General features: G+C 46.2%; 4 protein-coding genes across 5 annotated transcripts in view; 1 reads left to right on the top strand and 3 right to left on the bottom strand.

Annotated features, from left to right (window-relative positions):
- PPP1R36 (protein phosphatase 1 regulatory subunit 36) overlaps positions 1-5,159 on the bottom strand; it is a 14,839-nt gene extending 9,680 nt beyond the window's left edge. The window contains exons 1-5 of the mRNA XM_088539604.1: positions 4,889-5,159; positions 3,568-3,648; positions 2,755-2,876; positions 2,578-2,644; positions 1,622-1,720 (exon numbers count right to left, since the gene is read on the bottom strand). Of these exons, the coding sequence (XP_088395730.1) occupies positions 1,622-1,720; positions 2,578-2,644; positions 2,755-2,876; positions 3,568-3,648; positions 4,889-4,971 (452 nt within the window). The 5' untranslated portion in view covers positions 4,972-5,159. The remainder of the gene's footprint in view (positions 1-1,621; positions 1,721-2,577; positions 2,645-2,754; positions 2,877-3,567; positions 3,649-4,888) is intronic.
- An 11,280-nt stretch (positions 5,160-16,439) lies between these two features.
- Positions 16,440-18,810, bottom strand: HSPA2 (heat shock protein family A (Hsp70) member 2). The gene has a single exon (XM_010214848.2). The coding sequence runs from the start codon at positions 18,741-18,743 to the stop codon at positions 16,839-16,841; it is 1,905 nt and encodes a 634-aa protein (XP_010213150.1). The 5' UTR covers positions 18,744-18,810; the 3' UTR covers positions 16,440-16,838.
- A 5,664-nt stretch (positions 18,811-24,474) lies between these two features.
- Positions 24,475-49,172, bottom strand: ZBTB1 (zinc finger and BTB domain containing 1). Of its 2 annotated transcripts, XM_010214846.2 has the most exons (3): positions 49,152-49,172; positions 36,704-38,612; positions 24,475-26,292 (listed from the first exon to the last, which is right to left on the bottom strand). In XM_010214846.2, the coding sequence occupies exons 2-3, from the start codon at positions 38,590-38,592 to the stop codon at positions 26,256-26,258; spliced, it is 1,926 nt and encodes a 641-aa protein (XP_010213148.1). In that variant the 5' UTR covers positions 38,593-38,612; positions 49,152-49,172; the 3' UTR covers positions 24,475-26,255. The 2 variants fall into 2 exon arrangements, with proteins under 2 accessions (XP_010213148.1, XP_088395643.1); XM_088539517.1 differs by lacking the exon at positions 24,475-26,292 and having other exon boundaries at positions 35,333-38,612.
- A 1,568-nt stretch (positions 49,173-50,740) lies between these two features.
- Positions 50,741-53,652, top strand: ZBTB25 (zinc finger and BTB domain containing 25). Its single transcript, XM_088538732.1, has 2 exons — positions 50,741-50,952; positions 52,363-53,652. Exons 1-2 carry the CDS (start codon positions 50,741-50,743, stop codon positions 53,492-53,494), a joined length of 1,344 nt encoding a protein of 447 aa, XP_088394858.1. The 3' UTR covers positions 53,495-53,652.
- The last annotated feature ends 1,488 nt before the right edge of the window (positions 53,653-55,140 follow it).

Genomic DNA, 55,140 nt, shown 5'->3' with positions numbered 1-55,140 from the left:
CCTGCGCAGTAAGTGCCTCTTCTTTAAGTCTCTCTGAACATGCACTGCATGCAGGCAACCCTGCCGAACAAGCTGCTTTTCAGGGGAAGCAATGACTTTAAATGCAACAGTATTGTAGCATGTATCTTTGGGAAACTTAGAGCTGGCAGTTGATTCCCACCAAAGAATGAGAATCATTTTGATAGCATCACATGCCAGAACACAGTGAAAAGCCTCCCCTGGCAGGGATTATACAAAGTTTATAGATGATAGCTAATAACCAGAGCCCTCTGGATACAGGAAGAATAACCCTATATTGCAATAGGTCCAAACTTCTTTTTTGTTTCAGTCTGCTTGAATCTGCAGTGCCAATCAATTATATGAGCCATTTTGAGCTGTTCTGGTGCATGAAGTCACCTCATTGTACTTCATCATCCATGAGCAAAGGGATCATCTTGTAAACTGCAGCCCAATGCACCTCCACTCAATCTAGGACTAGGTTTTCTTTATTTATGAATTGTTCTCTGCACAATGAGAAACACCTGACAATCTATGGATGTGGAGCAAGCAAACTCCTTAAGGCCACCAGTCCTCCAACAATCTTCTTCAATCCAGATAAATCAGCTCCTCTTTATATCATGAACTGTGAAGGAAGTAATTATTGGGGGTTTTAATAAAACAGCCAATCAATTCTCAGAGACTATTAAAGAGCCCAGATCATTAGGGTTTCTTATAATCATGGTTTGTAACTCAGTAATACTTCCTCCGAAGGCATGTAACACAGCAGCTCCTAAACTATTCCTCTGGCATCCCCACTTCCACTTTGCAAGGCAGCAGATGTGGTCACACACCCTTACATGGGAACTGCTTTCCTAGCATATATTCCTCCTGTTGAAACATGTTGGTAGCACCTAAGAGTCATCAGAGCCTACTTTGCAAAGTATTTTAAAAGGAATCTTAAAGCAATGTGACCCACAGTACAAATTAACACTCAGCAACACTCAGATATGATTATTTTGTGCTCTGTACTGCAAGCAGAAATGACTGGATATTAATGTTATTACCAGGAAATGGCAATAAGGATGGTAATTCAGTCCAGGGCAGTCATGCAGATTTAGCATTCGCAGTAGTAGTAACAATTTATTCATAGTGCAATGTTACCTTGACAAGCCAAACTATCTGGTGACCCCATTGCAGCAAGGCTGGATCCAGGCACTTTCTTGAAATAGGGAGTAGGATGTTGCCATGCCACATGAACCACAGTGCACACTACTCAGAGCAAGGGCTGGAAAAGTGGGCTCCCAGAAAATTTGTGTCTCTACATAGTCATAAGAGCCTGTGTCCCAGAGAACACCAAGGCCAAAGGGGGATAAAAGGTAAGACTAAGGGCCACATCCCAGTAATCTTCCATATACAGACTGCACCAATATATACTTGTGGCTTTAGCTCCAAGCATTTTAACAAAGCCAGCAATAACAAACCCAGTTTATACACAGGGCAAGCCCTGTTATGCAGTGTTTGCTCATGCAGGTAATCCTTGCTCAGATGGATCCTCCAGACTCTGACATGCAAGCCTGCCCTGGGATTCCAGATTTGCTGGGGCATGTCCTGTGCACTTACACCAGTAAAGACTCATACTCACGAAACTGGAGCTTTGGTTGTCTTTTCCAGGGCAATTTTTTCCAGGTAAAAAGATATGTATAAAATCAGTGTCATGAGGAATGCATCTAGGTTCTTATTCCTAAATGGAAGGTAGAAAAGTTTGCAGATACAAACATCATCAGGCTATTAGGAAAGAGTCTCCAGTCAGGGCCTACAGTATATAAAATACTATATATACAGTCTAGATCTATTTGTAGTAAGTACTGTATCCTGGCAGTAAGAATTTGAAGGCTTGTAGAGAATTACCAGGAATCCGAAAGGCCTGTTGAAGGGTGGACTGAACTGGATATGACCAGAGAGGCTCCCCGTGAGTGCCTTTTCTTCACTAAACATATTGAAAGGGTGGCACTCACATCACAGGAACAAGGGGGATACCTGGGATACCTCTCCCCTTCTTCAAGGACAGTATGTCGAAGGCTCAGCAAGGTCTACAGGCACCTCCCTAAACCAAGGAGGCAGTGCAGCTACTGTACCACCCTCCTGATCTCAGGGCCATGCCTCTGAGACAAGATGCTCTCCCAGGTGCCTCCCTGCTCCCAGCAAGTAGGGCTGATAAGTAACAGCAGCAATTTAGGTGCTCTGCAGGGCTGATTGAAGCAGCAGCACTAGAAAGCAGCAGAGATTCCTAGCTGTGTTAGGTGCTCCTGGTGCAGCCAATGTCACTGGTGCTCTCTCTGATGAACACGGAATTTAATTTGGAGTGAGTTTAGGTCTAAGTCACAGCCTACAGCTAACCCAGAGGGAGACTCTTTCAAGCAAGAGTTTATTTCTCTGCACCTCTCAAGGAGGACATGTATCTGATATTGTTTCCCACCGAGCAGCATAGATAAAATGTCTTAAACCACTGATATTCTACTTTCTGCTTCTTATAAAATGTAACCTCTCCACTACCAGCCTTACTCATATAATTCCTGAAACAAATTTTAAATGACATACCTCATAACTGTTGTGAAGGACAGCATGCGATGTGCCTCACTTTCCTGTCCCAAAAACAAAGCAGCATCTGAAAACAAACAGAGGAGGAAAAATTGCATCTTCTCCACGAATTGTCAGCTGTGAATGCAAATTGTTTTCTAGTCTATATGCTGAGATCAAATACCAGCAATTACTCACATTTGACATCATCCAAGGTCACATATTCGTCTCGCACTCGCTTTAACAGCCTACGAGATTTTCCCTCTTGCTCAGCCAGCCTTCTTCCAGTGAACATTGCAGTGCATACATCTTGAAAGATGCTAGTGGTTCACCAACATAGCATTTAAGGACACAGTGTCAATACCAGTCAGAGAATAATCTACCTGTTACATACTGCTTTCATTACATTCTATTTCAAAAAGAGAGGGAGCAAAACAGTGTTCAGTAGATACCCTGAACTAACTTTCAACTATTATAACCACAGAACAGGCTGGCGATGTTCAAGGAAACAGGGCATTTCACCTCTTAGGCTTGCGTCTGAAGTTGCTCTTTTGGTTCCTAATATAATAAATTGCGACTATGTTATTTAGATCAAAGAGGTTTTAACCAAGGAACGAAAGTCAGCTACACCAGGTCATGATTTTATAAAATTAATAATAATAATAATACTTTAATCTTTGAAGTGCCTTACAAAGATGAATTAATTACCTCGCAATACTCTTTCTATGTAGATGGGAATTATTACCTCATTCTGAGCAATGTGGAAACAGCAACAAAGATGCTGAAGGACTTTACCGAAGTCATACCAAGCTAGTGCCTGAGCTAGCCTTCAACATCAGGCATGTCTGGCTCTGTTTTTTTTTGTTTAGACCACTCATCCACCCTGCTGAAATGACAGGTGTCTTCCTGTTTCTTGTGTTTTGTTCAGACATGATCCTCAACAATGGACAAAAAGATTCCCACCCGAATAATGTTGCTTCTTTTGGAGACGGCTTAGTTGAATTGAAATACCTGTTCAATGCCTGGCCTCCCATTTCCTGAAAATGAATATTTTTTCCTTTCTTGAGGTCTTCACTAGATTCTGAACTGGAGCTGGAATACAGAGGGTGAACATTTAGTAGTATGTATTTCAATCACTGGCAGCAGTGCAAAGAGGGCAATATCCCATGATACAAAAGGTTACATCTTTGGGCCTCCACCTAACACTTGGATTGTGATGAGATCAATGTGAGACCTTCCTTTCAAAAATTAGAAGCAAAGAGTAGAGAGGCTTCCCAGGGTCCTCCTGCTGTGTCTCCTGCCATCGTAAGCACTGTGTCACATAAACCCTTCAAGTAATCAGTATCTCAGGTGGTTTTATCCTCACTTTTCTGGTGCTGACAACACCAATGAATAGCCACTTTGTTTTAATTCCCAGCCTGCATTTTTTACAGTAGATTACTACATATACTCTCTTGGCCTTCAGCTCAACTAGTCCTTTCTCCTTGTGGAGGTTCCCTTAATTCACCATTCTGTGTTTAGGCAAAAATTATTTTGTCCCTAAGAAAGCTCTTTTTCTTCATGGTAAGGCTTTGAAGAAGCAAATACATCTGAAAATTTCATAATATCCCACCACTATCCATTAACCGAAATTAGTGGCTAGAAAGGAGAGTTGATTGGTGTTGACTCAAAAACTCTGTCTGTTCTTTCTAAAATTAGTGGGAAGGTAGAATTGGGTTTTGCCTCAGAAAATAGATTTTAAGTGTCATCTGTTCACTACCAGAGCTGGTCTCTGAGATTATCACAGGAAAAGACAGACAGGAGTTAACTGGTGAAGTCATGTCCCTCCCAAGGGAACCACGAGCCAGCAGCGTCCCAAGCCTAACAAAAAAGGTGACTGGAGCTGCCCAGACTCAGACTGTGGAAGCTAGGCCACAAGGGACAAGGGGAGCAGCCCAGCTCCACTGTGACGAAGCCTGGGGAGATGCCGGACTGGCCAGGGAGACGGCAGCAGAAACCACACTCCATGGCACTCCCTGCCCAGTACTGGACAACAGGGGATATATATTCTGGGATTTTTTTCCCCCTATTGCTTCAGATGTATAGTCATTTCTAAGGGCCCTCTGCATTGGATTCTGATTGAGGACAGTATGGCAAAAATCACACATTTTTGATCAGATGCTACGGAACTCTATTATCAAAAATAAAAATAAAAATCAAGTATGTAAGACTACTTGATTGATCCTACTGTTAAAGTTCAGGAAAAATATGATTAGACTCTGATTTTACCTTACTTGGAACTGATGAATCAAGACCTAAATCTGCATAATTTTAACTGAACATCATGTTTTACCTTTCAAATTCAATTGTGTTAGTATCATCTTTCCAGTACCAAACGCCTGGGGTTAGCTTTATCATCTGCAAAAAAGCCAGCATAGAGAATGCCTGTTATAAAATCTGTCCTCATGTTCTCAGCCCAACTTAACAAAATATTTACAATACAAGCGCTATGCATATTGGTCACTTTATGTATCTCTTAAATCTGCTTTTCACCCACGCCTTGTTTGCTCATAAGTTGCTCAAACAGAAATTCTTTGAGCTAAAAGGCTGACACACACGAAGGAGAAAAATAGGCAGCTATAAAAAAGATCATCTATCCTTCCATAATTCTTCCAGCTTACAAAGAAATAATTGAAAGTTTGCTAAGGAATTTCTGTTCTTTCATACTCAGTGAACCAATAAAGATTGAGAAATCAAGTGGAGTTATGTATTATACAATACTCTTATTTGTTTTTGATAATATTTATGTAGTTTTGGTGAGTCAAATATCAGGAGATATTTAATCCTTTTTTAAAGGTTACATTTAAAAATTTGTGTTTTTTATCTATTTCAATATTTTTAAAAGTGGAATGTGTTATGCACTATTTTTACTGATTTTTTTAAGAATTTACAATAAAGAGAAGTTAGACCCTTCAATGAACACAGCAACACTACGAGGAACAAGATTTTACAATACCCATACATTAAAAAAAAGGGAAAAAAAAAAGAAAATAAATAAATGAAACTTATTAGCCCTTCTGCTACCTCATCTGTGCGAAAGTCTTGCAGACTCTTAACAATTATGTGCAAGTCACCTTTAAAATAAAATGAATCTTACTGTCAAAATCCTTTTTCTGGCTATAAATTGAAATCAAGGGAAGCGCTGAGGCCTTCTGTAACTTTTGGCTATTCTCACTCTGACAGATCACCACAGGCTCTCACCAGTTCTTGTTCAATGTAACATGATCAGAGAGTGATGGATATGAAACACTAAAATCATCTCATGTCTGTAGCAGGCAACAGCTCAACCACAGAACTAACTATTTGGGACCCATGGCTCTAATCCCTTGACCAAAAGTGATTATTTAATCCTGTCTTCTCTAGTCTGTGGTTCCAACTTCCTAATGCTGGTTTACAATCCTCAGGTGGAAGGACTTCAGCAAAAGCTGTATCTTTATGTGGCATGCAAGGAACTACGAGATATTATGAATACCACGAAATCAGGAACCATGAGAGAAAAACACAAAATGGTGGCACCACAGAGCCTAAGAAGAAGGGGAAAACACCACTCTGGTGTCTTCAAAATGTCCCTCAGCAGCTTCTCACTAACACGAATGAGTGCTGATTACTGTTTTAAGCCAAATACGCAGAAAGTTTTGTCTTGAGTTTTTATTTTCAGAAACGGACACCTCCAAGTGGTAGTGGTTAGTGATATGGTCAAACACCTTCTGTGGGAAGCTCTCGATTGAGGCCTCCTATCCTTCCTGTGGGTATCTTTAAACCCTTTTAAGCATGCAGCACTTGAGACAGCAACATCTCGGGTGGCTTCCAAAACATCATGACCCTGTGGGCACCCCCACCTCAGGCCTCCACCACCCCTCAGCTTCCAGGGCTGTCAGTCTTGGTCCCTGTGATGCTGCAGCCGTGCAAGGCTCCACCACAGCCTGATCCAGACTCCAACCCACAGGCTATCAGCTGCCCAGGGCAGGCCCCCAGCCTGCGGGGCACCCGGACATCATAAACATCAGAGGAACCGGGAGGAAAAACCCCAAGTTCTGACTTGGCCTTGCAGAAACATGCTGCAAAAATATCCCCCACTGCACATGCACAGCCCCAATCTCACTTTAATTCAAGATAAACAACAGGCATCATGGAGCTACACACAAACCTCTTCCATGGTTGAGGGAAAAAAATGGCTGCGTCCCCTTCACCCCTCTGCCAGCAGCTCCCTGCAGCCTCACTGCGTTTTCACGGGAGGGCAGGTCCTTTACTCATGCAAATCGCTTTGCAACTCCATCCAACTTTGAGATAGGCATGCAGGAAGGACATAACCAAAGAATAAGAAGCATTAGACTATTTTCGGCCAGCAAACAGCCCCTCAGATCTCCTTTTTATACTATGCTGAGAGGCTCTAGAGGAGGGGCACGTGTGAGCCACAGCAGCGGGAGCTGCAGGAGCTGGAGGGACTCACGGCCACACGGTGCTTGCAGGGAGGCTGCTGGGACTGTGGGAAGGGCACAGCTCCCGGTCCTGTTTACACCAGTATCCGGGTAACCCCCTGCGCCCTGGAAACCACAAATCCCAGCACGCAAAACACCGCGGGCCTGCTCAGAGCACCGGGATGTTTCCACACAGGGAGACCTCAGCGGTCATTCTGCCGGCTTTACTCAAAGGCAGAGGTGCAGAGCTTTTCCTGGGTCCTGGAAGAGGATTTGCAGGACTACCATGGGCACCCATTCCCTCTGTCATGGCCTTCAGTGTCTGTACAGTGCTGGGAAGGCTGAACATTCTTTAATTTGGGCTTTCGCATGATCGAAAAGTGTATTTACTAAGTCCTCATGTCTCCTGTGACACGACTGAAGGCCACACATGAGCAGTCAGCTCAAGATTAGCAAGTTCTGTCTGGAAGTAATTCCCACGTGCTAAGACAGGTTGCTTAAGGGCATGATTTCAAGGTAGTATTTTTAATCTTTGGGATATTTCTGAAGCAGAAAATGTTGCATGCCGGCGGAGATAGCAGTGCTGCGATTCACAGTGGAACTGTGTCAGAACTGGTACTGCTTATGTTGTCCCCCAAATCAGTGCAAATTATATTGACAAAAGTAATTTCCTTGTCAGTAGAAACCAAGTGTATATGATGGGTGAGGTTTTGTGTTGCAGCTAAGCCAAGCTAATAGCAACGTGTTGATGAAAGGGGCATTCCTGCTGTCATTCAATTCTTTCCATCATTTATGTTAGCGTGACTCTTAATCTTCTCTGCCTCCATAGCAAGGTGGCTCCCCAAACTGTCAGAAGAGTAACCCAGCAAAAAATAAATGAGTTGATTTCTGTCGATTCGGTTCATTTAATTATTTACACCAGTTCACTGTGGACTCAGGAAGGGCAAGAAGACGTGCAGATGAAGGTAAAGGAACCACTCAGCTGTGACGTAAAAAACATTCTAGCTCAGGTATAATGGAAGAAACAGAGCCTAAAACCATTTCACCAGTACAGCTACATTAGATGCCATATGTGCTTTGAAGTGGTGAAAAAATACCTGATTTAAGACTTTAGACAGGTCAACTGAATGAGAGAGAAGGAGCATTTCCTATGTTTTCAGCTATTAAAGCCCTTACTTTCAGCTCCCTATCTTTGCTTCTGCAGGTACCCTTTGTGGTTTGCCCAGGCAAACACAATCTCTCCCTGAAGAACTTTGAACCATTCCCCCTGAAAATTCAGCTCCGACTGTGTTCTCTACGGTGACCTTTTTTTGACAATCATATTGTGTATGTTGTGTTTCCAGTTGCTACTGCAGGCTGCCAAGGATATTTCCGTGACTTGGCAGCCAAGTTACGTGTTTAAGAGGATGAGAGAAGCAGGTTTGGGAACGGCCTCAGCTCTCACCCATCCCAGCAAAGCAGAGCACAGGCATGCTGCAAAAGTAGGATCTCCATCAGGGAAAGTGGGAGGATGGACCTGATGGTTTATCAACCGATAGTTTTGTTGAGCAGCGCTGTCATCAGCCTCAGGAGACCACTGGCCCCATTTGGCTCCAGTAAAAGTGATCCCAAGGAACCAGCAGAAAAGCAAAGGGCACCGTGGCGATATTCAGGGCCACCTGTGTTGCAGCTTGCTGCATGTTGCAGGGATACAAGTGGCACTAGAGTTGGGAGTAGATTGGCATAAAAAGGTGAGAGAAGAGATGGGGAGAAACTAAAATGGGACTATATAGAGGGAAAGAAAAAAAAAAGTTAATATAATGATTAGAACCAAGAGCTGAAGAAAGAGCTTGCTGGGTAGGCAGAGAAGACCTGGGAATCAGTGTAGCAGGCAGAAGAACAAGGGGGGAAAGAAGACAAATTTGGAAGGAATCTGTAGAGAGTGGAACAGAACTGGTTTGGGCCAGACACAGATGTCAGGACAGTTACCCTGAGACTGGATGAGTTACTGGGCCAGGAGAAGGATGTGATGGTGGGGAATCACTTTGAAACAAAGTGCCTGGCAGGGGTCTGCCTTGCGCTCCCCTCACTTCCAACAGCCTTTGAATTTCATGATTAATAAGATGATGTTAAATGAGTATCAGCACAGTTCCCACCCCTGGAACTGGAACCAAAGAAGACAAAGAACAGAGGTGACTGACATGTATAGAGGTGCAGGGATGGAGAGAGTGTCTGGACAGGGATGTGGAAGGAGCTGAACAGGATCACCTGGCTATTTCTCTGTGATTGGCCTAAGCTGAGATGGGGACAAGCTCGGAAAGAGAAAATTCTCTTTCCTGTCAGGGAGGAAAAAACAGGACTAGAACAAGTTGGATGGGCTAGTGATTGAAAGGGAAAAGCAAAATGGGGACTGGCCAAAAATGGGGACTGTTTTCTTCTTCAGGCTCCTTCAATTTCCACATCTCATCTTTTACCAGCTCTTGGCAAACACTTGGATGTTCAGATGCAATTCTGCACCCCCACACTGAAGTGCTTGCTGGGGGCAAAGGCAAACACTAAGCACTGCGTCCAGGCTGGCGGCCCAAATGGGTATCAGCCTGAAAACAAAAGATTAAAAACCTGCGAGTGTGAAGGGGGTTAGCATCTGTCAGATCCCTGCTTCAGCTGTTGCAAAGAATTGGAAACTGTAAAATGAGCGTGACAGAGGATTACAAGAAGTGAAATTAATACGTAATGGTTCAGGCAGTTGAAGGCTACATGGGAAACGGAATTCTGTAGGGGCTTCAGTCACAGAAATCCGGGCAAATAGTTTGAGCCCTCATTCACTCTCATGACCAATGTTTGCGCTCTTGTCTTTCCTGAGTGAACTGCCTGGCATCGTGCGAGGCTGAAACGCAGGGCTGAGCACCCACAGCTGCGGCTGAAGTCAGTGGGAACCGTGCTTTGAACGTACACGGAGCTGCATAACATTAGGCTGTCTGGAAAATCAGTTCCTTGGCACTTCCACTCGGAGACTCCATAATAGACAGATGGCGTTTTGATTTTGTTGTTGCATTTTACCACCTTGCCTCTGTGGGAATTATACATATCTCAGAGATGAAAGCTAAATAGTTAATGGTGTGAAGCACTCGGATGTGTTGGTGATGAGCTCCACGGGAAGCCTCCCAAGGGATAGTTCTTCAGAGCTTGGACTGGGGCTGGACAGCATGCAGTAAATAACATCTGCACTGAACTGGGAAATATTGCGTTCTTACAGAGTGCATGCTGTCCGTCCTGTGGCCTGATGGAGGCAGGGGCCCTATAGGAAAAGAGGAAGAAAAACAAACAAAAAAACCCCTCTTACTATGTAATTAAAAACTGGATTATGATGCATCAGCACAAGGAAAGGGAGAAATAGGATTGCTCAGATTATCTTAATTTGGTGCTTCTTAATTTCTGAGCAATTAACTTTGCAGCCTTAATAGCCTTCTTTCAATGTCATTTCTTATGGTGCTTGTATGTGCATAGCTGGGAATGCACAGCAGTCTCTCTATGCATCCATTATTTATGTATATCAGATGTTTAATTCAGATATCACACCCAGAAAATAAACACATGCATAAACTCAACAAAATAGCACTGACTCACTGTGCAGTCATTCAGCTCTTTTCTGCTTCTTTTTTGATTCTTGCTGTGTCAAGGCCCTGTCTTCCATATCCAGCAGTCTTAATCGCTTCCTCTCTTCCGGGGGCAGTTACAAGTCAGCCCCGGTCTCCCTGGGAATATGAGACTCACTGAGTGTGCACAACTGTCCATATTAGACACAAACACACAAAATTAATTTCCATGGTAGCTAATACTTATTCCATGGTTGTGTCTTTCACCTACTTTGGCCTGCCCATTAAAAACAGGATCATGCTGTATGAATGGAGTAAGAAACATCCCTAGGCATAACAACATTTGCATTGATGTAGATTTTTCACTTTAGCTTTGAAGTTCCTATTCTTTGTTTCAGGAGCTTGTTCTGCCTTCATATCTCAACCCTGCTGCATTTCACTCCTATTTTTTGGATTGTGCTGAGCAGATGGTAGCTAAATATCTATATTGGAACTTCTGTTGAGGCTGTGTGTCTGCCTAATGTCCTGGCCTTCCTGTAAGACCAACGCCAGCTTTGCTAAGGCTGTGACCCTGCTGTGTGTGCAGGGGCGACTACACCTACAGACACAAACCCGCTATAGATATTTGATAGTCAAAAGCAGACTTAGCTCCTGAATCCACAGCGAGGTTCTAGGGGAAATTAGATCATTATTGCCTGGACCAGTTTATGGGAATGCAACCTGCATTTGGAAAGCCAGAAAAACCAGCTGCACATTCTTTTAATGAAAACCTCATGCAATTACTCCCCCTGTGTGTTTTTATCAGATGAGATTACTGAGCATTAGCAGTTGTCAGCTGTTTTCATGCAGTTAGACATTTGCCTTGTGCTCCTAACAATCGACCTTTTGTTGTTAACATGCCTCTTACAGAAAGGAAGAAATATTTAAAAATGTCACATATCCAAAGTTTGTCTTCAAAACTCTCATTTTGATTTCGGGACTCCAAAGTGCACAGAAACCAATGGAGCTTAACAAAAATGCTGATAGCACAGCTTCTAGTTCCTCCCTAGACTAAAATGATCAGCTCCCTTCTTATATAACTAGAAGACAACCAGTACAGATGTGATGTAAACATTCTACGGGCAGGTTCTTTCCTGGTGAGTTCTGTGAGCTGTGGGAGTAACTGTGAGGGACAGGTTTTAGGTGCCTCCCTACTACTACTGTCCTCTCTGCCCCTGTAGTGCTGGAGGCAGGAGCGAGGACTTGCCAGCATGGGTTGTGTTTAAACAAGCTCTGTTAGTACATTTGCAGACTTGCTGTGAATGAGGCCTGTAGGAAAACAAGGAATGTGCCAAAGGAGGAATAGCCATGCTTTTAAAAGAAATACGTCTCAGTTTTTAGACATGTCCTGGCTGAAAGCAAAGGCTGCTTCCAGCTATGACATGTAATTGCCAGCGTCTCATTTCAGCAACGACAGCAGCTTTTGCAGGAAATATTTGGTGTTTATCAGTGAAGAGCAAGGCAGCTAAGACCCCTAAACCCACCAATGGTTTTTAAATATATTTTTGTCTGAAATTCATAGGATTAACAGTTTTAAAATGCGTTTCTCATCTCCTTAATCCTATTCAAAATAGACCCGCAATCATTTGGAGCAGTGGCATTTTGAACTGCTCCAACAGATAGGGCACAGTCACTGATAACTGCTACCTAAGCAGGAACAAGGATGAATTCATGCCTTTTTGTCCAAAAGTGATCCGTCAGCTTTTGCAGAGCCAGCACACAAAAAGCAACTCCTGAATGGTGGGAGAGAGCTTCTTCAGCAAAGGAGCAAAAATTTCCTGTATCTCCCTGACTCCTTGGTTTTTCTCAGGAAAAAAATAAAAAATAAAAAAAATAAAGACTGTATATTGGTCCCTTATAGGGCAGTTTTTCCCCTCTCCAAAAATCCTCACTGGTGCTGTTAGAGGGATGACAAGAGGAACCAGCTTGTCTCTTCATCCACCCTAGAGAAGCGGGAGAGAGTGAAGGCAAATGGGTCATGCCAGGGTGGATCAGGGTGTGAAATCCTGCTGTTTCATATGTGGAAGTGAAGTATGTTGCTGCATCTGGAAATGCTGGCCTGCCCGGCCCTATAATCACTGCACTGCCGCAAGCACCATCTACTCCAGAACCGGGCTGACACTATAGGCTTCTGCCTGCATAAGTATGTGGATCAGGGTGGCAGAGAGATGTGATACCTGACCCACATAGGCATGAGAAAGAAGCTTTACTGGCAAAACTTGCTTTGCTATAGGGTAGGGAGGGGTGGTAACTTTCCTGTGATGTGCAACTACAGAGCCCAGTTTTGCTGCTGTAAGAGCATCCACACGCTTTGCTGGGTTAATGTCACAGGACTCTCCTCTGCCCGGATACAATGTCCTGAATGCGGACGGAGATTAGACCACCATGCACTTTCTAAAGGGAAGGGCACGCCAGGCACTGGGGTTGGACACAGAAATGTAGAATAGCTTTTAAGCAATTACAGCTTGAAAAGAGACCAAATTGCAGCACATGCTTAGGACTGAAAAAGAGGAGCTTTAAAATGAGGCGTGCACACAGGCTGTAAGTGCATGCTTTTTAGCGTGGTGCCTCACATATAACTGAGAAAAATGCTGAGGCTGGAACTGTGAATGCCCAAAGCCCTTTTCCCTTTCCTTCCTGTCCCTTCTATGCCTCTGTGTGAGTGGGAGGCAAGACACGGCGCCGTCCTGACGTGTCACATCTCCTTCAGAGCCGTCATCGCTGGGCTGCACCCCGCAGCGCACAAAACCTCCGGGGGAACCTTCCAAACAAATGAGAGGCGGCTGCCCAGCCCGCGGGCTCTCTCCCGTGTCTGCCGGGAGATAAACCAGGCTCCTGGGAGACACTCGCTCCTGTCTCCCCGATGGTATCACAGGGCTGGAGCGTGGCTGCTGCCCGGCTGCTCCGGCTCCATGCGAAACTTCAAAGCGACGCGGCAGCGCTGACTCACCAGGCCGCCCGGCCGCCTGTGGCCAGGCCGAGCGCATCCCGGCTGCCCAGCTCCCGCCCAGACGTCCTCACCAGCTTCAGCTCCCTCCAAGATCCCTCACACGGCCCCTTTTTTGAGTAATTCTCTCAACTTGGGCTTTTTTAGCTCTTTCCCCTGCACTGAGATTGCGGGGAATGGCAGCAGGGCCCGCGTGGCACGCAGGGCGCCTGCATTGCCACACAGCTAGCTGCAGGCTGAGGGAGATGCTGAGGCGCCTATTGGCTTTAATTTGGGCGATTAAATTCTTGGCACATTAATGGAAGGGGTGTTCCTCGGTGTGAAACAACGCCATTCATGTAAACGCGATCAGCAAATATTAAAGAGCTGCCAGAAGTTAGCACTGTAGTTATACAAGTGCTACTAGTTACAACCACTTTATATCCTTTACATGGGCTTGGTCTCTTGCACAGCCGTATTAAAGAATAAGCAAAATTTGGAAATCCGTGAGCAGTACAAAGGATGAGACACACTGAATGTGGAAGCAATGAAACTGCAGATTTTGGACCAGATTATTTTCCTGGCTTGCTAAATAATTTGCTGTGCAAGTACTCCACAGAGCTACATGCACTCTTGCAAAATGCCTACTTACAAATGAGACGTAGCATTTTCCCTGCTGACATTTATTTTATTAAAGAAATTGGAGGAAAAAGAATAGATCCAATGGAGCCAGTGGGAAGTCACCACTAGCTTCAACAGGACCTGACTTTTACTCTATACCAAAACAATATACTGAAAACAAAACTGAATTTATACTTTGTTTTTATAAGCTGGGCAAATAAGGCAATAAATTTGGCTCTGAGGCCTTCAAGTTTTCTGGTTTTTGCATTTTGGGGTGTTGTTTACATATTTTAAAGGCTACTTGAAAAGTTTTTCTTGAAAATGCCGTAAGTACGTTGAAGGAAAAATTTCTTAACAGTGAGGGTGACAGAGCACTGGAACAGGCTGCCCAGAGAGGTTGTGGAGTCTCCTTCTCTGGAGATCTTCAAAACCCGCTTGGACGCAGTCCTGTGCCACGTGCTCTAGGTGACCCTGCGTGTGCAGGGGGGTGGACTAGATGATCTCTAGAGGTCCCTTCCAACCTTGAGCATTCTATGATCCTATGACTCCAAGTTTCTAGTCTTTTACACATCCCATGCAATGTAGGTGTGTCGATACTAAAAAAGTCATCTCTATTTTAGGGGAAAAAAAAAAAAGAAAGAAAAAAAATCACAATTCCTCCAGTGTTAGCTTGTTCATGCCAGTACCCCAGGGACATTTAACTATCAGCATCTGGACTGAGGTGAGGGACAGCCCAGATGGCAGCACAGGTGGGTGACAAACAGGCTGCTGTGCATGACCACCTAAATGATCTCTGCAATGTGCTTAGGCACGTGCCTCAGAAAAACAGCAAGAAACTGAGTTTAGCAACGGGGAAGCAATGCTGAGGAATCCACATGAAGAACTGGGAAGTAAAGGAAGCTCTGTGGACAGGGCAATTACCAGGCGGTTAATAGGAAATATAGTTAACCCTAACTCATAGCGTTCTTGGCAGCTTCCTAATCCTTAATCCTTATCGTCATCATCCCCTAATTACAGGATTTCAGGTAGGACTAGAGTGAATCGGACAAAGTATGACAGTTTGCAGGAACAGCTTTTCACTTTCAGATGAGTTACTGCTATTCATAAATGTGTCTATCTATTAGCTCCTGGGGAGAAATAAACTAGATTTTAAAAAAGGCAGCAAAATGTCATGGCATCTGCTCTCAGCACTTTAGGATACATCCCAGAAATCAGAAATTGCTAGGCTTACTGCCCTGAAAGCGCAGTGTACCTAACACACGCAGGCTGGTTGCACCCTTTCGAGACTGCACTTAAGCACTTGACAGGTTTTTCAGTCACTCTAATTGGCTTCCCGGGTCTTGTCGGGATTCTGGGGCCGTTTCCCCGTGAACTGCTCAGTACAGGTGAAGGGGTCCAGAATGATTTGGGGCAGCAGCTGATCATGCATGTGCTTTTGGAATCTCTCCCTCACTGCAGTGAAGGGATAGCCAAGAGGAACCCGGGGCCAGGGTTTGGGAAAGCAGAAACACAGGCAGCAAGATGAAATTTTACGAGTTAATAATGGTTGGCTGAAGCACCACCGAGCATTTCCTTCAGCTGCCCACTGCGTCTCCGCTTTTCCCTGAAAGGACAAGACAGCCTAGAAACGTGCCTGACAGCAGGCTCTTCCCTCCGCGCCGTCTCAGATCCCCTGGCTGCAGGCAGCCGAGCGTGTGCTTTCTGAAGCAATCCAGGAGCTCCACAGACCCTAAATAAGCTGAACTGCTACCAAATGCACCTTTTCTGCCCCTCTATGCACTTACTTCACCTTGGGCAGCTTTACTGGGGGGGCATCTCAAGAGGGGGAAAAAGGCATTAGGGGAAATGGTAACTCAACTTGCACATTAGGCACCCCGGAATACCACAGGCAGCCTCACGCGCTCAGGCTCTGCTTATCGGGCGCAGCTGCCCGGGCAGCAGGACGAGTTTGGCCGCACTCACTGTCCCGACGTTTTATTTATTTCGGTGCCATGGGCGGGCCAGCGAGCCCGGAGCTGCGTGTCCTGCAGCACAACAGGCAGCGGGGGGAAACTTTGTTTTCCCCCACTCCCTTTTCCCAAGGGCTGCTCCCCGGGGTCGCCTCACACCGGCTGCCCCCTCCCCCCCCCCCCCCCCCCCCCGCGCGGGGACCCGCCCGCAGCAGCCGCCGCGCGAGCCGGGGGCAGGGGGGCGGGTCGCGGCACCCCCCAGCCCAAACCCTCCCCAACCGCCACCGCCCCCCCCTTCACAGAGCGCAGAAAAACGTTTAAGCTTTAAATACGTTTATTTATTACCAAAAAAGTTTTCCAGAAGCCGAATTTGGCATTTTAAAAATCTTTTTTATAAAGTTTTTTCCATGCATAACTAAACTTTGTCAACTGCAACAGTCGAGTGGTTACTTCAGAAGAGACACTTTAAACAGAGACAAATATCCAGAATACAAATAGCTGCATCTGAATTAACAAAACTTTGCTATTACTAACCTTATAAAGCAGGAGGTGCCTTCCCTTTTTATCAAAACCAAGCTGAAAGATCTGCCTTTATACACACCCAACAGAATAAACTCTGTTATTGGCAATGACGTTTTTCTTAAACGTTAGGAAAAAAAATAAAAATAAAGCAGAGAACGGAGTGTCCATAAACCAGTCTATAGTTCAGTCCTATTTAATCTACTTCTTCAATGGTTGGGCCTCCGGAGCCGGCTGCCCCGGCCCCCCCAGCTCCCTGGTACAATTTTGTGATGATCGGGTTGCAGAGTTTCTCCAGCTCTTTCTGCTTGTGCTCGTACTCCTCCTTCTCGGCCATCTGGTTACGGTCGAGCCAACTGATCACATCCCGGCACTTGTCGAGCACTTTCTGCTTGTCCTGATCGCTGATCTTTCCCTTCAGTTTATCATCCTCCACCGTCTGCTTCATGTTGTACGTGTAGGACTCGAGGGAGTTCTTGGCGGACACCCGATCCCGATTAGCTTCGTCCTCAGCTTTGTATTTCTCTGCTTCCTGCACCATGCGGTCGATATCATCCTTGCTGAGGCGCCCCTTGTCGTTGGTGATCGTGATCTTGTTCTCCTTCCCCGTGCTCTTGTCCACAGCACTGACATTCAGGATACCATTGGCATCTATGTCAAACGTCACCTCGATCTGGGGGACGCCACGGGGCGCTGGGGGGATCCCTGTTAGATCAAACTTGCCCAGCAAGTTGTTGTCCTTTGTCATAGCCCTCTCGCCCTCATACACCTGCACAAGGACACTGCTCTGGTTGTCTGAGTAGGTGGTGAAGGTCTGGGTTTGCTTGGTGGGAATGGTGGTGTTACGCTTGATGAGAGCGGTCATTACTCCTCCGGCAGTCTCGATGCCCAGGGACAGAGGGGTGACATCCAACAAGAGCAGATCCTGCACGTTCTCAGACTTGTCACCCATGAGGATCGCTGCTTGCACGGCAGCGCCATAAGCAACGGCCTCATCTGGATTGATGCTTTTGTTGAGCTCTTTGCCATTGAAGAAGTCCTGTAGCAGCTTCTGGATCTTGGGTATACGAGTGGAGCCGCCCACCAGCACTATCTCCTGGATTTGGCCCTTGTCTAGTTTGGCATCACGCAGGGCCTTCTCCACCGGCTCTAACGTGCCACGGAAGAGATCAGCATTGAGCTCCTCAAAGCGGGCACGAGTAATGGAGGTGTAGAAGTCAATGCCCTCATACAGCGAGTCGATCTCAATGCTAGCTTGGGTGGAGGAGCTGAGGGTGCGCTTAGCTCTCTCGCAAGCGGTGCGCAGCCGTCTCACTGCTCGCTTATTGCCCGCAATGTCGCGCTTGTGCTTACGTTTGAACTCTTCTACAAAGTGGTTCACCATGCGGTTGTCGAAGTCCTCCCCACCCAGATGGGTATCACCAGCTGTGGACTTCACTTCAAAGATACCATCCTCAATGGTGAGGATGGACACATCAAAAGTGCCCCCTCCCAAGTCAAAAATGAGCACATTCTTCTCTCCAGCCCGGGTACCTTTCTTATCCAAGCCATACGCTATGGCAGCTGCCGTGGGCTCGTTGATGATGCGCATCACATTAAGGCCAGTGATGGTGCCAGCATCTTTGGTGGCCTGGCGCTGGGAGTCATTGAAGTAAGCCGGCACTGTGATAACAGCATTCTGCACCTTGCGGCCCAGGTAAGCCTCAGCAATCTCCTTCATCTTGGTAAGGACCATGGAACTGATCTCCTCTGGAAAGAAGGTCTTCATCTCACCCTTGTATTCCACTTGCACCTTGGGCTTGCCACTCTCATTCACCACACGGAAGGGCCAGTGCTTCATATCTGACTGCACCGTGGGGTCATCATACTTGCGTCCGATGAGGCGCTTGGCATCAAAGATGGTGTTGGTGGGGTTCATAGCCACTTGGTTCTTGGCAGCATCGCCGATGAGGCGCTCAGTATCGGTGAAGGCCACATAGCTGGGTGTGGTGCGGTTGCCCTGGTCGTTGGCAATGATCTCCACTTTGCCATGCTGGAAGACGCCCACGCAGGAATACGTGGTGCCCAAGTCGATGCCGATCGCCGGCCCTTTGCCAGACATGATGACGCCTTTCCCAGCTCAACTCCTCGCTAGCTCGCACTTCGCACCGCCCGCGCTCCCTCCTGTCTGCGGCGCGCTGTGCCGTTAAACGGCCGTCGGCGCCTCTTTTATAGCGCGCGCAGCCGCCTTCTGGAACCTGCCAGAACCCTGCTGGCCAATCTAGGCGCCCGCCTTCCACGGCCGCCCAATCGCCTCCGCGAGTTGCAGAAGAAGCCCCGCCCCCTGCCTCCTGGCCAATCAGAACCGCGGCACCCGCCCTTTATCCCAATCCCCTTGTCGCTGTACCGCGGCCAAGCGCGCGTTTCTTCCTGTTTGTTCTCGATCCGTCTAGGGCTCTGCCGCGCGCCGCCTCCCTCCACCAATCAGCGCCCTCGTTTCCCTCTTGCCCCGCCCCCGCCGCGCCGCTCTGCTAGAAAGTTCCAGCGGGCGCGAGGCGCGGGGTAGGAGATTGACGTCGCCGTTACCCAATGGGGGCGGGCGGCCGAGGGAGGGGGCGGGGCAGAGGCGCTGCGGGCGGCGGTGCGCGGCGCGCGCTCCCCCCGCGGCCTCGCGGCACGTAGCTGGCGAGGGGGGCCGCGGCGCCGCCGCCCCCGCGCGCGCCGCTCGCCTCGTGCTGTTTGTAATTCCTGAAAGTTCAGTCAAACGCGGCCGGCCGCGAGCGAGCGGGGAGTTTGCCCTTATTAGGTCGCAGCGTCGTAGAAATCCCCACCAGCACCACACACACACACACACACGCAAACAATTTCCTCGCCCTGTCCCGGCCCACTGGGGAGAAGCGGCGGCCGCCGCGGCGCCTCACGCCCCGCGGGAATCCGCCGCGTCGCCCGCTGCGGCGTGAGGCGAGTCCTTGGGGAGCAGCTGTGGGAGCCGAGCCTCGGCCCGGCTGGGCAGGCAGCGGCGCCGCTCGCCCACATCCCCTTTCCCTGGCTCCACTGACTCACTGCAGACACGCAGTTCTCCCTCGGGCACTCGCGATTTCTCCTCTCATCCACCACCCCTTCCTGAAAACCACAGCAGCGAATTTAACTTCACGGCTATCAAAAGGATAGCCGAGCCTGGTGCGAGGTGGAAGGACCCAGCACGTAGCTTTCGTCTTCCTAAGGAGAAGCATGGGGTGTTTAGGAGCCCTGTTGCTGCCTATTCTTGCATGGTGACCATTCTTGAAATGCCTCCAAATTTTTGTCTGTTGTGCTAATATAAAATGTCGTCACGCCTACATTTAGCTACATTGCAAAAGCTACGGAGCTATTAACTCCGAGTGAGGCAAATGCTGATGGAAATACATGAGATGTGAATATCTGCTGCGGTCCCTTCATCTTATTCTTCTTGCTTCCTTACTTCTTCCTTACACTTCAAAATATTCCATTTATAGTAACCAGAGCAAAATACCATGTTAAGATGTTTCTTCCTCTGAGGGTTAGTGAATAGTTTCTTTGGGATAGCTACTTTAAAAGTGCAGCTGAAATTCTGGTATCTGCAGACTTTGTGTTACAGGAAGGAAGGAGGATTCGTTCCCTGCATTTAGACCCCAGTCCTCAGCATTATGTTACAGCAGCCCAGGTAGAAAATGCCTGTGACAACCTGTAGCACATTGATGGACGTTGATGCACTTACTGCAGAGAGTCTAACTCACTTTTTGAAACATTCTCGTTTTAATTAGAGTATTTATCTAAGTTTTTTAATATGACACAAAGGTTCTACCTCTTTTATGTAGTGTGTGTATATATGTAGTCTTTCTACAGAATAGCTTTAGTTTCTGTCAGTTAATGTAGACCACACAGCTAAATATTATTCTAAAGGTCCATGTTTTTTGATGTAGAGGTTCTGACTTTGCAGAAATCCAGAAGTCGCCAATGGAAAATGGAAACCGTCAGTTTGCTCTCTGCATCTAGCGCGAGGTTCTCCATATATCCCGCATGCATGTTTCTTTGATGGGAAGGGAGTCTTTTCGCTTGTCGTTAGACCAGTGACTGACTCACCACGGAACCATCTCTTCCTATAATCCATGGCTCCTCCATTCAGTTGTCTGTAGCATATGGAGCAAAGAGAAATGCCAGAGAGCAATATAGCAGGAGAAGGTTGATAAAATCAGCTTCAGATGAAAAACTGTTGTTATTTATTGTTTAATCCTTGTGAGGATAGCCTCTTAAGGACCAGTAATGCTCCTGCTGGAGACACCATACAAGTTAGGGCCCTGTTACTCCAAAGTAAAAAAAATGAGGGGCCCTGCCTCCAAAAAGGTATAGAACAGAAAGGAGATGCAAAAAAACTAATAAAGAATAACAAGACAATATGGATTAGCACAATGAACCATCTCTGCACCAAAATTAATTTGATATCACACTTTGGTGTATCTGTGATCAGATTTTAAGGCTAAATGAGATTTCCTGAATTTGTCCCAAAGCTCTTCACTGTGTGATTTATCTGCCCATGTACAAAGTATGTGCAGCAGTTCTAGGCAAAACTTGTTGAGAGTGAAAGTTTTCTTGGCCTAGTAAGTACAACAGCTCCAGTACAAGCAGCTCCCCAAATACACCACTCACCTGGTGAAGAAGTGTTTGCATTGCTTGGAATTACTGCTTGCTCTGACAGTGCTCGCTCCATCCTATTCATTTTATAGTTTGAGTTGTAGTTTTGCTATGGTAAATTTGGGGGAAGTACCTTGGAGTAATGTTATGGGAATAGAATGTTATTGGTAGTGATGTACATGACACAGTGAATCATCAGCTTTTCTCTGGAAGAATCAAAAGATTTGTAGACTCAGGCTACTAAATATTTCATTTTTCCCATTGCAGAGGTATTTATTTTCCAGTTGAGTACAAGGTGCAGTTTTCTTCTTATGCAACTATATGTTGCTGATTTTTAAACGTTTGTTCCTAATCAAAAGTTCACGTGATGCTCTTGCCACCTCTGATCCCTTATAAATGTCCTTAGAGAAAGTCCAGTCTAACTAGAGGGACAACCCCTGGAATCTCATTAGACTTATTCTCCTCAGCAGAGCTATAGGGCTGCTTTTTGTCAGCAGTTCTCCCAGGCTTGCAGGACAATTTGTGCACCAACTCATCTCTACAGTCATCCTCTCTCATGGGAAGAGCCCCATGGTTTTCTTTTATGTTGCTTCATATGCAGTCATTCTACAGGTAACCCAAACAGACTGGTTCAGAAATTAAAGACCGAGCTTCATGGTGCAGAGTTTAGCAGCAGGGTGATTTTTCCCTTCAGTGCAACGTTTGCTGTGGTTCCCTCATACCGAGTTTTTACGCCATATTTTGACAGTAACTCCCAGAACAGCAAGTCAGCACCCCTGGAACTATGCAGGCTGCTTTCTGATCGTTTTATTTGTGTTTAGTGTCTCCTGTTTGCCCTTGTTACATAATACGCTGTAGGCTATTCCCCATTACACCACCCAGGCACTTCAGTGAAGCAAGAGCTCAGTATCTGGAGCAGAACTGAGAACTCAACCCTTATCTTTCTCTGGATAAAAGGAAGAATGCATTTCCACATATTTCGTAAGGCAATGCAGTATAAAAATGCATGAGTTAAAGTTTAATCAGACATCAGCTACTTAGCTCATTAAAGTGATTAAATGTAATGGCTTTGATATACAGGATTTGAGATTTGGTGATCAGAAGATCTTAGATCTTAAAATCTGGAAATTGTTAGCCATTTGCCTAGCAAAAATATCCAGAAAATAGCTTAAATCAGATTATATCTGTGAAGGCAAACAAATTATTTTATAGTACATCAGTCACAGTTCAGTCAAGTCTAAACAACAGTTGTTCTAAGTACAAATAATACTGTGTCATGATATCCTTTATCACTGAAACTAGCCATCTGGTTTGTATTGAGAATACATGCAGAGTACTTGCAATTCAGATGTGAAGTATGAATGTTTGAAATGGAAAAAAAAATCTGACAATGTACTGTTGTATTGAAAACTGCCGTGTTTGTTGTGGGGGTGCTCTGTAACTTCTTTTGTTATTTTGTCCTTGTATACCACCCCTTTTGCACGCAGCCTCCCTGTAATATGAAAGGCAGCCACACTGCATGATCTTTCTTAAATGGGAAATGTTCTTTTTGTGTGGGAAAAAATACAATTCAGTGTAACATGTTTTCTGCAAGTTATGCAAATGTGTGATTAGTGCTATGCAAATATTCAGAATAGCAGAATATAGGGCACGGTAATTTGGTGTTGCCAAACCAGAAGTTCAGAAATAATGAGTCAGACTTTCTAAAATTATAACCCTAGTTTAAAATTGTGAGATTAAAAAAATACATGTGACTTTTATTTGCCTTGTGGCTTGTTAAACTTTCATGAATGCTTAGATTACAATTTAAAGATTTTTCTGTCTAGTTTTTAGAGATTTTATTTAAAAACAGCTGATTCTAGCATCGCAAAACAGTTTGCACCAGATTGATTAGACTCATTGAAGTTGGCAACACTGCTTATGCTAACGCTTGATGTTTCAAGGAATGATTATTTTATAATTAAGTGGTTTTTGAGTAGTCTTATTTACATACGCTTCTGACAGTTTGCTGGGGCATGATTAAATGCTGAGGTTAGTAGCACCAACTAGATTAACTGGTGTGTTGTGCATTTCATCTCTTCATTTCTTGACTGCTTTGCTGTAACTGCAGCCTCCTTTTCTTCCCACCAGTGCCAGCTTTATTGACAGGATAGAATGGGAGTCTTTGGAGCAGATTGTCTGCAAGGAATCGTAGAAGCTGATCCCAAAGGCACCTCCACAGGTCATCTGGACCACCCTTTCTGTCAACCCAGAATATCCATAGCTGCAATTTAAGCTCCTTTTTTTCTGTTGATACTCATTGTGGGTATGGGAGAACATGTTACTCTTCTACTGTCTTTTTTTTCCTTTACAACCACCTTTTATATATGTAAAAATCATCATGTTCTGCTTCACCTGCTCTTCTGTAGGATGACCAAAGTATTTCAATCTAGCAAAGGCAATATTTTCAAGACTTCTAGGCATTCTTATTGCTTTCTTCTGAATTTTCTGTGTTCAGGGTCTGTTTTTCAAGTGCCATGATAAAAACTGGAGACACTACTATTAGGACAGATTCTTTTCAGTGGAAATTAGAGAGCTTTTCTTACTTAGGTAACTAATGATTCCACCTTGCACTTGTTTCTAATAGGGAACATTTTAAGTTTTCAGATCATATCTTTATCAGGATTATTTACCAAGAGTATTTTGTATTCTACTCTTCTAGTATAAAGACTATTTATGCTTGGTGTTGTTTGAAAATATTAAAAGGATAGTCTTTGATGGATAGAAAAATAAATAGTGATGGCGATGGATAAATGAAAATACTTTTTTTTTTGACCTGCTCTGAGTAGGGTTAAACAAAATACTTGTATTTTGGTATTTATTGCAAAGCTGGAAAATGTCGATAAGTCTTAAACAAAAAAAAAAAAATGGTGTGCTGTAAATACAGTCCAGAATCAGTGCTTCATATAAATCAATATAATGGATTAATCACTTTCATTTTAATGCTTAGTTCAAAGAACTTTCATGAAAATGAAGCTGTAGTTGCTATGAGTTTCTCTTATTTTCTCATTTTTACTTGTCTTGGTTTTCACCCTTTCATTCTTATTAGATTAATGGGGGAAATTCTGAAGCGGATGAAGCAGCTGCTGATTCGAACTTCACCCTTGTTGATGGGACTTTTTAAACTTGGGCTTGGATGGAATTAAATAAGAATAATAAGCAGATTTGTAAGAACATTTTATTCAAGATACTATATCAAAGCACAGATTAAGTTTTAAAGGTAATGAAAACTACCCTGGAATATCTTCGCTGATGCTTTACATAGACTGCAAGTAATTGCTAAGATACAGAAGAGTCACAGTCTGTTCAAGACGTCCTATGCTTAAAAAAATTCCTTTGGCCTAGTAGTCTAGGCCTAACTTAAAGTGATGCTATAAGCATTTTCCCCTCCTGGTCTTGGCTTTCTGAAGGTACTAGCAGTTTTGCAACATCCCTTGACTCCAGGGAAAGATGATTGTGTTTTGTACTAGATTTTTCCAGCTATATTCTGCCTTTTCCCACAGTAGTTCTCCAGGGGTTTCTGGCACCTATTTCTAGATATTCACCATCATTCTATAGCAGCCAAAGTGACAGAAGCGTCAGCATTCCAGTAAGGTACTGAAGGTTTTATAATGCCTGCATTAATGTAGATGTTACATGTTAACAACACTGATACCTTAAATATCTATGTGCTGAAATGTTCAGGGCTATGCAGTCAGATTAAATAACCACATTCCAAGATATCTCACCATCTTGCATTTATATAGCAACTTTATAAACTCAAAAAGAGTAAAGCAAGCAAAGACACATGTCCCTATACAAGCTGCAATACAGACAATATTTTACACACTTTATAACAGTAGTAACAAAAATAATGCCAATTTTAAATGCTTCTTAAGATAACAGTTATACTGAACAATGAAACATCCTTTTATAGACACAGCTAGAATTAGTAAAATGCATTAACTACAGCAGAATATAGTTCAGCATGATTAGTCTGCTTACAAGTCTCAATCTCATTCTCTGTTGTCTGGGGGACAACATGGTGGCCCTAAATTTGAAGCATTGTCTGCCTTGTTTTGCCTTTTTTTTTTCCCCCATTAGATTATCTGGAAATATTAGGATTCCTGAAATACCCAAATCTGAACATGAATGCCTTATTCTCTTCTTCCAGGCAGCTTTTGCAAGGTTTAGATCCAGAACAAAGTGCACACTGTGCCTTGTGAAGATTATTTCACATTTATTCATCTCCTTGTTGGTCACAATTTTTCACCATTCTTGGAATAAGACCAGAGCACCATTTCTTCACTCCGTATTTAAGCACTGTGCTGCATGGAAGGTCCTCTTCAGCTTGCAAATGATGATGGTGGTGACAAGGGGTGTCAAAGGCAGCTGGATCTATCTCACCATCCTGTCCTTCCTCAGGGACCCTTTTTGCTCAGTTTTCAAGATTTTTTTTTTCACCTTGTTTCACTTGAGACTAAAACACATTATTTCTTTAGCACATGTTAGTTTAGCATTGTAACTGTCTGAAAAATGCTTAAGTTTTAGTTCACCGTATACATTTCTAATGTTTAAGCTAAAAATTCTGACCAGCTTTAGTCAGTAAGCCTCATTTCAGAAAAAGGAGCAGTCCAATGTGATTAACAACCTTTGCAGACTCATTTGAGCGCTGCCTTTAACACCTGGCATCTGCCTCTTGGCTATCTGCTCTGCGAAAGGAGACATCAGTTAGTTTTTCACATATGTAAATGATAGTCACAAGGAGATAAGTTTTATAGAACAGAAAAGAGTCCAAAAGAGCTTTAACTGAGTGTTCTAATTTGTCTGCTTTGGCGCCTTTTGCAAGTGGTATGTCAAAAAAGCAATGATGATGCCAAGTCAGATCTGACACACACGGTTCTGAGTTTTTAAGACATCTTTTGCCGAATGGTTCTTCCTCATGTCTTCTTCAAACCTGGTTCTCTCAGTTGTTCAGAAGCTTAGAAGTCCCTATTTCACTACTGCCATGCAGAAAAGAAATGCAAGAAAAACATTAAAAGTCAGAAGCCCACATTCTAGTACTGCATTTGCTAGCACGACGGGGCCCTCCCACCTCGCTGCGGTTTGGCCGTGCCGTGAACACCCCTCTTTCCTTACGTTCGAAGCACCGAGATAGGGAACTCTGCTGCAAGTCATACGGCTCGTTTCCCTCAGCCCCTGTCCCACCAAAACACAATTTAATCCTCAACAATGTTCTGCTCTTGTTGCAGAAACTTTGCATTTATTTCATTTTTAATGTCTTCTTTGCCCCCCATTTGCAAAACTGCTAAAGGTTCACTGAAGAAAAACCCCTCCCAGGAGTTATTTTTTGCTATGTGTTTGTTACTTTGGAACAGTGGTTTATGGCTTGGGTTAGTGGATGCTCAAGCAGTTGGAAGAGCGGTATTTCCTTCAGCCTCATCCTTCTCCTAGCTTGGAACACCCACCACTCTGGAATACTTCCTCATACCGCTTCATATGCGCCTCTTCACTTGTTGCTTTTTACTTGTCTGACTCAAAGGCCACCATTACACATTTATTTAAGTCTTAGATTATTATTTTGGATTAAAAGCAGCCTGATGATACAAACATTTACGATTCCTGAATGTGTCTGTGGACCAAATTAATTGATGATAAATGTAGCAGTTTTGTAACTGATACAAGCTGTGAATAACTTTGGAACACGTGTATATAACATTTTAAAAGAATCCTCAGGTAAACAAACCACTTTCTTTCTCTTAGCATGTCAATCACATTGCACAAAGTGTGCTGCTGTACTGCCTTCAGATAGCTACTAATTTACACTTGATGTTTTTATATACATCATAGCATCGCTGGACCGAGTGGCTGTGTCTATGCTAAAGAGCAGGAAAGGTTCTGAGCCTGCACGTGAAGCAGCTTTATCAGCTGTTTATATATGATTTACTAGAGCATCCTCAAGGCTGCGGAGGGCTAGATTTGCCCACATGCCTTTGAGGGGAAGGTCCCGAGTCCTGCATGTCAGAGGCACCCATCTGACACGTGGCCTGGCCCAGAATATCTCTATATCGTATCTTCCCCTTATGCAGTGTCATGTATTTGATGTTGGGCAAAGAAGTCATCGGGGAGGTCCTTTTTTTTCAAGGTCTGATGCCATTTGTAGACAGTCGAGCTTGGACTGACCTCATTACCCAGACACGCAAAGGAGAAAAAATGTGTTCTAATTACAGTACACATGCAAATATTTAAACCTTTTTTTTTTAAACCCCAGGCAATATCAGTGTTTAAAATCAATGTTTATTAAGGTGCTTCCCTGTATTTTACAGTCAAAAATCTCTTATTTGCAGATTGTGTGCAAGCCATGAGGCATGACTGAGCTCCTCCACACTGCCACGCTCAAATACAGCGACTCAGCTGCGAGAGGTCATCTCTGCCTGTGGGAAGGTGGGTTGCCATTGATAAATATTATTTTTTTTTCTGATGAGGCTGCAAAAATACTACTAGTGGCAGTTGTGGTGGTGTGGTTCACACACAGAACTGAACACAAATGAACAGCTGGCATTTGTAACAGTGTTTAGTCCATAGTGAGCTAGATTAGAGGTAACATGTTTGGTCCTACTCCCACTCTCTAAAACTGTCCAGTTCCCCAAAGAACAGATAAAGAAAAGCACAGTTGTAATAGGATCTCCTCCTACAATCTTCACACATTAAACTCATCTAAACTGTAAAATTGGTTCATCTTTTCAAATAGAAATACAGGTATTTTCAATTAGCCACCAGATGGAGCCCATACGTCCCCGCCACAGGAATACATTAACATCTGCAAAAAGTTAAAGTACTTCATAGATATTGCAAGAGATGCAGTTTCTTCCACTTCATAGAAGTAATAGAAAACTTGTGATTAGTTAGAAGTTCACAAATGAAAGGAGGAACTGGAGATGAGCAAGGATAGTTCCCCAGATTTGGCATAATCAGGTTGCTGAACTACATGGCATTTACAGGAGTTTGACTTGTTACATTAGGTGGGTGAACTTGGCCTAACACATAATGTACTAATAATGCTCTTTTAATGCTTAACGTATATATCAGAAGTCTGAAGGTTTAGCTAGCTAAGGGCAATAAAGCCCCCAAACTAGCAAGATCTTCCAGGCCCCACTTGGGAGAGGAGAACCCTTGTTGTTCTTCCTCAACCTGCTTTCTATAATGTGAAGGGAATCACAAATTAAAAGGCAAATCCTGTTCTAAAAACTCATGGTTGTAGGGCTTCAAGCTTAGTAAACAGGAGCAATATCTCCCAAAGCCTATATCCTTAATGATTAAAGTAGGCAGGATGTTCCTTTCATACCATATATGCTTTTTATTAAGAACTCTATAGCCCAGCCAGGTTCTTTATGATTAAGGCACAATCCCAGTGATTGGAAGAAAAAGCAGATCAGAGAGAAAAGATTCTGGTTAGTGAAAGACATGGGATTAACGTATGTGTTTTAAGGGACAGCTCTATTTTGACTCTGTAACAAACCAACATATTTCATGAGGTCTAGAAGGCCACACACCAGTTCTACTTTTATAGTAGCGCTCTGTTTGAAACTAGAATTTATATTTGGGGTCTAGGCCACACTGAATTTGATCAAATAAACACATTCTCCCAAGGAAACCACCTTGGAGCTATTTAACTATTTGTCTGCACAAGCAAAATAAAGCAGAAAGAACTGTAGCAATTACAGTTAAGATTTCTTGTGTCTTACATTTTGTTTTTGTAGTTACTGTTCATCAGGAGCTTTTTATTTTGTGGCAGAAATGACCATGTTAGAATGAGCTAGTAAAATTTAAGTGAACCACCATCCTGTCCCAAAGCATAATAGGTGGGGCTTATAATTCCAAACACCCAGGCTATAATTGGTGATGTGTTTTACAAATATGTTTTTACAAATATGCAAGTGTAGTGGAATTAAGTTTAGATCTACCCAACAGAAATGCAGCTCATAGATATGAGCTCCCCCCTGGACTGTAAGAAGTATTAAGTCCATGTTTCTGTCTGCTCTATGGGATTCTATTCTGTATTTCCTCCCTGCACAATACTGTCATAACTATCAATAATAGCTGGAGGAGGAATATTCTGAATTTAGTCTCTTGAAATGCTTCCACTTTGTATAAATAAAAAAACACTGGCAAGAGACCAGAATCTCAGCAGTTGAATGGCTGGGACTTTCTCCTGGGAGACACGAGCTCTGCAGGCAGGGCAGAGGCACCATCCTGAATAAATACTCTGATGATGTGTTCTTGTGTAAAAGGAAGGAATGTGACACCATCAGTCTGATGTATCTATTCTATCTATTGCCAAAACCAGAAATAATAGATAGAGCTCGGCAGACTCTGTTTATAGACTTTCTATCTGTATTTCCACCAACTTCCATGGTCTTGGGGCGTTTGCTATGGAGAAGACATTACATTATTTCTCCCATTCATTTTTGAGGGAGTCAGAAGCAGAAGTCCTTTTGATAACAACCTCCAATTTAGTGGAATGGTTATTTAAAAAAGGAGAGAATACATATGAGTTATGTCTTCAACTCTCCCTACTATACTACATTTATATTTTAAATCATTGGGTTCAAATGAACATGTGAGAACCATTTAAAAGGTGAGGTTTTAGCTCTAGTCATTGCTGTAATTTCTTTTACAGCACATTTCAGAAACCAGAAAGCAAATAGAAGAGCCAAAATGATGAATTTTGAAAACAGCAACCTTCTGATTAAGGGAGGAGAGAGAAGATGTAGAGGAAAAGACTGGTTGTTCAGATTTTAGTATTAACAACACTGCTGCTGCAGACACCTTGGTAATGCCCTGACACTGATGGATCTGTGTCTTATAGGTAGGGAGACAGGCTGAGAACCCAGGCTTTATATTCAGTCCTGATTTCCAGTGGATTTCACACAATTCACAGGGCTTCCAGGATTTGGAGGTCTTTGGGAAATAATCTCTTCTCATTCCATGTCAGTTTTGGGTTGTTCACAGAACGACAGGACTTTTATGCAATTATCTGTCATTTACAAGTCAAAAACTGACACCCAAAAGTCTCACTGATGCCAGACACAGTTTGAGTAAAAATAATAGCAGCATCAGGGCTTGAGAGGGAAGTTGTTTCTTGAACAGCTCTGAAAGGGCTAGTTTTTTGTTGGTTTTCTTTTCTCCCACAGGAAATGCTAAAAGCAGGATTGTTTTTGTGGTTGTTGCTGGAGGAAGACTTACTATAGTTCTCATATGCCAAAAGACACAGGAAAGGATTAAACTTCTTTGTTTTCTCTAAATTGTAAGGGTTAAGACAAGTTAAAAATATATTTTCTTCTCCAGAGTGGAACAGATGAGTATTTTATAAAAAGATTATTAATATGGGCCATTCCAAAACACTGCTGGCCTTCAGAGGAGCTCATCGCACTCTCACCAGAGGCAAGGGCACCCAAAGGCTCCCAAATTCTGCGTTCTGAGGAGGAGCTGTTCCACACCACAGGGGCAAAGCAGATGAGAAGTTAAAATCTGACCCCTGGCTGACTACGTCCTGATTTCTCATCTCCTCATTTCATTATTCTCCCTTGATTGCGTTCATACGAAACTTCAAAAATACGTTGTCCAGTAAGTTTTTGTAGGAAACAGCTTCTCTGAAAGTATGATGCACAATACTGTTTTCCTATGAATTGAAGAAAAACTGTGAGACATTTATGGACAAAACTGGTAAAAGGAAAGTTCTGATAGATTTTTTGTTGTAAAGTTGACACTAGTCATTCAAGTGTATGAAAAGGAACAGACTGTTTCTTTCAGGGCTGAACATTTATAGTCACAATGAGCTGAGTCTTGAGCTGCGTGATCTCTCGTCCTGTAACAGATTAAGATTTGTCTTTCTTCTTGAAGAAAAAAAAAATCACAATTAATTCCAGAATTGCAGAAGTGACTCTGAAAGTGGCAGAAAAAAAAATATAAAATCTGTTCTGTTTTCTAGCATCTTCTCCCTTTAAAATCTCAACCTAATAACACATCTCAAGAATATACCCCTTAGTGATACTTCAGGAGGTTTTTGAAAGTTGGAAGACAATTTAGAAAAAGGGTTTACAGCCACTGAGAACTAAAGAAGTGTCATCTTCTAAAAGCATGTTCCTAATTTTTAGCCTCCAGCAGACTTTTATAAAGTCAGATTAGTCATGCTTTGGTGTGTAGATCATTTAACTCTGTGACAAGCATCCAGCCAGCTGAGAATTGGGGAAGTCAGGGAGTATTTGACTCTTAACCCTTCCCGGTTAAGAGCAATTGCTGGCGGGGCCCGGGCTGGCGCGGGGCCGCTGCTGCGGAGCGCTCCGCAGGCTATTTCCAGACAAAGAAAGCTCCAGAGCATATTTGAGGGGTGAGCCGAGCACAGGAAGCTTTCCAGCCCTCATAAAGAGGGCAGATAGCGTGGATGCGGCTCAGTCGTACGCGGGAGGCCGGGCGGCCTTTTTTCCTTATCAGGAAATAGATGAACTTAAGCGCAGAGCGCCCACGAGGGTGCTGGGGGAGCCGGAGCGTCGCTCCGGCTGCGCTTCCGGCAGCCGCTGCCGCTGCGCTCGTTTGAGCAGAGGAGCCCCCTCCAGCCACTCATTGCCATGTCGCTGCTCTTGCGCTGGCACAAGGCGTGATGCACAGTGGGGAAATGAGCCCCACAGAGCAGGGTTTGGGCCGGGGTGAAGCTGTACAAAAAACGTGTTGGGCAAGGGGGCAGCACACAACATATAGGAACCCTTGTAAGCTAGGGGGGGAGGGGGAAAGGGCTACCAGGGCTCAAGGTAAACACCATGAGGAACTCACTCACATCCTATCAGTAACTGACATGTCCTGCCTTCATCTTTTAGTATGTTCAAATACAGTAGTATAGGCAAATTATTCACTTCCATAGCAACCCATTTTTAATGTAGTCTCAAACACAGTGTATTTTCTGTTTTCAGCTATGACGTAAATATACACTGAATTGTATTTTCTCCATTAACTGAAAATATTAAATGGAGAAACCCCCTAGTAAAAGGTGCAATTCCTAATTCTGAGTTCTGTTATATTCTGGTCTATCCAAATCAAGATCCCTGTGCAAACCTGTTAAATTACAAATATTGTTATAGACAAATGTGAATGTTCTTTGAATAAATTACCTTCCAATAAACACAAGTATATATAATTTTAACATTTGAAACTGTCTGATACTCAAAAAGACGCTTGAGAGCTTTTCTTTTTTTTATATTTTCAGGTTCATTCCAGATCATTATGAATTTCCTCTTTGTAGCTTTCAATAAATGAGTAAATCCTGAAAGCTAAGAGCTAGGCAGGCTAGTAATATTTTTTCAGAGTTGTAGCCTACACTACTGCCAAAATGAGAAAAACAACAGAGCAGAAAGGGGTCCTCCATCAGTGAGAATAGCAAATCACTTAGAAACATTAGCAGAAACTCTGGCAAGTCCCTGCCTTATCTAGCTCTACCTGTACAAACGTGATAGTGCTCACATGTCCACTGAGTGATCCCTGTTCTACAGGTCCTTCATGCTAACATTCCATCCAGTGCAAGAAGGAGATACAAAGGAACTGCGCTGGGATGACTGAAAAGTACAAATCTGATAGAGGAAACAGAACTTTAAATGAGGTATTTTTGTTTCCCCTTGGCCACCTTTCAAGTAACCATACGACTTCTAGGATATCGTAGCTGCAGTTGTTCTCTTGGGTCTGCTTTTGTTCTGTGCCTCTGCAGTGCGTGATGCTGTTGGCGACGGCGCAGGGAGGGCTGAGCCGCTGTCCCCGGGGCTCCTGCCGGCGCGGTGCCGCGCTGGGGAACGCGCTGCCTCCCTGCCGTGCGCAGCGCCAGGGCCCAGCTCCCCCCGGCCGAGTTCCACCGCCCGCATCCCTGCTGCCCTGCCAGCCCTTCTCTCCATACCCCAGGGCTGGTCCTGCACATATTTCCAGGCCACCATAAATACTCTCCTCCCTACTCACAAGCCAGGCTGCCTCATTTATTCCTTAGTACCTTTGATTTTTTCCTCAAATTTTCTGCTTTTATCACTTTCTGGGCTATTTCTGTCATTCTGTATTTTTCCGCCTACAAACAAGATCCACTTGGAGCTCCCCTGCAGTGCTGTTCATGCTCTTTTTCAGCCTCAGTCTGGACACTCATGCATGGGAACTCCAAGGAACTGTTGTTGTTTCATAAGAGCAGGAAAAAACATTAATTCAAGTGCAATAGGAAAGGTATTAACAAACTTTAGAAACTCTTTTTTTTTCTCTTGAGAAAGGTTACTACAGCCTAGCTTAAATCGGAAATAGAGGGGTATTCCAGCGTGTTTGTAATGGAAGATAGTACATAGAATACCATCATTCCCAATTCCTCAGTTTAGTTTCATTAGCCGGCAGGCTGCGCACACTCGGAAGTGAATTGTTTTTGTAAAAGTCTTGGGGTTTCAGGTCAGTTCAGATCAATACATTCTAAGCAACGGCTCTTGACTCAGAGCAGAAGTGGCTGCAGGTGACTGTTAGCCCTCAACTGAATTCTGAAACCATCTCGTTTACAGAAGTCTCCTCCTTCTCATCTCTACTCCTGCATCCCGACACCAGCTCCCACCTCAACTCTGCAGGGTCTGACTGGGAGCTGGTGCCGTAGCCTGCAGAGCTCAGGCCTAGGGCTCTGCGAGGCATCCCCAGGACCTTCTGTCCGCTCACCGGGCTCCCTCTCCACGCCACCTTGGGATCTTGTCCCCTCTGCACAGCTGGCTCTCTCTTCTCCTGGGGTCTGCCAGTTTTTGGCCTCCCTGGTGAGCTTCCCAAATCTCCCAGCCCAGCCTGTGCCACGAGGCTTTCCTGCCACCTCTCCTGCACCCCCAATCCTCGCCCTTGCCTCCCTTGGCTGCCTTTCTGCAGTTCAGATGGAGTTGATGTCTGAAGAGGTAACATGAACATCAGGGAATTCGTATGTTCAAGTGTCTGAACCTCCCCCCTCTAGCTACAGCACTTGGTTTAACCAACTATTCATATCTCAAAGACAAACCTAGCAGATAGTTAAATATTTTGTCTTTTGAAGATGCTCATTATCACCTCCTTACCACTGATTTCAGTGCTAAAGAGCATTAAAATAGCCATACTGATCATTTGTTAAAACAATTACATACTGAGCTGCAGTCCAGTTTGGGATGGGAAATGTAGAATAAATCCCTTGGAAGGGAGAAGTTTTGAAATAACTGAATGCTAATGTGAATTAACCTCAGTGGTGTTTTCTGCCCCAGTGTTACTAAGCCTGGGCTGGCTTCAGCACTGCACTAAAACCACGTAGGACTGAGCAGATACCACAGAATGCTAAAGGTCCGAGCTGCAACTGCAGCGCTCGGCCAGCTGCGAGTTCAGAAGTGAAGCCTGAGCACTGGTTACTCCCTGCTCCATCACTGCGCCTCGAAGAGATCCACATCCCCAACAATCTTGAGAAATTCCAGGGCACTTTTAAAAATGAATAAGAGAACTGATGCTAATTTAGGTGATTACAGTGGAGATCATCCACTGGTTTAGTGTATTTAGCCTAACATCTTGCTCTATAGTCCCCTGTAATGAAAGAGCAAGGTGCAAAACTCAATGCTAACAGCGACACAGGAGCGAGAGCCTTGGGCTGAGCCTTCAGTTCCTGGCTTCCGCTCCCAACTTCAGCACTGACACACAAGGGATCTAAATTACTTTGTGCTCTCCATGGCTCCAAGTGGAGAGGGTGTCATTGCTCTCTGATAAAGCGAGATCTGCAAGGAGAAAGTATTGCTAGGCTTTATTTCTCAGTAGTTTTCTCCACCACTTAATACTAGAATGCTGCTTTTCCCCCATTAAAAATCATGCACTTGGCAAACATTTAGACAGCTGGTGCCTAATAGTCAAAGCCAGTTGCTCTTGCAAAGGCCAAGCAGCCTTGCTGAATTGATGTCAGCTGACACATTGTAGGATTTTAAAATTCAATTAAATTAAGAGACAAGCTACACAGATTAGGGCTATGCTAAAATCAGGAAAAAAATCTTAAAAGGCATAAAACGTCTTTACATTTATTAAGCAAACTCTGCAGTCTTTTCTTGTTATATTCTCGTTGAAAAACAGAACATTCAGAAAGTATCATGAAAACAAGAAACAAAATCTAAGGTTCACATGAGCCACACTCCCCTTCCCCCCTTCCCTCCCCCCAAAGCAACGGGACTATCTTCATACCCATCCCACTTTCAACTTTCCAACAAAAACAGCAAGGCACCCATTTACAGCTGGGCTGGGAAATGCAGTCTTAACGCAAATCACAATTCTGCATTCCTAGCAATCCACCGTAACCACTCTTCCCTCGTGTATTAAGATACGCAGATTATATATACCCACGTAGGTACAGATAGAAAACAAAAGGCCAACATGAGTTGTTCAGCAGAAGCGCCCATTACAGCTCTGCTGGAATTTCAAGTCTGGGAAATGACCAGTCAGCTGGATATTCCTTGGTTATCGTGACAGTCATTAACTCCCTTTCCCTTCGTGCACACCAGTCCAAGCCTGCAAGGTTTAACTGGGCCTACGTGTTCTCCACAGTGGGATGCAAATTTCCACAAAGCCAAAAAGCAGAGGGATGGGGCGGCTGCCTCTGCCATTACAGCAGAGCCAGGAGAGCAAAGGATTATTTCTTGGCATTTTTTTTTTCTCATTTTCAAAATTAACTTGAGGATTATGAACAATTATGCTCTTCCATGTTAATCACTGTGATCTAAAGTTTTCACATGAAGAAACAACACAGGGAAATATTAAAGCACTCATCTTATGGACATGGATCGGAGAACTGTTTAATAGCAGTCAGTGAAGGGGTAACATTGTGCTTTTAATCTACAGTTTAAAAATAATGATTTGTATATCTACTTAGTAAAACAATAAAATTAAGAACAGAAACTGATATTAGGAAACAGTGAAAATGTAATAATTAAACACATGATGCTTTTCAAAGCTATATACTTAATGAGCCTAAATAGACACCTATGATTAAGAGGGTCTTAAAAAAATAATAATAAAAAAGAGACTTATTTTCAATATTTTTTTCTCAATTTTTTACTACTATACTGTATGCCTTGCTTTGGTGTTCTCTCTGCTGACAACTGAATGCTTTAACAGTATGTTTATGCTCATGTTCTTTTCAAATGCTTGGCATTATAGTGAGATCTCATATCTTTTCTCAAATTAAATTTGGCTCCACACACTCCACATGTATACAGATGAACATCCATGTGCTGCTCCAGTTGTTCATTATTTGGGAATATCTGAAAGCAGACCTGGCATATAGTCTCTCCAGCTGATAAGTGAGATATCATATGCCGTACATGGTCATGTTTTCTGAAGTTTCCTTGATCACAAATGGAACAGACATACCTGGCCATTCCCTTGTGCATATCATTGTGGAGCCGCAACTGGCGTTCTCTTAAGAACTGCTTCCCACATGTCTGACAAACAAACTGTTTTTCCTTGGTATGAACAGTATAGTGTTCCCGCAAGTGACACCGCTGATAGAATCCTTTCCCGCAAAGGTTGCAGAAATGCTTACGTCTGTGATCTCGTTCGTTCTCTTCCATCATGGAATTCTTAAACAGATCTTGCTCTAGGCAGCTTGACATATGTTCAACCACTAGGCTTTCAGTTTCAAAACGCTGGCCGCAATTAGGGCATCGGAAAGGACACGCAGAATGCTTATATAACTGTTTTTTTTGAAGACTGTTCATTTGGAAATGCCCGTCCCTGAAGTCCTCTAGCATCTCTGCAAACATCATGTCCCTTATTTCTGACTGTTCCTCAGCATTTTCTTCCAAGTCCATTTTTTCCTCAGAATTTCTTATACCATTCATGGTCAGATCCTGGGGTTCTCCACAGGTCTGTGCGTGATCCTGTAACTGTTTACCTTTGACCAAGATTTGACCGCACTTGCCACAAGCACATATATTTTCTATGTGTTTGGATAAATAATGGGAAGATAGATCTTCCTCGGTGATTGTTAGCCCACAAAGTTCACAGGGAGCATTCTCCACATCTTCCTGCACGGAAGGAGCTTTCCTACTAAGGTGCCGGGGACTTTTTAAACACTTTCTTTCATCCTCATCCATGGATAAACGGGGCTTTAAAGTCTTCCGAGCATTTCTCTTCTCCCTGAGCTCTTCTTCAACGTAGTATCTGTAAAGCGGCTCTTCCTGTTCATCATCGAGGTCATCGTTGTCAGAAGACTCATTGCAGTCTTTATCTGTCACTTTAATAATATTAAAATCTTTCAGCTCATCGGTGGGATTGTCCTCTGGTTCCATCTTGATAATAATCCTCTTCCTCTCAGAGGCCCTGCTTCCTTCTTCACCTGATGTCTCTGATGCAACCGTGCTGCTTTTTCTGCTTGTGATGTTTGACACGGGAGATGATGAATCATCAGCAGCTTGGCTTGTGTCCCCTTTATACTTCTCTGTTTGTCCAGAGAGTAGTTTAGAAGAGTCTTTTTCGCCAAAGTCACTTTTTTCAGCACCGTAGTACCTGGCACTTTGGTAAGGATGCCTGTTGGTGCACGTTAACACGTGCTCATCCAGTAACTTTTCACAGCTAAAGCTGAACCCGCAGCTGTCACAGGTGAAGCTCCTTCCGAAACGGCGGGAATGGGACACGCGATCCTTCGTGTGAGAGAACTTGGACGTGCTGCTTTTTTTGCAGACGTCAAATAGTTGTTCGGGGAAAGCGCTCAGCTGCAAAGCTTCTTCATCGGGCTCTTTGTTATGGGACGTATTTACTGTTGAACTTGGCGGCTCCATGCCCCACCTGTTGGCTTCACTGCCATTTCTAGCAACCGTATCTTCATACATCCTCACGCCAAATATCATTTTACTATTCTGGGTGCTAGAAGCAGAAGATGAACATTTTAAACTAGACGAGTCTGTATCCTGTATATCTTCTAGACATTCAGGTACATTGTACAACTGTAAATAGTTCATGGCTACTTTAAATTGCTCAAAATTGGTAGGGGCTGTCATAATTTTTCCCAAATACATGAACTGTAAGATGAGATCAAAACATTCAGCACTAATCTTCATGTTGCTTAGATTCAGCTGGGCTGTAGTGTGTTGGTGATTCATAAAAAACATCCTAAAATAAGAGCTGCACGCAGCAAGGACTGCTTTATGTGCTTGAAAATAAATATCATCAATAGCAATGCAGCAGTCGCAGAGAAAGCCCCACTCTCTTTGGTTGTTTAGCTGCTGAAGGACATAGTTGCTGTGGCTGGTTCGTGCCATCTTGCACTTCAGTTATAGCCCTGCATAAAGAAGAAGACATCTGTTATACGAGGAGCACAAAAGCAAAATTTACTCAAGTGTAGGCAGGAACTGCCATCTTTTTCCTCTCTAGATCTTCTCACACTGTCTGTGGTACAATTTACCATCTGGAGATCTTTGTTGGTAACTGCTGAAGAATATTAATGCCAATGAAAACATCCATAATTCCGTGTTCTCACAATTAGACATCTCACAATAGGAATAAGCTAGTAAATATAGCCACCGCATGCGTGACAGAACACTGGAGCTAGAATATAAATTGGCAAATATATCTCAAAGTTTTACAGCCCTTGTTTTCACATAGCAATTCTGGATGCAACACTTCAAAAACTTAACAGGGTAGATGTCTATAAGACGGTCCCAGCACACTATCTACACAAGATGACTATAAGAAATTACTGTTTAGTCTCAACTTGCCTTCTTCACCTGCCAGTGTAAGGTATGTGAGGGCACAGGTTATTGGAAAACAGGCCTGGCTCAGCTCTCCAAAAAACTTAAGGAAACAACCATATCAGTGGAGTGTCCACTGAGGCAATATATCCGCACACCTATTGAACGTCAGGGCCGCTCGGGAGCATTCTCAGCTTTATCTGGCAGGCATCCTGCAAAGCAGACCCACGAGCACGCGCGTCCTCGCGGCGCGGCCTAGAGCGGTGCCACGTCCAACGCGCCGTGAGGGCCGCGCGGCGGCAGGATGTGGCGCTGGTGGCGCCTCCGAGCGCCCTCCGCACGGAGTGCTCCTCCGGCGGCGTCACGGCCCCGGGCATCTACATGGGGCAAGGGGCAAAGAAACACCCGGCAGCGGAGAGCCGCGGAGCTCGGCAGAGTGGAAGGGCTGATGTGGCCTTTGCAGAAAGGAGAAAGAAAACGTGCTGTTCTTACAGTAGTAAAAATACCCAGAAGAAGGATCTTGTAAAAAGGAGGGGTGCACTTGGTTTACAAAAGGTAAACTATAGCCAGTTCAGCCACTGCTCATTCTCAGAAATCTTCACTCATGTATTTAATCCCTACTGAAAACACAGGGCAGGGGTAAGGAAGCAAAAGAAGGTGTAAAGAGCACCCTAACTGAACAGAAAAGCCTAAAGCAGCAGTGAACATTCTCAACATCGTGAAAGGCTACTGCAAACAATAGAAATAACTGTAAGAGATCTGTATAAATAAAGTACAAGCTAACAAGCAACATGTGAAGCAGTTTAATATGCTTCTTAGTGAAGTGCTTGGCTTGCTCTGTGACAGGAATATTATCTCCATTCTTTAAACTGTCCAAAATTAAACCAAACAAGAAAAAACACACAGAAACGCTCTTCAATTTTTTCTTAATCCTCACCATCATTTTCCTGACAATTTACATCTCCCAGAGATGGGGATATGAGCACAGAAAAACGCAGTTCGTCAGTTATGGCACTGAATTCACAAGTCAGCAGCAGGCCTGACATTAGACACTGTTCTCTTCCTCGGTTTTATCGGTGACAACTGCGGAACCAACACGTTGGGGTTCCCCAGACGGGAAAACCCTCCTGCCAATTCACAGAGTGCTCTGCCACAGAGGCACCACAAGCAAGTATTAACACACAGAAAATGTTTAAATGTATCTACATCAACGTAAGTACTGTCATCCTCCCTCTGTATTCTGCATTAACCTGCTGTACGTAACGGTTTATTTACAGTGCCAGTTTCATACTGCAGCAGGTCCTGGAGCTGAGCCCAGTCTTCTACCCCAAAACTCAAAGCGAGCTCCGTGCCGCAGTCCTCTCCCCAGCCTGGCTCCCTGCAACGGCTGAGGAAACATAACTCGTTACATGAAATTCATTAGTTGGTTTTCTTACTAACATGCCAAAAGGTGGCTTTGGATACTGAAGCATCTCTGAAACAATTTCATACCTTTTCTGCAGAAAAAAAAAAAAAGTCTAGTCCAAGTCTTTGCTAGCTTCAGATGCTAGCAAAGCTCTCCACATCGAGCAACAATAAAGAGCACTTGACACGTTTCCAAGTGCTAAGGTGTTTGGGATTCGAGGTAATTCATCAGATACCTGACACACTGAGTTGCAACAATAACAGCTGAATATTAGCAAAGAATTGACTTCAACTTCCACAGACAAGAAGAAAGAGTGAGAAGATACGGTCTGAAACACTGCTGGCCTTTTGCTGGGTACTGCCATCAGTACAAGAAAAGGCTCAGGTTTGATAGAGGAAGAATTTAGAAGTGCTGGGTTTAATCGTTATTATTTTTCCCCATACAAAGACAAGTTTTAATTTTTCATTAAAAAAATAACTTTTTGTACATGTTTTCCACTGTGTCTTCTAACAGAACCATGGCAGTACAAGCAGCAAGCCTGTACCAAAACGATGGTCATAAACCATCCACATGCACCTGCACATAGCAGGCATGTCAAAACAGTGACTTGGCGCCCAACATATCTTTTCTGAATTTCTTCTTTGGAAAAAAAGTGAAAAACGTTTCCTCTTTTGACAGGGGAGCTCTGTGGAGCTTTCAGCACGTGAGTCCTGAGATGCAAAATCGACGTACTGACAGCGCCTGGCTCCTACCACCACTCTGGACAGAACCAGCCTGAGATCAAAGCTGCTTGAGCAGTAAGGTAAGAAGCTCAGATACGTACACAGTACCTCCCTCCAAGGTATGACAAGCACGTCGTAAAACACAGAAAATGTTTAAACTTATCTATGTTAAAATAAGCACTGGCATCCTCCCTCTGGATTGTGTATTATTAACCTGTTCTGTCTAACTATATGTTTACAGTTGCCAACACTTCCCATTGACAGAACCTGTTTTGGCTAATTTAAAACTTAACACATTTCAGCTAGGAAAGGTAAAGGTTTCCTTGAAATTTTCTGGAAAAAAATAAAATATCAGTCCAACGCAGACAAATTTTACCCAAAACAGTTCCAAGAATGTGGCTATGAGAAAGCTTTTGCTTTTAAATTAAGAAATGTGTTGGAAACCTTTGAAGAGAGACTTCATATGCGAAAGGGTGTCGAGGTTAGATATGTTGTCACAATGCAAAAATCTGCCTAAATTTGACCAAGCTACAAACTTGGGGCAGGGAGGATGAATTACCAGTTTGTTCACACTTCAGACTGACTCTGTTAGTAACGATAATCTCAGGTTGTAGCCTTGCTGAGAACATTTCTGCAGCTCCTTTGTACGTGGGAGCCTGCCCGAGTGTGAAAACACCCCTTTCCCCCAGACCTCGGCTTGGTGCGGCCACCAGGGACTGGGTGCTCCTGCTGCGCCCTCCGCGCTCCTCCCCACAGCCCAAGGGAAAAGGTGCTGGTTCTGGTTGGCAAGAGCCAGATCGAGGAGCCGGCTTGGTGAAAATAGACCGGGAGCCATGGAAAGGACACGAGGAGAAAGAGTGAGGAAAAGCTGTGGGAGCTCGGGGCCAGGACAAGCCAGGCTGGGGAGAAAGGGGAGGAAAACAGAAAAAAAAGGGGAGGAGCTGCAGAAAGGGCAGTCACAGGATAAAGAGATAGGTGAAATGAGGATCTAAAGAAAGGGAAGGCAACTGCTTGGCCAAATCACAGGAGCTAGGGCAGCAGGAGGGACATGACAGGACAACCTTCTGGCTTGAAAATGAGCAGGAAAAAAATCCTAGCATTCACCTGCTCAGAACCTGGAACCGAAGTCTGAATTTGCCATTCGGCCATTTCCTCGCAGTGGTCACTAATCATCCTGGTTTGCTCACAAGCTCTTCCTCATCAAGAGCAAAACCTCAGAGAACCTTAACTTACAATCACTTTGGTACTTTAATTGCTAAAATGGCAGAGATCTGCATCTATCATCCCTGTGGGTGGTTCAGTGTTGCAAACTATTTTTGAAGTTTGCTTTGGAAAGAAAAGCAAACATTAGAATAAAAACAGGCCCTTTTTATAAAAGCAAATCGAGGCTTCAAATTTAAGCGCCATAATTAAGCATCCCAATGCAATATTAATTCAGCTACTCTTTAAAAATATGTTGTAGTTCGGTCTTCGAATGCTCCTTTTACCAAAGACTCTCACTCAGGAAAACAAGATCCCATGGTTTTCAGCAGCGGGATATGCCATTTCAGCCCTTTTTCCCTTTTAGATAAGTCTGGCCTGCATTTGTTTTTTGGATGTCCAACTGTCGATACGCAGGGGCACAGTTAGGAAGTGAGCTCAATGAGAGTTTTCCCATTCTGTGTACATGACTATCTTGGAAAATCAATGCTCTGTGCACATTAGTTTGCCCACTCAAAATGTGTAAATACTTCTGATCCTCTCTGACTCCCTTTCCCAGTTCAGAGCATGGCCAGCCCCTTGCCTGACGTTTGTGAAGAGCCCAGCTGCTGCAGTCACAGAAAAGTCCATGAGGAACCTAAGTAATTCCATTCTGAACAACAACTCATTAGCAGTAAACGAAACAACTGGCCACACTATGAACGATACAGAGGTGAAAAAATATGCTAGGAAAATAGGATATTAAGGTAAAAAGCAAATATATCTTACTCAGGCAATTTCACGCTGATCTTCAAACCCAAGGTCACTATGTGCATTCTGTTTTTCTAGTAAATGTGTTTTTATATTGCTACGCTTTGATTCAAACTGTTTGTCTGCTGTCAGAATTTTCCTTTTGAGTCACCACTCAGATAAAATTACTACTCAGATGTTATCATGAGCAAGGTAAACTGCACTATTAATGCTGTCTAACCAAATACGTTGCTTAGAAGTTGCTAAGCAGAAAGAACAGACATTTCCTATAGTAAAATGCTTTTTTCCCCCTCAAATTTAAATCTTTTAAGATGTTTTAAAACTGAAGAAGTAAAAGCCCTCTTTTTTTCTTCTTTTTTTTAACCTCTAAGAGACACTGGTAAAGTTCTGGTAACTTGCCTTTAAAAAACTACCACAACATTCAGGATTTAGGAGCCTTTCAGCTCCTAAAATTAGTAGGTGGTTTTCAAAACCCAGCATTTCCACTGCTGAGCAGGCAAAAACGGATTGCTTACATGCGTAGTTGCTGGCTGCTTTTCTTTGGAAACCAAGAGCAGACTCAACAAAAGTATAATAAATGAGCAAAGAATTTGGTGCTAATAGAAAACCAGACAAAAACCTCAAGAACACAACTCCCAGTTATCCAAAGAAAGAGCGTGGGCAGCAGAGACCACATTCCCCATCCCACTCTGACGCCGTATCTCAAACCCAACCTGGGTTCTTAAGAACTCCTCCCAGAAGAGATAGTTCATCTCTATGGATCGGATCCCCTAAAAAATCTGGATTTCTAAACGACAGTGTCCAGCCACTCAGGAGGATGCCTACATGGTATGTCTAAGCTCTCGGTGTAATACATGAGAAGTTCAGGCATAGAATGGAGTTATCAAGAGGCAAGAAATTTTATCTACAGTTAATGAAGAGAGCCACGGGGATTGCTCTGCTGCTGTAGAGTCTGAGGAGGGGCCTCGGCTTACACAAATTTGGCAAATAAGGAAAGGAGTTCGGGGACAGGTGACCGCTGGATCAGTCCACCTCAACAGCATGTATGGACAGGTTGCAGCTTGTGTTGCAGGTTTAGCCTTGACAATGAGTTAAGACATTTATGGGAATTCCACTTCCTGAACACAGAAAAAAATTGTATGAAGCTCCATTACTTGGACTATCAAGGAGTGGAAGTAGAGTTTATCCTCCTCCCCAACCAGCTGCTGGGAGGCAGGTGAGTTCTGAAGCTGTCTGCAAAGATGCAGTTACTAATCTTCATACACATCCCAATGGCTGCATCAAATAAGTTTTAGGAGCCTTTTTGCCACTGTCTAGCAACAAGTTTCAACAGATACCTGACCTAGATTCAAACAGGGAAAAGCAAAGTGCTCAAATCCCCCAAACTGCCGCCCGCAGGAGCCATTCAATCCCGCGCTGTACGCAGGGCTGTCCTGCCGAGTCAGCATCCGCTTCCACAAACGAGAAACAGCAGTTGAAATTTAATGAGTCAAGATTCTCAGCTGCTCAGTGACGATACGTTTTACGTTCCCAAGTCAGATCACTCCTCGAAAGGTGTGGAATAGGCCAGGAGTAAACAGAGTAAATAAACTCCAAAGTTGCTATCTACTTGGAACAACTTTAGATCATATCTATGGAGTAAAAAGTATTAAAGAGAGCTTAATCAATGTTTTAAAGCAACTTTCCAGCCACACACACACACACACAGAAAAAAAAAAAGCCAGAAATGTACTGTTATCCTTTATCTGACAGCTTTACAATTGCAGAAGCTTGTCAAGCAATGTGGTAGCGGTACGTCTGAAAGAAGGAATTAGTGGAAACAAACTCCAATACCAGCTTTAAGTCTCGGAAATGATTATATGTTATCCCAACACTGAACTTCAAGAGGCATCTTGGTGCTTAGCCATAAGCCGCCTGCCTTCCAGAAAAGCATCCTTTGCTACGTACAAATTGGGCTTTGGCATAACAAGTTATTGGAGGCACAATACCCAGTGACACATAGGTCAGGCTATATGTTTTATTGACACTTTCTACTCTCAAATGCTACAAAATTTACTTGCAGCACTAATAAGTATAAAGCCACTAAACGTCCACATGAAACAAAGCGAGTTTAATGAATAATTGCAGCAGGTAGCTAATTCTAGAGAGTTTTGCAATGGCACGGCATACATAAAGACAAAATTACCAGACAAATCTGAGGATATAAGTGGTCTTCATGCATATTACATACGCTGCTCTGCCTACACAGCCTGTCTGCCACCTGAACCAGGCCCACCTATGTGGGCTCCAGTTGCAGAGCAGCACAGCAGCATTTGCCTAATTCTGCACTTCAGTATGCTTACCATGCTTAGGCAGAGGAAGGGCAAGTACTGGGGAAACATTGGTCAAAATGAAATTTGTATACTAGTTTCCTGCTCCAGAGCACCCAGGTGAGAGCTCCTGCTGTAACAAGAAGGAATGAGGACACCACGGTTTTGATTAGGAAGCTTTCACTACCTCAGGCCTGAGGAGCTATTTTTTACTTCTGTGCAACAACTAAGGCCTCATCTCCCTAGACTTTCTGAGCTTTCCACTGTTGGTAACAATGGAAGTCTGTGAATGAAGCAATTAAACTCACACATGCAAGTAAGAAAGCATCTAAATACACAAAGTCACTGAATTATATGAGCACTCTCGTCATAATTACTGCAGATTCCCATGCCAGCGCGGGTTGCTTTTCGTGAACATTTGCGTGAACAGAGCTGAAGCAACCCTTAAGCGTGCGATCTGCACAACTCAAAACTTCCCAGCTACTGAGGAAAAAAAAAGGCTCTCCCTTCTCCCAACTTCCCATGCCACACAAATCCACATCCTTATTATCCGAATTACTCCCTCTGCAGCCACCCCTCATCCATCCAAACAGCCCCTGTACCTACCTGCCCTCCAGCATCTCAAGCAGCGCTGGGGGGCAGCTAACATGACTTGCTACTGCCAAGTTTTCCTGCCCGCCATCCAGAGATCCCTGCACAGTCCCATGAACTCGCTGTGCTGCTGCTCCGAGGGCTCTGCGGCGCGGCGGCACCGCCACGGGTGCCAGCACTGCAACAGTTCACATTTGGCCAGTTTTCTGCATAGCCATATGGCCTACACGCGTCGCCCCCGCTCACCACAAAAGCTTAAGATCTAATTCGGTGGAAGTCGGATGCCAACATCCCCTTTGCTCACTACTGATGTGTGGGTTTTTCCAAGAGCTGTCATGAGGAATGTTAAACAAACACCTTTAATTAAAGGAATGTTTGTTTAATGTAATTAAAAGCCTGGGGATGGCACCACTGTTTCAGCCCCGGACAATTTTGCACTATTTGCTGTACCTGGCGATACTGAAGTGCACCAGAGAAATCATGCAGGCAAATTACATAATGTGGCAGTAAATAAATCCAAGTATCAAACAGCATCCAAGCTGTGCTCTCGTGCACCCATGCCTACGTGTCAAGAGGAACAGGCACTCATCTATCAGCCCTGCGCAGACCACGCTTGAGGATATGAGTTACAAAGAGTCCTTCTTAAAAAAAAAAAAAAATCAAAAAACCACAACGAGATTTTAAGTCCCATTTCCTCTATTCTTTTTACACCCTTTCTGCTTGGGAAGGAAAAGAACATTTTCCTTTTAGGAAAAAGGAGGAAAGGAAGGTTTTCAAGGCTGCTCCCCGAGCAGCCAGGGCTTGTTTTTGTGTGACAAAACTCGGCGCTCTGCGCGCGGCTGCCCGCGGAGCAGCCTGCGCTGCCAGCGCCGCTGAAACCCAAGTCCCGGGGCTGGCAGGGTGGAGCGGGGCTCCCTGCAGCGCTCGGCGGAGCCACCGCGACTGCATTACAGTGCGGAGGGAAAATCGGAAAAGAGTTGGAAAGAAAAAGGGGGGTGTGGGGGGGGAAAGGCCAAAAAAAGGCAACTGCAACGTGCGAGCCGCGCGGAGGGGGAGGAGGCTGCGCTCTCGCAGCGGCGCCTCCAGCGCCCAGCGCGACTGCGAGCCCCAAAGCGGACGGAGCCTGCGCGGCCGCCGGTCCCCGCGCGGCAGCATCTCCCGCGCCGCTTCCGCAGGCCCCGGCGCGCGGCGCAAGGTCCCGGCGCGGCGGCCAGAGCCCCCGCCGCCGCCACCATGGCGGGCCGGGCCGCGCCGCGCCGCTCCGCGCCCCCCGCGCCGCGAGCCCCGCGCGAGCCCCGCACTCACCCGCGGCGCCGAGGGGAGCTGCCCGCGCCGCTGCTGCCGCCGCGGCTGCAACAAAGGCACTTCCGCCGCCAGCGCCGGCTCCGCCGCCGCGCCGGACCCCTCCCCTCGCGGCCGGCGGCTCCCGCCGCCGCCAGCGCCGCCGCGCCAAGGCCGGGCCCGCCGGGCGGCTCCCGCCGCGCTGCCCGCTCCTCCGCCCATGCCGCCCGCGCCGCCTCCCCGCCCCGCGCCCGCACTGACCATAGCGCGGGCGGCGCGCCCGGCCCCGCCGCCTCCCGCGCCGAGCGCCGCGGCTGCAGCAGCAGCAGCAGCACGGAAAAAAACCAGCCCGGCTGCGCGCGGCGCCGCGCGGAAACGGCTGCCCGCGCCGCGCGGCCCTTGCTGCAGCCGCGAGGCGCCGGAGCTGGCGCAGCCGGCCGCGCTTCGCCGCAGATCACGGGGACAGCGCTCAGCGCTGCTGCTGCTAGTGCTTTTTTTTTTTCCCTCCCCTCTCCGGGATGGATTTTCCCAGGCCCTCTCGCTTCCCAGCCGCTCCGTGGGCACGAGCAGCCCGGCTCTTGGCTACCCGCTCCTCAAGGCTGCTGGAGAGCTTTTCTGCTTGTCTTGCCACTTTTCCACCCCCCAGTTGACATCTGTCATTCAGGAGTGTTTAATCTCCCAAGCTGCTCGGTTTGGGCACTTTGTTTCTGGAGATACCCTGGGCCTTCTGCTTGCCTTGGCTAATCAGGACCTCTCTGAGCACCAGGCAGGATGAAGGGGGAAAATTAATTGCAGTAAAGTCAAGGATTCAATTACAAACTCAAAAATACTTACCAAAAAAGAAAAAAAAAAAGATAAAATCTCATAGCCTTAAAATGTATCCCAGCTCCCTCCTCCAGTGATCCCCAGGGTTGCTCTGAGGCCTCTCACAACTGGAAGCAAACGGGCCAAATCAGATTAATTGTGTCCCGGTATCCGAGTTGGACCTCATTCTTACCCTGGTGCATGTTTGGGGATTTTCCAGACGCTACTGAATAAAAGCGGCACTTTCAACATGCGTCTCAGGAATCCCCCAAGTCATGACCGTGGTGTGGGGCGGCCTCTGCACAGCGGTGGTGGCCACGTGGTGCTAAGGCCCCTCCAAAAGAATCTGCACGCGACACCCTCTTATTGAGCGTTTTTTTTATACGAGTTAAATAAGCAGCCTCCATAAACTGACACTGTAAAGGCTTCCAGAGCACTCCGAAAAGCTTTTGTTACAGGGCACAGCCGTCTAGCTTCCCTTCTACATCTCGTGGGAACGCAGTGCACTTGGGAGCACGCCGCCATCCTCATCTCAGCCAGCCCTCCCACCTCTCCCCATGCCGGTTTGGGAGCTCCGGCCGCCCCAGGGCAGCCAGAGTGGCTCCTCATCGTCCCTGGCACTCGCGCTGCTCACAGCAACCACCCACAAGGCTTCTCATTCTGTTTATTTTTGTTTGCTTTTTGAAACTTTCTTGGCCAGAGCGGCACAGTGAGCAGAAGCGCTCATCGAGTTCGCTGTGATTATATCCCAAGTGCCTCCTCCAGCCCCGCGGTGTCGGTGTCGGCGGTACCGGTTGCAGCCCTTCGAGGTGTGTGTTACCTACCGTTGCGTTTCACAGCAAACGCTGCTGGCAGATTTCACTTCTCGACGTAGCTCCCATCTATTGGGCTTGAATTCTCTGCAAAGTCCTCCTTGGACCAGTTTCAACCTAAATAACATGTAAATAATTAATCATTTAAATAAATAGCACGCTCTCTGCAAATAGCAACTCACCCTGCCTTGCGGGTTAAGAGATATGTCAAATATCACAGGACTGGGTACAAAACCTTGAGCCGCCCACCGCTAACCTTTGCTGAGAAGAAAAGCAGATCCCGACACTAACAGCAATGGCAGGATTACAGCTCCATAAGATCCCAATCCCAGCCAACCTGGAGCTGCAGAGTGCTCCCTGACCCCACAGCTCCTGTAATTAAAACGCAGGAAACGGAGCCCAGCGTGAGGAAGGCCGGGGGCTGCACGGCTTGACCGCTACACAGCAATCCCGCAGCCAAGCACGGATGCCGCTCCGCTTCGTCTCCTGTCCGCTGGCTCGCTGTGCTGGGAGCCCTCGGCCATCCCGGCCTGCCCAGGGAAGCAGCAACATGCTGTGTCCTGGCGGGGTAAAATGGCATTTTTTGCCATAAACTTTCAGAAACATTGGAGTAAGCCCAGTGATGAGAGTCACCATTAAGGGTGACAGGAAAGCAAACTGCAAATTATCAAAGGTTCGGAGAAAACCGGGAAGCCCCATCAAAGAGAGAGGACAACTAAAAAATTAAAAATATATTTTAAAAAAAGACCACAGGACATCCAATTAATGTGAGAAACACCAAGGGAAGCAGCCCTCCAACACCCCCCCAGCTGCATGAGTCTTGCTGCTGGAGACAGTGGCCACGCAGACAACTAGTGGGATGCATGGAGGGGACGGCTGGAGACCTGGGGTGCCCCCAGGGATGTGGGGCACCCACAGGGCTCGGCAGCGGTGAGCAAGAGCCCTTGCAACCAGGACGGGGATGTGGGGGAAGGCTGGGCGCCCTCTCTGCACCCCTTTTTGCTGCTTGCTTTCGAATTAAAAAGGAAAACACACAAAATCCATACGCAGAGATGGAGGTGAAGGGGGATGACAGAGCAGAGCGAAGTGACTAAACAGCAGCACTGCTGGGTTCAGCAACGGGCCGCAACCACCAGGCAGACCCAAACAACACAAAATTACGCGAGCAGCCTCAAACGACGCAAATCCCCGCCAACATCCCCAAGCAAGCCCGCTAAACGCGGCCTTTTCCGCTTTTATTTATTTCATTTTTCCGTATTCTCTCCTCTTTCCTCCCCCCTCCTTCCCCTCGCGCTCTCCCGCCGCCCCCGCGGGCCGCGGCGCGGGCGGCAGCAGGAAGCGCGGGGCCGCCCGCCCACCGCCATCCGCCGCGCGGGCCGCGCCGGGCGGAGCCGAGCGCGGGGGGCGCCCCCTTCCCGCCGCCTCCCGCGCTCCTCGCGCTCCTCCCGCTCCCCGGCCCGCCGGGAGCCGCCGCAGCGGCGCCGGGGCCTAGCGCGGGGCTGCAGGTACTTGTTGTGCCGCGGCCGAAACGGGCGGGAGGGATGAGGCAAAAAAAAAAAAAAAAAAAAAAAAAAAGCTGGCGGCTGGTGAAGCGGGCGGCTCCGGGCTGCTTTCAGTCGGGGGGGAGCGGCTGGGCTCTTCGTTGGTGCCTGCAAAAGTGTCGCGCGTCGAGTGGCGCTTCGCGTTGCGCCGCGGCGGCGATGCCAGCAGAAGTCGGTCATTTGCGGGGACGGCGGTGCGTGCCGCGCGCTCCCGCTCGCTGCGTGCTCCTGCTCCCGCTCACCGTGCACTGCTTCCTTGTCGTTTCAGCAGCGAGAATCCCCGCCGGAGCCCGGTGGCACCTTGATGAGGCGGGCGTCCCCTCGGCTGGCTCTCGTGCGCGCCATGGACACCACCGGCCACAGCGTCGTCCTCCTGCAGCAGCTGAACATGCAGCGGGAGTTTGGCTTTCTGTGCGACTGCACGGTTGCCATTGGAGATGTTTACTTCAAAGCCCACAGAGCGGTGCTAGCTGCTTTCTCAAACTACTTTAAGATGATATTTATTCATCAGACAAGGTAAGGACATGCTGCTTGGCTTCCTGCCTTTTGACCACTCTCTTCAGCTGCTTGCTTCTCTGCCCTATCCGAAGGTTTTGTGCTATTAAGGAGGGTAAGTGGGGTGTTTGATGGCCTGAGATCAATCTCCAAGGCTTTGGCTCTCTAAGTGCTCCCGCTTCAGCGATATAGTGTCATGCAGTCCATTAAAACCACCCTTGCTGAACAGCATACGCTAACATTCAGGCTGCACACTTAAAAGATGAGATGTTTGCGTGACCAGAGAAAACAAACATGCAAGGACCGCAGTCCTGTGGTAAGAGCTCACAAATTTTTCATCTAGGGGTACACACGTGCCATTTATAGCTGCACAGTGCATGCACCGCTTTGCCTTGGCTTCTGGGCGATGCTGGTTTTGAGCCTTGTGTGAACTCGGAGTCTGCAGGTGCTGGCAGTTTTACTGCCAGGAGCCAGATGTTGTGGCTGGCTACAGCCTGGCGCGTGAGGGGATGGCGTCTGCACGTGCCCGCCATGGAGCAAAGGCTCCGTGTCCTCCTGGTCCCATCTCCGACCTCGCTCAGTGCTCGTCACCACTCTGGCCGCCATCGTCAGGAGCCACGTTCAGGCGCTTTCACCCTTGCCGTAGGCTGCGGGGTGAGTTGTCCAGCTTTCTGGGTGGGACTGACCCTTTTGGCTTCCGTGGGTTTAAAGCAATCAAGAAAACGCAGCGCTATCTGGGCTGCAGATAAGGGCCGGCACTGAGATCATCAGCTTATTTTGAGCTCAGCACCGTGAGCGAGGCTGCCATCCCGGCGCCTCACCTGCCCAGGTAAGAAGTGGCCATGCCGGCATCGTTAAGTTGGAGCCGAGTTCTGATCTGGCCTCTGAGATGGTGCTTAATGGATGCAGCTCCTCCTGCATTGCCTGCCTTTTTGTGAGGGTGAGGATGGTGGCCTTCAGCACCTTTGCAAGCTAATCGGTTGCTATCAGCCGCATAGCCCTTCGGCTGGAAGTGAGAAGATTAGTTCGCTTCCTTTCTAACGGATACTGTTTGCTGATGCTGCAATGTAAAGCTCATAAAATAGCAGCAGCTGTTGCATTTATCAGCTGGATGCACAAATATTCTTTGCCCTGTCTTCTCCGAGCGGCACATGCAGTTCAGATGGCAGCGGCGCTCGCAATTCGCTGCATGAGTAACGGGTGAACGGCCCCTCGCTGTCCCTGACCATACACGTGGTCGTGATCGTGTGTGAATACACGCTGGGGTGCTTGGCCGTGCACACGAGGCGGCGGCGGCTCTTCGCTGTGGGTCTGGGGCGGTCAGCAGCGCTCGTGCCCTCAAAGCGAAGATGGAGCAAGTGGCGAGGCAGGGGATGGCTCCGGGCTGTGGTTCGGGGCTGCGTACGTGCTTCATCAGCCGTTTTGTTTCAGCGAATGCATAAAGATCCAGCCCACAGATATCCAGCCTGACGTATTCAGCTACCTGCTGCACATCATGTACACGGGGAAGGGGCCCAAGCAGGCGGTCAGCCGGAGCCGCCTGGAGGAGGGCATTCGCTTCCTGCACGCCGACCACCTTTCCCACATCGCCGTCGAGATGAACCAGGCCTTCTCCCCGGAGTCGGTGCCCTCCTCCAATCTCTATGGGATCCAGATCTCCACTGCCCACAAAGCCAAACGTCTGGAAGCGAAGGAGAGCCTGGCGACCACGGGGAGCCGGCCCCCTGCGCAGGGGGATCCCCCGCAGCTGCAGCTCTCCCTCGCCATCGGCCTGGACGATGGCCCCCTGGAGCAGCAGGTTGCCCGTCCCTCTGCGCAGCCTGCCGGTGCTGCCAAGCCCGCCCAAGAGCTTCCCAAACTCTCCGTCTCCATAAAGCAGGAGAAGTGTGACTCGGAGTCCGTCGTGTCCCAGAGCTGCAGCCCTCCTTCTCCGGGCGTAGCGCATCCCGCCTTTGCCAAAGCCAGCCACAAGGTGCACTTGTGCCACTACTGCGGGGAGCGCTTCGCCTCGCGCGGCGGCTTGCGGGAGCACCTGCACAGCCACGTGTCGGGCTCGCTGCCCTTCGGGGTGCCCGCCTCCATCCTGGAGAGCAGCGACCTGGGGCAGGTGCAGCCGCTCGCGCAGGGCGCCGAGGCCGGTGAGGCCCCCCGGCTCGGGGCCTTCCTCCTGCGCGAGGACGAGCAGCCCGTGGAGCGCCCGGGCCGCGGCGACCTGGAGCCCCTGCAGATCGGGCAGCTCTCGCTCATCTCCAAGGACCACGAGCCGGTGGAGCTCAACTGCAACTTTTCCTTCTCCAGAAAGAGAAAAGTCAGTTGCAGCATATGTGGCCGCACGTTCTTCCGGAAGAGCCAGCTGCTGGAGCACATGTACACGCACAAGGGGCAGCAGCACAAGCACAGCCGCTGCCAGCGGCTGGAGAGCCCCACGACCCCCCGGTTCCGCCCGTACTGTGACAGCGAGAGCGTGGCAAAGAGCTCGGCGCTGTCCCAAGAGCACTTAGATTCATGTATTCTGGAGTCTGATCTGATCCAGGAAAGTGTTGACACGATCCTCGTGGAGTAGTTCTGCTGCGTGGCCTCCAGGTGCTGAAACTATCGATATTTTGGCATTTTCCGTTTAGTGGGTGACTTTGCTCTAGAACTGATTGTTTTTAACCACCGTTCCTGTCTCTGCGGTAACTGAGGTAACTGTGAAGATCTGTATACTTCGTGTATTTACATTTTTACTTCTTTAACTTTTAAATGTAAACTAATTAAAACCAATGTCCTTGGAAGCCTCCATGCATTTTCATAAATATAAACTTAATTCTGCTTTACTGTTTAACAGTGCTTTTCTGTAGTTAAGATTGTAGAAGTTGTTATGTGTGAGGTTTCGGCATCATCTGAGCCGTATCTAAGACTTTGTATCCTGTAGAATTGCTCTCTTGAAACTAGAGAAGAAAATGTGCAGAGAAATCCATGTAGTTCTATCCGAATCACTTTAAGGCAAAATAAAAATCTCAAGGAAATAAGTCCTAAAGTTCATGTTGTGTAACTGCAATTACTAAATCTCTGGATAGATACACATGGGAGCCTTAAGCTTGGTCTCTTCAAGGTTGTTGGTGGAGTTGATTGTAGAGGGGCAGCCTTAAATTTGACAAGCCCTGGCGTCCTAGTCAACTGAATCTTTTAAATATGCTTTTAGGCATGGGCTGAAGGGATTTCCATGCATTTAGCTTCATTCCTGCTCCTCCCTTGTCAACCCACATGAACCTGTGTGTGAAGAGAGACAGTCTGTGACGCTGCCACTGAGTCGCAGCCCTTTCCAAGGATGCGGCAGGGATGTGCTCCTGTCCTCCCAGATTCCCTGGAAAACATGGCCGCACCGTAGGCTTTACCAGATTAAAGACCACATGAGGGTTTTCTCAGTGAAAATGATTTCTGATCTGTTAAACAGCTTGGAATAAATACATTCTTAAGTGCTACGGTATATATACCTTGGAAGAAAACACGCTAGGTGTTATTTCTCTGCTTGTGAAAGAGCCCTAGAACTGATAAATGGATTTTTTTTTGTCTTTTGTTTGTCATTGCTTGAGCCCTGGAAAGTAATAACTTATCCGAGCGGCATTTATCGTTATGCGCTTGCGTTCCTCTGGGATTCCTGTTTTGGCCGTCCATGTTTCCCGCGAGACACGCGCCATGTCGGGGGCACAGCCCCTCCTCGAGGGCTCTGGCCGCCGCGGCAGCCTCGGGGGCTCTCAGCGCAGAGGCGCCTCGTGCAGCCGGGGGACGAGGCCGCGCCGGCCGCCCCGCTGCGGCTCCGGCAGCCCCGGCACCCACTTCCCTGCGCAGCGGGATGCGGGGGGCGCCCTGCCAGCCCGTGGGGATGGAGTCCTCGCGTTAGGAAAGGAGCAGTTTGAGCAGCGGTGAGGACAGTTCACTGCCAGCGTGCCCCATTGGGGCGCTTTGTGGGCAGCACCCTGGAGCTCTCTGCTCTGGAGCTGTCCTGGAGCGAGCTGTGAAATCAATTCACTGCTGCGCTCAGAGACCATCTGGGGCCCTTGTAAGGGCTGCTGCTTCTCAGGGTGCTGCTCGGGGGTGGGGGCAGCCGTGCGGAGCTGCCTGGTTTTATTTTAAGGTAAAGAGAAAATCAAATAAGCCAAAAAAAAAAAAAAAACCCTCCTGACAACCCGGCCTGCAGCTGCTGCGTGTGAGCACAGAGCAACTCGT

Source organism: Tinamus guttatus, unplaced genomic scaffold (genome assembly GCF_059628265.1).
Source record: "Tinamus guttatus ecotype Peru unplaced genomic scaffold, ASM5962826v1 Tinamus_guttatus_pri_ptg000048l, whole genome shotgun sequence".
In the NCBI taxonomy this organism is placed as follows: domain Eukaryota; kingdom Metazoa; phylum Chordata; class Aves; order Tinamiformes; family Tinamidae; genus Tinamus; species Tinamus guttatus.
The sequence above is the reverse complement of the archived record's forward strand: the minus strand, read 5'-3'. Positions and strand labels throughout refer to the sequence as shown.

What these genes read in the sequence shown, in the direction of transcription:
- ZBTB25 (XM_088538732.1), top strand. Translation starts at nt 50,741, where the DNA reads ATGAGGCGGGCGTCCCCTCGGCTGGCTCTCGTGCGCGCCATGGACACC. An exon ending in ATATTTATTCATCAGACAAG is followed by an intron (nt 50,953 to 52,362) that starts GTAAGGACATGC and finishes GTTTTGTTTCAG; the next exon opens with CGAATGCATAAAGATCCAGC.
- HSPA2 (XM_010214848.2), bottom strand. Translation starts at nt 18,743, where the DNA reads ATGTCTGGCAAAGGGCCGGCGATCGGCATCGACTTGGGCACCACGTAT.
- ZBTB1 (XM_088539517.1), bottom strand. Translation starts at nt 38,592, where the DNA reads ATGGCACGAACCAGCCACAGCAACTATGTCCTTCAGCAGCTAAACAAC.